Source organism: Aulonocara sp. 'chitande type north' Nkhata Bay, linkage group LG5 (genome assembly GCF_057382095.1).
Source record: "Aulonocara sp. 'chitande type north' Nkhata Bay isolate Kocher_YH1m ecotype deep benthic linkage group LG5, A_spYH_male_GT1.1, whole genome shotgun sequence".
NCBI classification, from domain to species: domain Eukaryota; kingdom Metazoa; phylum Chordata; class Actinopteri; order Cichliformes; family Cichlidae; genus Aulonocara; species Aulonocara sp. 'chitande type north' Nkhata Bay.
Genome location: NC_141348.1, coordinates 29889000 through 29945500, shown reverse-complemented (window position 1 = coordinate 29945500; position 56501 = coordinate 29889000). Strand labels below are relative to the sequence as shown.

At 38.4% G+C, this 56501-nt stretch overlaps 5 protein-coding genes across 6 annotated transcripts; 3 read left to right on the top strand and 2 right to left on the bottom strand.

The window, feature by feature from the left end:
- Positions 1-4821: 4821 nt before the first annotated feature.
- Positions 4822-8230, top strand: LOC147330930 (green-sensitive opsin). Its single transcript, XM_086292889.1, has 5 exons — positions 4822-5257; positions 5355-5523; positions 6911-7076; positions 7341-7580; positions 7826-8230. Exons 1-5 carry the CDS (start codon positions 4873-4875, stop codon positions 7922-7924), a joined length of 1059 nt encoding a protein of 352 aa, XP_086149015.1. The 5' UTR covers positions 4822-4872; the 3' UTR covers positions 7925-8230.
- A 139-nt stretch (positions 8231-8369) lies between these two features.
- LOC147330929 (uncharacterized) lies at positions 8370-22782 on the top strand. Of its 2 annotated transcripts, XM_086292886.1 has the most exons (3): positions 8370-12240; positions 12387-19053; positions 22638-22782. In XM_086292886.1, exon 2 carries the CDS (start codon positions 12619-12621, stop codon positions 18517-18519), a length of 5901 nt encoding a protein of 1966 aa, XP_086149012.1. In that variant the 5' UTR covers positions 8370-12240; positions 12387-12618; the 3' UTR covers positions 18520-19053; positions 22638-22782. The 2 variants fall into 2 exon arrangements, with proteins under 2 accessions (XP_086149012.1, XP_086149013.1); XM_086292887.1 differs by having other exon boundaries at positions 8370-18861; positions 19008-22782.
- Positions 22783-26895: 4113 nt separating this feature from the next.
- On the bottom strand, positions 26896-30383 carry LOC147330928 (green-sensitive opsin-like). Its single transcript, XM_086292890.1, has 5 exons — positions 28509-30383; positions 28250-28418; positions 27893-28058; positions 27526-27765; positions 26896-27440 (listed from the first exon to the last, which is right to left on the bottom strand). Exons 1-5 carry the CDS (start codon positions 28891-28893, stop codon positions 27342-27344), a joined length of 1059 nt encoding a protein of 352 aa, XP_086149016.1. The 5' UTR covers positions 28894-30383; the 3' UTR covers positions 26896-27341.
- Positions 30384-41490: 11107 nt separating this feature from the next.
- On the top strand, positions 41491-43568 carry LOC147330927 (green-sensitive opsin-like). Its single transcript, XM_086292888.1, has 5 exons — positions 41491-41960; positions 42052-42220; positions 42385-42550; positions 42672-42911; positions 42997-43568. The coding sequence occupies exons 1-5, from the start codon at positions 41576-41578 to the stop codon at positions 43093-43095; spliced, it is 1059 nt and encodes a 352-aa protein (XP_086149014.1). The 5' UTR covers positions 41491-41575; the 3' UTR covers positions 43096-43568.
- Positions 43569-49728: 6160 nt separating this feature from the next.
- synprb (synaptoporin b) lies at positions 49729-55232 on the bottom strand. The gene is made up of 5 exons (XM_086294253.1): positions 55155-55232; positions 54475-54599; positions 51090-51288; positions 50431-50622; positions 49729-50341 (listed from the first exon to the last, which is right to left on the bottom strand). Exons 1-5 carry the CDS (start codon positions 55176-55178, stop codon positions 49970-49972), a joined length of 912 nt encoding a protein of 303 aa, XP_086150379.1. The 5' UTR covers positions 55179-55232; the 3' UTR covers positions 49729-49969.
- Positions 55233-56501: the final 1269 nt, after the last annotated feature.

The window sequence follows — 56501 nt, the reverse complement described above, 5'->3', positions numbered from 1 at the left end:
ATATTCTGCCTTACTGGAAAGCCAACAGTCCATCCTTGCATTGCCCAGAACTACAAAACAGAAAAACAGGTTCATAATTTGACTTCAAACAGAAGTAGTTTTGAGTAATTTGGAAGTTTTAGTTGTTATTGATATAACAACAACAACCCACAGTATTACCTGGGATTGTTGCCATTGTTTGGTAAGTAAAAGAACATCTTCAAGCAAGGTCCTATTGCTGCCTTTGCAGGAACTGGTTTACCAGTACTAGGCATAACTTATATGCATTCATAATGAGGTAATTGAATCAGAATCAGAATCAGAAACTTTATTGTCATTGTCATGAGAACAACGAAATTAAGAATGGTCCCCGATCATTGCATCATCCCTAGCAATATCAAAATATAAATAAAACAATAAAATTCAATAAATAAAATAGATAGAATACTTAAAATACTAATAAGATATAACAGTAAAACATTCACATACATTCCCACACACATGCTTCAGACCGTGCATAGATTAACACAAGAGTGGCGTGATGGACATTTTTTTTGTAGTATTCAGATGTGTTATTGCAGTTGGATAACAGCTGTGTTTGAGTCTATTAGTCCTTGCTCTGATTGCCCTGTACCGTCTGCCTGAGGGCAACAGTTCGAACAGGGAGTGGCCAGGATGTGAGGTGTCTTTTATGATGTTTTGGGCCTTTTTAAAATTGGCTCCTGACTTGTCTAATTAATTAAGAGCATGATCCTTATTATCCAGCAGAGCAGTCACTACATCTGACAAATAGATTAACAGTCTCAGTTTTCCAGGCCTCCAGTATGTCCAAACTATGCAGTGAAGAGTGTAGCATCAAGTGTGTCTATTACAACTTTGCTACAAGTTTGTAGTAATTCAGCCTAATATGCTGACACGGACTGCTTTAACCATCTGGAGGCCAATTTCAGGAGCCAATGTCAAATCCCAGCCAAGCAAAGAAGACAAAAATCAGAATGCAGGCTACAATATGTTGTCGTTAATCAGTATTTATAACAATTCATAGTTGCAACTCTGACCCCAGTCACATAATTGCTTTGGCCAAACTGCACCAATGCTTAACTTGGTGACAGCAAACATGTTGTAAGAGGTCAGTCATATAAATAAACACAATAATATGTGATACGATATTTCGTTAACCTAATAAAAAGATATTGCAGACTTGTCACTACTTCCTTGCTTAAAGTGACCGTCTAGCCATTAAATGAGTGACACTGTGGAATGTAATGAATGACACATTAACTTTAGCTAATTAGCGCTCACCTTTGCTGAATAAACAACAGCATTATTGACCCTTCCGTCTGTGCTCTCTCAGGTCTCTCACTCAGTCATTTGAAAGGGACTGGAATTCAAAACTGTAAATTAGCTTCTTCTAAATGATTAAAGCAGGTGAGCAGGGGTTTGACCCAACAGTGCTAATCACTGCACAACTATTTATCTCTTTGTCTTGTCTTCCTCCATTCAGCCCAACTGACAGCAGATGGCTGACCATCCCCCTTCCTTTTAAAAGGCAGTTTTTCTTTCCCACTGTCAAAGCTCTTGCTCACAGAGGAACACATGATTGTTGGGGTTTTATCTGCTTTCTTTGTATTATTGCAGGGTCTCTACCTTACAATATAAAGCACCTTGAGGCAACTGTTGTGATTTCGAGCTATATAAATGAAACAGAATTGAATTGAATTGCACCATCATGCTGCCAAATGTGTCACTAGGGCATGTGAAAAGGCCCTTTCCATTTTGACACTGGTTTCCTCAGCAATGCTTGTTCTTCCAGTGACAGAAAAAGGTGTTCTGCTGATGGGTTTAGTGTTTTGTCACCAAACGCTAGACTATGGCACACAGGCAGACACATATACCTGAAGAATGCATCTACTTTTTCTTGGATGCTTGAAATATTCAAATTTGATTTTCTGAGTACGTGGCTGCAGGTCCAGGTAGGCCTGCCTGTGCTCTGGGATGGTGGAAAGGATACCATAGCCAGATAATGAAATCACATGGTGTTGCTGACAGGGAAGTGGAATTAGCAGCTACTTAGCACTTGTTTAAGAGAAACTGCTGTGTGGTTGTCTAGCTGAATATTGGCGTCTTCAGTTTGAACTGCGTTTTTTTCCTTTTCCAACATGTTTCTTTTGCTTTTTTAAAACTTCTATCTTAACCTACACTAAACACTAAGCAGAATAAAAATGTCTGTTCTTCTTTGCTCACAATTGGTTTTAGGGTTTTTTGCACTGACATTGAATAATCCGACCTATGATCATCTTCACCAAATGGTAAACAATGGATTTCATTGACTGCTGGTCACTGGTTGAGACTTTAGAAAGACCTTCACATTAGCTTTACAATTTAAATTTAAAAAAGCAACAAAAATAATTTAAGTAAATTAAATCCACTGACCCCTGTGATTTGCAAGCAGGAATGGGGCAAAAAAAACAAAAACAACAACTAGATTTTTTTTTGTCTTATATCAGTTCCAGCATTCATCAAACATTCTGATATTACTACCCATGAGTACTGAGTTGACATTTATAGTTTGCATGGGTAATACTGCAAACTTTGACACATTATCTTTAATTCATCCATTCTTTCTTTCCAAAATAAATTTAATTAGACAAAAAATATCATTGTTAATATCAAAATCCAGGAAAAACAGCACTTGTTATTTTAAGTACAGTTTTGCATAGTTTTCCTTGGCATTAGGCAGATATCTTAATCCAACATGAAGAACTTGTCACAGTTCTTTTGTGGATTTAGGCCGTCTCAGTGTCTTCAGTCTCTTTACATAATCCCATACTGAATCCATGATGTTTACCACAAAGCTCTGTAAGTGAGGGCCAGACCATCTGTTCTTCTTGTTCTTCTTATGGCTTTTTTTTAGTGCCCATCGCTGTATGTTTGTAGTTATTAGATTTGCCATCCTGCTGAAGAATAATTTGCAGGAACTGGCAACACGTTCTCACTCCCAAAGCGTAACATTTTACGCTAGGTGACAAATCGTCAACATATTACGATTTCGGCTACCCACCACGTTCCTAAATGACAACCTCGGAAAAAACAGGAAATATGAGAACCGTCTGGACTCCATCTACACATGTTCGCTCTTTTTCTTCAAATCGCTTAGAAACACGCTATTTAACATCATTATAGTCCTGGTTAAGATCAGGAATAAGGTTAGGTTTAGGGCTGGAATGTCTATTACCGCGGGAGCGTCATTGCACTGGATTCCAGCCATAACCCGCCGTGTACCATAAGAACGCCGAAGGTCTCCTCCCGCGGCGTTCCTGAGCGCCAAAACGTGACAAAACGTCGACATGTTACGCCTCGGGAGTGAGAACTGGAAACCAGTCAGATGTTGTCTCCCTTGAGCTTAAAGGAACCCAAACATCAACATCTAAAGTAAAGGTTTAGCACAATGCAGAGCCAGATGAAGCATATATACAGGTCCCTGAATAGACTCTACTAAAGATGTTGCAGTTCATGAGCTGTGCCTTAACAAAGTGTGCTTTGTTAAAGGAGCACAGCAGGAGAAAGAGAAATGGTCTTTCCAAATTATGGGAAAAAACTCATCTTAATTGTGTTGCTGTATGCACAATAGAGCAAATGCAATTTCATTGAAACATAATTGCAATCAGCTTGAGGTTAAGGTCATGGAAACACTGACTTTAATGAAAAAATGACCACACATTTTTTTTTAACCCACAATAAAGTGCAATAAGAAGAAAGGGTAATCTAGCAATTAAGCAAATCTGTTAAAAACACATGCTTGTAAGAATATATTCCCATTGATTTCAAGCAGAGATTTTTTTTTGAGAGTAGGTGTCAGCATAGATTTTGTGTCTGATCACAGTGCACACATGTGACTCACAATCAGAGATTTACCAGACTTATCATACCCAAAACTATATAATTACACAAATTAAAATCACTTGTTTTTTCACTAACACTTTACAATACAGCCCATGACTAAGCTCAATGAGGAGAGGACTGTAAGGGTTTCGAGTCCTGTGGTGTTAATGGGAATGTGTCCCGTGAAAAGAAAGAAAGAAGAATGCACAAAGCATCTATTTATAGCATTTACAGTATGTTGGCATTGTTGGCCTTTTACAGCATGTCCTTTTTTCTTCTTCTGGTCTTTTTGTAGTGGAAAAGGAAGTGAAAGACTAGGGCAGACTAATGGGACTAATCAACACGGCGCTGCGACGTGTGGGCGTATCCATTCTATTTCCAATTTCAGGACACAGGCACAAGTTCAGCGATGATAAATCACTGAGGTTTGTGGGTCTCTGTATCAAAACACCACCTGATATAGCGGTGCAAAAAGTGCTGGTGACTTGAAAAACAGTTTATTTTTAGTTTGTTTCATTTTATAAATAAACTGCAAATATCACCTGCCAAGGTTTGCGACACTCTTGCATGTGGACAGGGCTGAGTCTGCCCACTAAGAAATTGTGTGGAAAACCTTTGTGAACACGAAGTCTGAAGCTTGGCCTATGCTAAAGTTGTGACAGAAATTTGAGACCGCCAAGAATTTCTGTCTTGTTTATGAAACGCAATGGTCTATGAGTAAAACGCTCCCAGTTTAAATGGATGAATAACAGGTAAAAGCCTACTCTCAATGACCTAGTGACCATCATTTGGTAAAAGTCATGGTTTTATTTACTAAATGCTTCCTAAGAAAATGTGGAGGAAATAGGATCGCCAAGTAACAAGTGATTATACTCAGAGATTATGGGCTGAATTCTCAGATCCTCTTAGCCCATCTTCATCATCCCCTTGGGGCTATATAACTGTGGCTGCTCAGACTCTGCTGCATTAACAGTGCTCCAAGAAGCTTAGCTGGACAACTGATCAGCAGAGATGGCTTGGGATGGAGGACTTGAGCCTAATGGCACAGAGGGCAAAAACTTCTACATCCCCTTGAACAACAAGACAGGACTCGTGAGGAGTCCTTTTGAATATCCGCAGTATTATTTGGCAGATCCATGGTTCTTCAGATTTCTTGCTTTCTATATTTTTTGCCTTGTCATTACTGGATTCCCCATCAACTTTCTGACACTGCTGGTCACCGCTCAAAACAAAAAGCTCCGACAACCTCTCAACTTTATCCTGGTTAATTTGGCAGTGGCTGGACTGATCATGGTCATATTTGGATTCACAGTCACCATTTTTTCTTGTGTCAATGGCTATTTCGCCTTGGGTCCTTTGAGCTGTGCTATTGAAGGATTCATGGCTACAGTTGGAGGTAAAGTTTTGGAATTTCAGGCAGATTTAAGAAACTGTAAAAGGTGACATGGTTTAAAGGTTCTCATCATACATCCCGCTCTCTTTCCTCTCAACAGGTCAGGTATCTCTGTGGTCTCTTGTGGTTCTTGCTGTTGAGAGATACATTGTGGTCTGTAAACCCATGGGAAGTTTCAAGTTTACAGCTACCCATGCAGGAGTGGGTTGTGCTTTTACCTGGATCATGGCTTTGGCCTGTGCTGCCCCCCCATTGTTTGGCTGGTCAAGGTACTGAGATATTTACTCAAAATTCTGTATCCTACCCATGTCTGGAATGGCAGTCAAGGGGAATGGAAGTGTCTTTTATTTTAGGCGTTTCAGTCTAATTCTAAAAAAATTTAGTTGTTCCAGATAAGATGATAATATTAAATTCCCAAAGCTTGAATTATAAAAAGCTGAAAAACATAATTCATCTTTCATTCATAAGACATCAGCTTACACATACCCAAACTTTTGTTGATTACTCGTAAATCCTCTGTTTGTGCAAAGGAAGGGCTGAAAAATAGAATAGAATAGAACAGAAGAGCCCTTTATTGTCATTGTACAAGTACAACAAAATTGTGGGTGCTCCACAAGAACTGTGCTAGAATAAAATATAATAGTAGACAGCAGGAATACATAGGATAAATATACAATCAAGAGGAACGTACAAAAAAAAAAAAAAAGAGGACAGCTAGCACAAATGGTAATATGCTAACAAAACAAACACACAAACAAACAACAATAATGATAAAATAAGAAGCAACAAAGGAGCAAAGGAAATAACAAAGGGAAGTAATAAAGGAAAACAAACTTAAAGCAGCACAACGAACTCAAAAATTTGAAGACAAGAACTAGACACTTCATAAATACAGTCTCCTGACTTAAACCTCAAGGATTGGATGGATGAGTGAAAGCATAGCAACCAGCAAGTGCAGCACATCTGTGAGAACATCTGCAGTGTTTGAATGAACTTTCCAAACTAGTCAAAAAGTCAAAAAAAAAAAAACCTACATAAAAATACAGTTACTCTCTGCTTTAGTTTGAGGATAGACTGAATTTCAGTAGCATCAATCCTCCACTGGCGGTTCCTATTTTAGCTGTTATTTAAAACACTTGAGGTACATCTTGTCTCAGCTTTGATGTAATATTAACAAAATTATATTAAGAGACTGTTTCAAACCATAATGATGACAATGTTCTGGTTTGTTCAGCTTTTTTGCCCCCAATAAATAGTTTTGTTTAAATCAGTTGATTATTTGCTATTTTCTCTGGAAGTACCTCAAAAGCATGTACTGTGTACATATAATGTGTACCTCTGACTGAAGTATCGCTGTAACATTTCCAGAGAATATGCATCTTTGGGATTTAAACTGCTTCTCTTGATGAAGATTTGCTGAGTGAAATATTTCTTCCTCCTGTTCTACTTTTTGAGAACTTCTGTGGATGACACAGAGGATTTACGAACAGTCTTGGCACCAGTTTAATAAATGGTTAGCCTTTGCAAATCTCAAGGAGGCTGGCATCTCTCCCTTTGAGGTGATATCATTCACTTCAACCGGTGGATGCTAAAAACCTCTTCTTTTTTTTTTTTACCTGATGCTTCATATTCAACTAACCTTTTATGTATTCCCAGGTACATTCCTGAGGGAATTCAGGTTTCCTGTGGACCTGACTACTACACTCTGGCCCCAGGATACAACAACGAATCTTATGTCATATACATGTTCACCTGCCACTTCTGTGTCCCTGTCTTCACCATCTTCTTTACCTATGGAAATTTAGTCTTTACAGTGAAGGCCGTAAGTGATGTTTATTTCAATTAAATGTTGTTCCTCTATATCCAGATGTTTGTTGTTGTTGTTGTTCAGAATATTAGGGCAATGTTGGAGATAATATCTAACATTGCTCTAATATTCTGAAAAAAACAAACATCCTTACCTGCTGACATTTTGGTCACATATTTGAACTGATCAGCCTTCATGACCTAAGCCATGTCATCGAATAGTTTTAGCATCAACACTGAATTCAGCACAGACATTATCTAATGATTTCTTTATCTACAGGCTGCAGCCCAACAGCAGGACTCAGCTTCTACCCAAAAAGCTGAAAAGGAAGTGACACGCATGTGCATCCTGATGGTTTTCGGCTTCCTCTTGGCCTGGACCCCATATGCTTCCTTTGCTGCATGGATCTTCTTCAACAGGGGAGCTGCATTCACAGCCACAGCCATGGCTATCCCTGCTTTCTTCTCAAAGAGCTCAGCATTGTTCAACTCCATCATCTACATCCTCATGAACAAACAGGTCAGTTTATTATTATGATCCTGCAAATCAGCAGTTATGGGGACAAGTAAGCAGCTACGATCTGTCCTCATGGCTGCATGCAATTATCGTGTAATGTCTTATAAACCCTATTTTTAATAGTTTTCATGGCAAATATTTATTAGATTCAGGCTCATTTATTGGATTCTTTGCTTTGGGATGATCACAAAGACCACAATGAAGTTTCCTTCATTCTTTTCTTTTTCTTCATTTTATCCCCATTGTAGTTTCGTAACTGCATGCTTTCAACAGTTGGAATGGGTGGTATGGTTGAAGATGAGACCTCAGTATCAACCAGCAAGACAGAAGTCTCCTCCGTTTCTTAAAAATACTACCTACATATCTCCAGCCATACTCCTTCCTGACTTTTCTCTCATTCCGAATGACTGTCTTGACATGGGCATGAGAAAATGGATACAAGTTCATTTTTATCTGCAGGATTTTACTGTAATTGTTCCTTACTATTGTATGTGAAAACTTGACTCTAAGTTTTTTTTTTTTTTTGATGGGATAAGAATCCCCATTGTATATTTGTGACATAAAGAGGTTTTGGTAGCTTCTGTCATGATATTCTGTTTATATTTTATAAACAAAAGCCTAGGAATAATATATTAAATGCATGCATGAAAAGATTTATTACTTGGTTGTTGCCTTTATTTGAACAGTTCCAGAATTTATCCTTAGATTTTATTTGAAACCACTGAGAGGTTTGAGAGATGCAGAAGTAGATTAGATGTTGTTTATATCTTGTAAAAAGTTCATAAAAAGTACAGGAACAATATGTTTCTGTAGGTTCTCAAGGTCATGACAGTCACTAGACAAGTTCCTAAAATGAAGGTAGCTGGATTTCTTTTTGGTTCCTGTTGACAGTTCAATTCTCATCCAAGAGCCTTCTTAAGTGTAAAAAACGACCCCCCCCCCCCCAAAAAAAACAAACAAACAAACAAAACAAAACAAAACAAAACACCCCCCCAAAAAACAAAACAAAAACCAACCAAACAAACAAACAAACAAACAAACAAATCAAAACAAAACAGAACAGAACAGAGCAAAACAAAACAACCCCCCCCCCCCCCCCCCAAAAAAAAAAAAAACAACAACAAAAAAGATAAAGAGTCACAGCTATTTAGCCCCTGCTGGGGTTGTCCACTAGGAGATGGCCCTCAGACTTGCTTACCGACCCTATAATCATGTAAGTGATTAGTATTAGTATTCTGAGATTTGAGAGAGTAAAGGAGACCATCTACATCCAGCCATTATTGAACAGAGGTGTTAGCCTGTAACAGCTATCAGTCATTCAGTCTTGAGAACCCTTCCCAGTTCACAATGCCCATTCACACCATTTCCCATCTATATCCTCCTCTTCTGTCTTCTGCCGACAGCAGAGGGGGCAGTCATTTTTAACCTGGGCTTCGACCTGCCCTTTATGATGCAACCCCTCCTTATTTAGCTAGGCTTGGGAATGACAATCCGATTATTAACTCATTCACTGCCAGCCATTGGCAGTGAATGAGTTAAACCCATTGACTCATTCACTGCCATTGACGGCTATAGACGTCAATGGCAGTGAATGAGTTAAGTGATGACGTGACGACTCCTACTTCCGGGCCTAAAGTAGTCTGCATTTAATATGGCTTTTGTGTTGTTAACATGTTTAATGTTATGTATTTTCTTCTATTTAATCTCAAAAAGCTCCTAAAAAAAGTCAGTGATCACCGTTGACCTCCCTCGGCTTTTATTACCGCTAATCATTTATTTAAGCTCAGTTTTTAAAATCTTAGGATGTAACTACAGCCCAGCCCATGCAGCAGTATATGAATGACTAACTTCGTATTGTGGATGGATTATCTCAGTTGTTCTCCTGGCTGAAGTTTGGTCCTTTTACAGCATCCTGCCATGCGATTACATTTGTTCCTGACCACCGAGAACACTCACGTTAACTTTTATCGAGTGGAAAAAAGTTAGCTTGTTTATATTATGCTAACATAGCTGTGTCACTAGCGGTCACATAGCACATCAATATATACCAGCTAGCCAAACTTCAGTAACCCTACAAACGTCACTGCTGTTTAGTTTTCTGTCTTCATTTGTGATGAGAAAGCTGTACGTTTTAATTTGTTTCCAAAACCCCGCACTCAGGACATGCTATATTGTATTTAGATGGAAGCTAGCGAGCTAACTTCCTGCTAACTTCTAACTCCATTAAATGTCATAAATTCAGTTTTCATGGATGCCTGGATGTTAAACTCAGTTGTTACACCTGGTAGAGCAGAACGCTGATAATTTTTTATTAAAGATGAAAGACTTAAGACAGTGTTTTAACTCTCAGTAATGCCACAGTGATCATTTTATATATGAACCTGCAGCAGAGTTTAGGCCCAGACACGGCTAGTAGTGACGTCAGACTGAACGATCAGATACAGCACGGTGGTTAGCACTGTTGCCGCACAGCAAGAAGGTCCTGAGTTCAATTCCACCATCAGGCCGGGGTCTTTCTGTGTGGAGTTTGCATGTTCTCCCAGTGTTTGCGTGGGTTCTCTCCGGGTACTCAGGCTTCCTCCCACCGTCCAAAGACATGCAACTTGTGGGGATAGGTTAATTGGATAATCCAAATTGCCACTAGGTGTGAATGTGAGTGTGAATGGTTGTCTGTCCCTATGTGTTAGCCCTGCGACAGACTGGCGACCTGTCCAGGGTGTACCCCGCCTTTCGCCCTATGACAGCTGGAAAAGGATAAGCGAATGGATGGATGGATGTATCAAAAAAATTCAAATAAAGAGATAAATAATGAAAGAAAAATCTAAATAAATTGCACAAACATTTAAAAGTGATTAAAAAAATGCCTGATATAGCAAATATGATATAAATTAAAAGACATTAAAATGTAATTATTTTTTAAACAAATTTGTCAAATGGTTCAATAAACACTGCATTTTCAAAAAATGTGAATTTTCTGGTAATTTTTTCATCCTTCAGGTTTTAAAGGGTGAGCTAATTAATGTGTCACATTAAGTAAAGTGAGGCCCTTAGCTTCCTCATTACCCTCACAGTTATTTAATAAAATATACATAAAACATAAATATTTAATAAATTAAAATGACTACAGGATTCTCAACAAGCATTTTAATCACTGTATTCAAGTTACAGACAGATTAATATTCTCATTTATGTACAGCACTGAAACCAACACATCTAATAAACAGATTTTGCAACTGTTTAATTCAGCCTAAAGATTTAATCCCTGAACTTTGTGGAAACACAAATGTTACTGATATAGTTACTGATGTTTGTCACAATAGTGCATACATGCAAACCAATCACAGACTTCTTTTTATGAATGTAATATACAGGAAGAGTAACCACACAAGATAACCATGAGGAGACTCGTGCGAATAGGAATACGAGAATGAGAATGATGTATTGCTATTCAGTGCATACGAAGAGGAACTAACATTAAAGCAAACGGTTATGGTGAAAATGTAATTTGTAAAAATAACCTGTGAGCCACAAGGGTGACATGTCTTGGGCAGATATCCCTGTTAGGAAGCTCTGGGGTGGATGCAGAATGTGATGTAGTGATTGCCTCTGCTGGCTGTCTTCATCCCGGTGTCTCCCTGGAAGAGCTGCAGGAAGCAGCAAGAGGGAGATCTGGGCTTCTCTGCTTAGATGACTGATTCTGCAATAAACAGGAATAATGATTGCTCTTTACTGTTGGAGTTAGGAAATCCCTGATTTACTTATTTTATTATTTTTTGCTTTTTATCATATTCTGTAATTAAAATGATAAAGAAATGAAATGATAATAAAATAAATAATAATTGCTGAGACACACTACAGTACATGTTGATATAGGCGTAGTAGGACAATGGCCAAACTGTTTGTGTGAGACTTGTTTTCACTTTATAGAAAAAAGATAAAATCACATCACCCTTATCCTGGCTTCTTTTACATCTTAGAATTAGATTATAGACTTTACTGATCACTAAAATGTCATCTGCATCTAGGTACATAGACCCCATATATGCCTGCTTGGGGGCCCTTCTGGCTGTTTTAATGCTTAAATCTGATGATCACTGTTGGCTTGCCTTTAGTGTCATCAGCTTTGAAATCGGTCGGCTGAGGAGATAAGGCCAGCAGAATAAGTGATTTCCCTTTATGAGTGATTCTGTTACATTTGATTTCTTATTTTTTGGTTATCTCTCTTTATTTGTTTTCCTAATTGCAGCCTTTTGTTCTTTAATTAATTTGCTTTATTTTTTTGTAATATTTAACCTTTTTAACCTTTTATTCTATCCCTTAAGTGTTCTGTCAAAACACTTTGAAAGTTGTTTCTCTGTTTTTAAAGGGATATATCACTTAAATCAGTTTTGTCGTTTGTTAGAGTTTTTCAATTTTATACTTTTTATATGTGTTGTAGCGGCGGATGTGTAAAGCTGGCCCACATTCACGTAATGTAACGTTTGTGCTTTTGTTTTGGTAACTTCCTGTGGGACCGGAAGTGAATGTTTTAACGGTAAACGGCTTGATGTGCAGAAAGACGGAAGAAGGTGAAAAATTAATGCTAACGGAGAAAAGGGAGAGAGGGATATAGTTAAATTGTACGAAGACAAATGGTTCTAGCTACAGTCGACAGGGGAACAAGGTTTGTAATGTATAAGATTTAATTTGAGCAAGTTGAAATGCATAATATGTATTATATAGTTTAATAGATAACGGTTAGACCAGCGTAATGAGCGGTTAAGATGCTGTACATGAATAATATGGTAATTGTTTCATTTGTTTGTCTAGCTCTTACGTTGGTTCGTTGTCCGATACACGGCAAGGAACAATAAAGGTCGTTCAACAACCATCAGTTCTGGCCTTCTCAATTCGACTGGATGCTACAGTAAGAGCTTGACCGCCGCCATTTTGCTACACCACGAGGGCTCAAGGTTTAACGGCAATTCCCACAACGTCCAGCAGATGGCAGAAGCAGGTCAGAGAATAAAACGGTGAAAGGCTTAAGGAAAATAAAGTTAAAATGGAGGATTTAGAAGAAGACATTAATGAACAGTTTGCAAACAAAGAACAAATATTAAATGAGCCACAAGATAAAGCTCAAAGTGACTCCGCGATTCCAAGACGTTCAGAAAGAGCCAAGGTGCCAACCGAAAAAATGCTAACTTATCAGAAAGAAGAGATAAGTAAAAAAGAAAAAAGACTATTAACTCTTTATGAACAATGGAAAATACGAGTGCGAGAAACAAGAGAAAGATTAAAGTTGGACATTTCAGAGAAAGAAATGGCAGATCTTGCAGATGATGTAGAGCAAAGAAAAGATGAACTGCTAAAGCTGTACACTGAAATGAGAAGTCACATTGCACCTTCATCGGACATACGAAGAAAAACCGATGCATGTGAAGCAGTTACTCATGACATCGTGAAAGTCATCCTGGAAAGAATAAGCGGCGTAGATGGAGATTTTGATGGAGAATATGAAAGAAAACGTCTACGCAGACTATTAGAACATGATTATGCCCAATCCATCTATGGTTCAACTGCAGCATCGAAACGTAGCCAACTGTCTTCAGCCTCACATCTTGCTTCAAAACGAGCAGATGCAGCAGCAGAACTAGCAGCAAAGGAGGCAGAGTACAAGATTGTACAAGAGGAACAAAGACAGAAGGAAAAGATAAAGGCTCTAGAAGAGGAGCATAAGAAACAAATGGCAGTTCAAACATCAGAGTTGGAACGCCTGAAAGCCGAAAGGGAGGTGGAAGCCGCTCGCGCCAGGTTGGACGCCTACAACAGAGAGCTGTCACAACTTGATGATGCATATTCAGTTAAGATGGAAAAGGTGAACCCAGAGCACACACCCAAACACACTGTACCATCATACTCCATACCAGCACCAACAGCCCCTCCTAGTGTCAGCCAGCTTGCACAGGCGGTACAAGACAGCATAAGAATAAATAGACTCCCCGCGCCAGAACCAACGATGTTTAGTGGTGAGCCAATAAAATTTATTGAATGGAAATCCACTTTCATGTCACTTATTGAACAAACTGGCATGTCAGCAGCAGACAAACTGTACTATCTAAAAAGGTATGTAACTGGCTCAGCTCGCAAGTGCCTTGAAGGGACTTTCTTCAGAAATGATGAAGAAGCGTATAACGACGCTTGGGCAAAGTTAAACCAAAGGTACGGCCAGCCATTCGTGCTACAAAGGGCATTTAGAGAGAAGTTATCTAGTTGGCCTAAAATACAGTCGAGAGATGCCGATGGGCTAAGGAACTTTGCTGATTTTGTGAATGCATGCACACTTGCCATGCCTCATGTGAAAGGACTGCAAATACTCAATGACTGTGAAGAAAATCAGAAACTGTTGCATAAATTGCCAGACTGGATAAACACAAGATGGAACAGGCATGTAACAAAGATACTCATGGGCGGTGGTGAATTCCCCAGCTTTAGTGAATTTGCCTCCTTTCTCTCGCTTGAAGCAGAAGTAGCATGTAACCCAGTCACTTCCATACATGCACTTCGCTCCCCAGAAACAAATGATGACAAAAGAAACACAAAAGAAGTCAAAAGAAACAAGGCAAGTGTATTTAACATTAACACAACTGAAAGAGATGCAAAGACTAAAATATACAACAGTTCTTCATGCACACTGTGCCAAGAGTTGCATCCACTTATAAAGTGCCCAAACTTTCTGCAAATGACCCTGGAAATGAAAAAGAAACATGTAAAGGACAATAAACATTGTTATGGTTGTTTAAAGCAAGGTCATAGTGCTAAGGACTGCAAACGGCGCCTCACTTGTGAAACCTGCTCTAAGAGACACCCGACCTGTCTTCACGATGAGAACTACAGCATTAGTCTGCAAAGAGAAAAGCAAGCTCAAGTGAGTATAGACAACGCAACACAAGGGAACTCACCTGAAAGTGCAACAGCCATAGCGTTAAATGTCGCTAGAGCAGAACACACAGTCAGCACCTCCATGATAGTCCCAGTATGGGTCTCAACGGCTGCTAATCCACAAAGGGAAAAACTAGTCTATGCGCTACTAGACACGCAGAGCGACACTGTTTTTATAGATCAGGATGTAACACAGAAACTGCAAGCAAATGTGTGCCCTGTGAAACTCAGACTAACCACGATGATGGGTAAAAATGCAGTAGTAAGCAGCGGAAAGGTGTGTGATCTTCTAGTGAGAGGTTACAATTCAGCAACAGTGCTAAGGCTCCCAACTGCTTACACAAAGGACTACATACCTGCAAATAGAGAACACATACCAACATGTGACACGGCAAAACTGTGGAGCCATTTGTCGTCCATTGTAGATGAGATCCCACCGCTCCTCAGTTGTGAGGTGAGTCTCCTGATTGGTTATACTTGTCCCCAAGCTCTGGCGCCCAGACAAGTACTCTTAGGTAAAGACAATGAGCCATATGCCATCCAAACTGATTTAGGATGGAGCATCGTTGGCAACTCAGCGCCATGCAATGCATCAGAGACAACAAGGAGTCTCTGTCACAGAATAATTGTTAAAGAAATGCCTCCATGTACTCCCGCAGATGCAATACGTGCACTAGAAAGGGACTTTAAAGAAGACGAAATAAACGAAAAGAGGGTGTCTCAAGACGACCTTAGGTTTCTCGAGAAACTTGAACAAGGCATAACACAAACAGAAAGGGGACATTACGAAATGCCATTGCCATTTAAGGAAAGGCCACAAATGCCAGATAACAGACAACTCGCCGAGAGCAGACTCAATCAGCTCAAACGTAAACTAACGCGCGATGAAAAATACAGAAGAGACTATGTCACATATATGAATGACATCATACAAAGGGGCGACGCCGAAGAGACCGATGATAATGGACCTGAAGGCGAGACATGGTACATACCGCACCACGGCATCTATCACCCAAAGAAACCAGAACGGTTACGTGTGGTGTTCGACTGTTCAGCCAGACACAAGGGTACCTGTCTCAACGACCATTTACTAAATGGCCCCGACATGATAAACAACTTGATCGGCGTGCTCGTCCGCTTCCGACAACATCAGGTAGCGCTAATGTGCGACATTGAAAAAATGTTCCACCAATTCAAAGTCGACACGAACGATCGCGACTACCTACGCTTTCTATGGTGGAAAGGAGGAGACATGAGCAAACCACCTCAAGCTTATCGAATGACCGTACATCTCTTTGGTGCTGTTTCATCACCTGGTTGTGCAAATTACGGATTTAAACGTTTAGCCAAAGAGAACAGCTCCAAGTACCCCGTAGCGGCACAGTTTATAACCAGAGACTTCTATGTCGATGATGGGGTAACAAGCGTTGAGACCGTGAAAGACGCTGCACAACTCACAAGAGAAGCACGTGAGCTATGTGCGAAAGGTGGGCTAAGGTTACATAAGTTTGTGTCTAACAACAGTGTTGCACTCAAAGACATTCCTGCTTCAGAACATGCAACAGACAGAAAAACAAGGGACTTGACATTCAGCGAATCACAAACAGAAAGAGCACTCGGGATGTATTGGAACATAGAAAAGGATTGTTTTACATTCAACAAAGCTGTAAAGGATCAACCCCCAACCAGACGCAGCATCTTGTCCACAGTCGCAGCAATATTCGACCCGTTGGGTTTCATTGCTCCGTACGTTCTTAACGGCAAAAGAATCCTGCAGGAAATGTGCCGCCAAGGTACAGACTGGGACGATCCACTTCCTGAACATCTCAACCCGCAATGGCAGTGCTGGAAAGAAGATCTACACAACCTGAAAAGGTTGCAGATAAACAGATGTTATGTTCCTACATCGTTTGGAGATGTGGTAAAAAGAGAATTGCACCACTTTTCTGATGCAAGTACGACAGGATATGGACAATGCACTTACCTAAGACTGATAAACAAAAACAAAGAGGTACACTGTAGTTTTGTAATGGGCAAAGCTCGAGTCTCTCCAACAAAGGTTACCACAATTCCGAGGCTGGAGTTGACTGCAGCTGCAGTATCAATCACAGTAAGCAGCATGCTAAAGGAAGAGTTACCCTATGACAATGTGGAAGAGTTCTTTTGGACAGATTCAAAGGTCACGCTGGGGTACATTAGCAATGAAGCAAGACGCTTCCACACATTCGTTGCCAATAGAGTGCAAAAAATACGTAACAATACCGCACCACAGCAATGGTTCTATGTACCAACGGGTGAAAACCCTGCTGACATAGCTTCAAGGGGCACATCAGTAGCAGAGCTGCTATCATCAAACTGGCTCACAGGCCCTCAGTTCTTATGGGAAAGGAAGTTAAATCTTCCAACTAAAGAGTCTATTGAACTTTTGGTGGGAGATCCAGAGGTGAGAAAAGTGCAAACACTCAACAGCCAAACTACAGAACACAGGAGTCTCTGTGACCGTCTCACAAGGTTCTCATCCTGGTCACATGCTGTCAGTGCCATAGCACGTCTCAAGCGGTTCCTACTCAGAGACAAATCAAAGTCACTCAGCACTGTAACTGAAAGACAAAACGCTGAAATGGTGATTATCAAAAACCTACAAGGACTAACATTTTCAGATGAGATAAAGACATTAAGCAAAGGAAAGGCACTACATGAGAGCAACAAAATTTACAAGTTGGATCCTTTCTTGGACGAAGACAATGTGCTCAAGGTGGGAGGAAGGCTACAACACTCATCGCTTCCTAACACATTCAAACATCCAACTGTCATTCCAAGAGACCATCATACTACAAAACTCATAATCGCTCACTGTCACGAAAGAATAAATCATCAAAGAAAGAGCTTCACAATGAACGAAATACGGTCCAGCGGTTATTGGATTCCCAAGCTAAGTCAAACAGTATCAGACTACATCCGTCAGTGTGTGACATGTCGGAGACTAAGGAGAGCTGTGGAAGGACAAAAAATGAAAGATCTCCCCACAGAAAGAGTCGAGCATTCTCCGCCTTTCACATACTGTGGTATGGATGTTTTCGGCCCGTTCCTAACCAAACAAGCAAGAAAAGAAAACAAAAGGTACGCTCTCCTTTTCACTTGTTTCTATTTACGAGCAGTACACGTAGAAATGTTAGAAGACCTGACTACGGACGCTTTCATTAATGGACTAAGGTGCTTTATAGCTCTGAGAGGCTCTGTCAGACAAATAAAATGTGATCGAGGTACTAACTTTGTAGGTGCCAAAAATGAACTGTGTGCAGCACTGAATGAAATAGACACTGAAAAACTGACAATCTTTCTATCTGAGAAACAATGTGAATTCGTGTTTAACACACCCCATGCTAGCCACGCAGGTGGAGTATGGGAACGACAAATTCGGACTGTGAGAAACGTCCTCAACGCCACACTCGCTCTCGCAAAGAGACGACTCACCGATTCATCGCTCAGAACCTTTCTCTATGAAGCAGCTGCAATAGTAAACAGCCGCCCATTGACGACAGACAATCTCAATGATCCAAACAGTTTGAAACCAATAACTCCAAATCATCTCCTAACTATGAAGACCACAACAGCCTTGCCTCCTCCAGGACAGTTTGTTAAAGAGGATCTGTACGCCCGGAAGCAATGGCGTCAGGTGCAATACCTAACGGAGCAATTTTGGAGCAGATGGAAGGGAGAATATCTGCACAACATCAGGGTCCGGCAGAGATGGCATGTTGTTAAAAGGAATATGCAAGTAGGTGACATAGTGATGGACAAGGAAGAAATACTGCCACGATCCCAATGGAGACTTGGTAGGGTTGTGGACACCATAACAGACGAAGATGGACTTGTGAGAAAGGTCAAAGTAACCTTTGCAGACAGAAACCTTAGTAAAAAGGGTGAACGTTTGCATAAGATGTCTACAGTGGAACGCCCAGTTCATAAGTTGGTTCTACTGCTGGAAAGTTGTGAAAAACAAGATGCACTAAGCAGTTAAAATGCGATGAGAATTTGTTGTTGCATATACAAAGGTATTATCATTGTTAAGTTACCTGTTTAGAAATTATTTGTGTTTTATTTGTTTGTAACAGCAAATAATTTGGTGGGAGTGTAGCGGCGGATGTGTAAAGCTGGCCCACATTCACGTAATGTAACGTTTGTGCTTTTGTTTTGGTAACTTCCTGTGGGACCGGAAGTGAATGTTTTAACGGTAAACGGCTTGATGTGCAGAAAGACGGAAGAAGGTGAAAAATTAATGCTAACGGAGAAAAGGGAGAGAGGGATATAGTTAAATTGTACGAAGACAAATGGTTCTAGCTACAGTCGACAGGGGAACAAGGTTTGTAATGTATAAGATTTAATTTGAGCAAGTTGAAATGCATAATATGTATTATATAGTTTAATAGATAACGGTTAGACCAGCGTAATGAGCGGTTAAGATGCTGTACATGAATAATATGGTAATTGTTTCATTTGTTTGTCTAGCTCTTACGTTGGTTCGTTGTCCGATACACGGCAAGGAACAATAAAGGTCCCTTGTGATGTCCTCCCGATTTGCATACAATGTGAGCCATCAGGGGTCAAAAGTGTCCCCACTTCATTTGACTGTTTTTTAAAGTAAAAAGTATAAATTGTCAATCAATTCAGTGTTACACCTTAGTTTTACTTAAGACCAACACATTAACACAAAATTTACTCAACATTTTACATTTTAGGGCCACCAGACCTTCTTTACAAAAAATAAACCCTGTTTTTTTAGCGAAAACAAATTGAGAAAATTAAATATTTAATTGTTTAGATAATTTTGACTATCTGAATAACTAGAGAGTGCTGTATGTTGAACTTTAGTGAGAATTTTTTTTTTCAAGCGTTTATAAATTTTTAATGGCAGCAAATAATCACACTGGTGGTCCTCAGGGGTCAAAAATGTCCCCACTTCATTTGACTGTTTTTTAAAGTAAAAAGTATAAATTGTCAATCAATTCAGTGTTACACCTTAGTTTTACTTAAGACCAACACATTAACACAAAATTTACTCAACATTTTACATTTTAGGGCCACCAGACCTTCTTTACAAAAAAATAAACCCTGTTTTTTAGCGAAAATAAAAAAAGAAAATTAAATATTTAATTGTTTAGATAATTTTGACTATCTGAATAACTAGAGAGTGCTGTATGTTGAACTTTAGTGAGAATTTTTTTTTTGAACCATTTAAATTTTTTTAATGGCAGCAAATAATCACACTGGTGGTCCTCAGGGGTCAAAAATGTCCCCACTTCATTTGACTGTTTTTTAAAGTAAAAAGTATAAATTGTCAATCAATTCAGTGTTACACCTTAGTTTTACTTAAGACCAACACATTAACACAAATTTTACTCAACATTTTACATTTTAGGGCCACCAGACCTTCTTTACAAAAAATAAACCCTGTTTTTTAGCGAAAACAAATTGAGAAAATTAAATATTTAATTGTTTAGATAATTTTGACTATCTGAATAACTAGAGAGTGCTGTATGTTGAACTTTAGTGAGAAAGTTTTTTTTCAAGCGTTTGAAAATTTTTAATGGCAGCAAATAATCACACTGGTGGTCCTCAGGGGTCAAAAATGTCCCCACTTCATTTGACTGTTTTTTTAAAGTATAAAGTATAAATTGTCAATCAATTCAGTGTTACACCTTAGTTTTACTTAAGACCAACACATTAACACATAATTTACCCAACATTTTACATTTTAGGGCCACCAGACCTTGTTTACAAAAAATACACCCTGTTTTTTAGCGAAAATAAAACAAGAAAATTAAATATTTAATTAAATTAAATATTAAAAAATTTTTTTTTTTTTAAAAATTCTCACTAAAGTTCAACATACAGAGTGCTGTATGTTGAACTTTAGTGAGAATTCTTTTTTTGAACCATTTATAAATTTTAAATGGCAGCACATAATCACACCTGTGGTCCTCAGGGCTCAAAAATGACCCCGTTTGCTTTGAAGCAACAAGTATAAAATATCATCCATCTCTGTGTTTCAAGGTTTTATTCAACTTTATTCCAACTCATTGCCTGACAGTTTTCTATATTTTGGCATGGTAGGAGGGCATGAGTCTGAGTGAAGGCAAACTTTCATGAGGACAAAGGCGTGTCCATATTTGACCCAAGTGCAGGAGGAAGCTCAGGTTTATTCCTCTGCACTGGTCCCATCATGGACAGCATTCTTTCTGCAGTTGCAGGCCAAGGGGCATATACAGTAAACAAGCTGTTACAGGTGATTGTTTTCTTTTGGAAACCTGCAATGTTAGGGACAACTCGTGTCCTGACTGCAGGACAGACGGTTTGCCATCGCACACGAGCATGTTCCATGTACAGCTGGACCTGCATCACATGCTGCCCATGTTTTTGTCTCAAAGTTCCCTGGTTTACTTGGATGTTCTGTTGGAGGGGACAGAGTCCTCTGAAGGGGACTTGGTGCTCATACAGTCACATCAGTACCAGGATCTTACATCACAGCAGGAGGAACACCCACTTGTGTTTCAAGTCAAGTCAACACCAACACACATCATACACCTCACAGGAGCACGTTTGTGTCATGAACGACGATCATCTATTGTGTCTTTATCAAGAAATTATGTCCTTTTTGTGCTTCTATGATTAATCTTGTGTCAGCATGAAAACTTCTCTACCAGACTCAGGATGTCATAAACTGGCCGTAGCGACTCTACTGGATGCACGGCAGTAAGAATCAACACACCCACATATGCCTACAGCTGCATTCGGTCCATTTTTCTTCCTCTCTTGTTGTCCCTCCTTGTTCATCATTGAGTTGGCTGTAGAGCAGGTCATCTGCTAATTGGATGGTTGTTGGTTCAATCTCTGTGTGCTCTAGTCTGGAGTTCTTACCAAGGTGTCCTTGGGCAAGTTACTGAACTCCAACTTGGTCTCTGATGCATCCATTGGCATGTGAACGTTAAAAAGCAGAATACAAGCAGAATACACTGTGTATAATGCTTTCAGTACTCGAGTAGAAAAGCCACTGAAGGAGTATGGGACCTGGCACATGTGCTTGGACTGTGGTAGATCATCTTTCTCTGAGGCACATGAGAGAGTCATGCATCGTCTGTCACTGGGAAGGTTAGAAGACCAGATCAGTGTTTCCTCACATTACTGCAAATATTCCTCTGTCTCAGCTGACTCCTCTTTCCTGCTTGATTCTTTGTCTTCATCATAATTGAAATGGATGATGTGTAGTCCTCTGACACATCTTCTATTTCAGTTTCACATTCTGAAAATTCAAGAAACTTCAAGAAGCCCAGTCACTTTCTCTCCAAGCTCCTCAGACTACCATGTCCTGGATGCCTGAGAACCTACTTGAACATAGTTCAGATTCTTCATCACTTTTCTTCACTTCATAGCCTTCTTCCACTTCTGCAGGTGGCTGATGTGCTTTTTCAGAGAAAGGGTAGCATGTGCTCTAAATATTGACAATATTTTCTATATCTTCTAACCCTGGATCTTCCTGAACATTGATTCTCCCTCCTCATTATACTAGAGGACAATATGTGCTTTGTCCTACTGGTCATTGCTTTGCACAACATGGTAAAAAAAAGTATGCTCATCAAAGTATGCAAATCTCCAGTGCAATGGAGGCTTTTGAGGATACTTTCTGTGTATGTATTATTGTAGAGTCTACCTTACAATACGAAACACTTTGATGCGGCTGTTGTTGTGATTTGGCGCTGTATAAATAAAATTTCATTGAATATAGAGCACCTGCCTCCTCATTGTGCTGCCTGTTGTGGTTGTTATGACCAGTGCTTGACCCCACACATCAGTGATCCAAGATCAAAGATGTTTGAAAACAGTATGGTGTGAAAATACGGCTCTTTGCAACACTTTGTACTTTGGGGTCATTTTTGTCCACGAGGGCCAACAACGTTATAAAATTCAATAAAAACCACATAAATAAATCAAATTACTTGAAACTTATTCCAATCATTCATAGTATAGTAATGAATAACTTCTGTTATTTTCAGCCCATTTGATGAATAACAAATACATTTTTGATAGCAAAAGATTTCTTTAGAGGACAAAAATGACCCGTGGACAACACAAGGGATAAAGGTCGTTCAACAACCATCAGTTCTGGCCTTCTCAATTCGACTGGATGCTACATGTGTAGATGTTTGCTTCATATTTAATGCTATGCACCGTGTGAGGCTAGGATTTTTTTTATGCTTGCACAACAACATTAAAGGTCTTGAATCTATTTATTGTACTGTTATAAGTCTGTTTATTGTTTATTCTGTCAATTAACATTTTACTGTATTTTTTGTTTTTCTTTTAACTACCTTTGGTGAGTCTTTTTAAATCTTTTATTTTTCAATTTATCTCCTGTATTATTTTCATACAATTATTATTATTATTATTATTATTATTATTATTATTATTATTTCATATAATTCATATAAAATTTAAATTTAGGTTAATTGAGGTTAGCATGATCAACATGAACTTTATTCCAATGTTGATTTATTAACTCAGAGCTTTAACAGTTGCTAGTGTTCTCAGAGTAATAAATTTACCTCTTTTACTAACAGGACTGCCCCTCAAAATTTATAATACTACTAATAAAAGCACCTATTTACAAGTGGTCACCGCAGTGGGTGGATGTTTGATTTGGCAGCTTTGCCCTTCTTGATGCAACTCATTAAGAGAGAACATTTGAAAGAACTAAACATCATTTAATGTAGATCAGAGTTTTAATAAATGCATTATTTTGTGATTAGACAACAATGTAGCTACATAGCAGAGCGAGTACAACACTGACAGAAGTAGGGCAGGACTCCCAAAGCCTTGAAACATGCTGGCAGAAATGCAGCAGATGGAGACTTGATGAAGGATGAGGTTGATGTTGGGAGGAGCCTTACTGCACAAATGGGAATCCTGCAGGCAGAATGACAGAAGAGCAGTGAGATTTATAGCACATGGGACAAAAACTGATTGGTTCGCAGGAGCAGGGCAACAAAATGATTGGGCCAGAGTGATGACGACAGCGTTGAGTTTGACAGCGTGGGAATATGGAAGTGATGTAAAGAAGAGACCAGCAGCCACCCAGAAAATCAGACAGATAAATGAATAGAGATCTTCTTTCATTTCATTAGCTGGCCACCAATTAGTATACACATCATTGTTATCACATCAAATTATCAGTCAACGTTGCAATGGTTTGTTAATCTATTTTGTTCAGTAATCTTTGAAAATAACCTTAATTTGTAAGTACAGGGTATTATATAATACCTTATTATATTGTGTACAGGGCATTAAGTAGCCTCTTTATGACCAAAGAGGAGGCTACTGTTACAGGGTTGTAGTAAGTCGATGATATTGCCACATACAAAAGTAATTGCTAAAAAGCTTTTAAGCTAAAACTTGCGTCAGCATCTCTATACACAGGCTTATAACCACAACGTTTGACATAGTTCATTGCGGTCATGTGTAAAGTAGTGGGATAAGAATTTTTACCTCCAAGTCCGAGTCCATAGCTCTCAGTCATGAGTTGCTGCCCAATGTGGAGGACTTAAAATATCTCAGGTTCTTGTTCACATGTGCGTGAACTTGGGTATTTTATTGTATTGTTTACTCCTACCCTTATGCTGTCACATTATGCTTATATTTCAGATAGATCTTACCAACTTACACATTCCTATGGCATTTATCTATTTTAAAAGAACCAGTATAGTTCATTCAACTCATAGCGCTTGGTGTTCTACCAAAAAGCTAAGGTGTGCAGCCCTGGTGGGCTTGACTCGCTTCTTTTCTTTCTTAAGTGGATTAACCTGATCTAGCTTTACCACACCCTTTTGTGTCAGCACCGTCTTGATTGAGTAACTGTAATTACATGATCTAAAGATGCCTCTTGTGGGAGATGTTGCCCTCTACTGTCAGTAAGGAGAGATATGTGCTTGGCCAGGTTAAATCTTTAGTAGGAACACTAAAATAATTGTAAGCCCTGAACAGCATGGCAGGAATTCTTCATGGGGAAAAAAGCAAGCTTTTCTGTCAGCTGCTATTAGCCAATTTTAAGCCTGATGAATGCAATATTTAAATTATATGCCATTTGCTTCATTAAAAAATTGCAGCATTAAAAAAGATAAAGATAAAAGATGAAAATGAAAAGATGAAATGTAGATGGTGCTATGGTGCTACATCAAGCGTATATCACTACCTTAAATAGCAGGGGGAATTAAAGTAAGCACACATACACTGATACGCAATTTTAAATTCACAAACACGAGTGTTTGTGAATCAAGTTGTCCAAATCAAGTGGTTCGGACTCAACATGTTGACTAGTGCGCATCAAAATATATTCTACATCAAACAGACAATTAAAAAGCAAAATGTCCCGATATAGAAAAATGTGTTTTAAAAGACAGAGGAGTTTCTGTTTTGTGGGCAGAAAGTGAAGTCTTACCCATCACCTTGTCGACCACCAGCATGCACTTACCCAAATAAAAAACAATCGGCTCAGAAAGAAAAAGAAAGACAAATAATACATAAACCAACCTGCTTGTTCATCAGCACACAGATAACAGGACTGTGCACTGTTAACCTCTAAAGGTGATGATGGCACCGAAGGGAGATTCAATGCAGTGAAAGTGGCATATGGTATCCAAAGTACTAGACGCACATCATGACGCACACACATCTCACTTCCCTAACAGTCTTCTGGCTGTAATCCTGTTACTGGGCTGCAAAGTAAAGTGTCTGAGACCAGATCCTATGATCAACATTTGCAACAGTTTACCAAAGATTTAATTAAAAAGCAGCTATAATGTAAATCTTCTTGTTTGAGGATTAGTTAGAACTCAAAGTGAATTTAAGTTTCACTTATAACTGTTAATGTGATAAGGAAGACAACAGAAATGCAAGAAATAGATGGGTCATGATAATAGATCATCAACTTCTAGTTGTCGGAGTGTTGCACTCCCTCAGCAATGTTCCCTCTAATTTCAATTGTTCCGTCTGTCCTGCTCACATCTCCAATGATTGTGCACGTTGTCATTAACGTGACTTCACTCCACATCAGCCACGCCTCACTGACTAACACTGCAAAACAGGATTGTTAAAGTATTAATTTTCATTTCAATTCAGGTTAGATTTTTTTTTGTGCGCAACGCAGATTTTCTGTGCGCAGAGACCGCGCCAGCAGCAATAACAGGTAGTAAGCACCTGTGAACAGCTTAATTTTAGCACGGGAATGATTCCACATACACTGCCAGTGCAGTAAAAGCATACCTGAATAAAAAACGAAAAATCATCCTGACAGAGAACAGAACAAAAGGCAGCCAACATCTAAAGAAGAGCTCTGAATGCCCTTCAAGAAGACTGCAGAATTATTCCTGAAGCCTTCTTAAAGAAAAAATAATTTCTATGAGAGTTCAGACTGTGCTGAAGAATAAATGTGGCCATAACAAATACTGACCTTCAATCTTGTTACAATTGTATATTACCTAAGCTGCAACATGACTTCTACTGAACCTAAAGCTTTTCATGTGTTTCAAACGTGCATTGGCAAAGATTTTGAGAACTAAACACTGAGTATAAAGCAGCTGCTGTAATTAAATGCCTTAATGGTCTTGCTCCCCCATACCTTTCCGAGTTACTTCAGCCTTATATTCCTTCATGGACCCTCAGATCAGCTGACCAGCTGCTGTTGGTTGTCCCAAAATCAAGGCTTAAACGTAGAGGAGAACGAGCCTTTTCAGTTATGGCCCCAAAACTTTGGAATACGCTGCCTTTAAATATTAGACAGGCATCTTCGTTTCCTGTTTTTAAAATGCTTTTGAAAACACACCTTTTTTCGATAGCGTTCAGACTGGCTTGAGTTGATATGGTTTTTATGTGTTTTATTATGTTTTATGTGAGTGTCAGTGGTTGTATCTTGTGTTTTACCCTGTGTTTCTCTACAGCACTTTGGGCAAACTTTTTGTTTTTAAACGTGCTATATAAATAAACTGGATTTGGATTTACATGACCTAGTGTTTCTGCAGCAGTTCCAAATGACACATTCTGTTCTTGTTTCAGCAGAAGCTTTACAAAGGATTACTATCAGTGTAACTATAGTGTGATGACAGCTATTCTCAAATGTGCATCTGTGACTTGGATGTTCCACCTTGGTATATTTTTTGGAAATAGCCGGGCTACTACTTCAGCTAGCCATAATTTGCATTAGCTAAATCTTATATTTTGCTCAAGAAAAAAAAGTTTGGAATTTAATCGAAAATGTCCCTTAAATGTGTGATGTTCTGCTTTGGTTTTAAGCAGCAGATAATCAAACCAGCATGTAAAAGTTAAGCAACCACACCAGTATGTTTCTTTTTATGCATGCATTTATTATATTTACTCAGTCCTATATTTTTTTTTCCTTTTCATATAATGCATAAAAATAACACCACTGGTAGACCAGTGAAATATATGCTCCCCCAAGTAATTGCATGAAAACAATCAACATGTGATTGTACATTCATCAGGTACAAGTGTCACATTTCAGCAGGTTTACAGTTTGAGGTGTTTTTCGTTTACAAGTTCACTCATATTCACTCTCTCAAATGCTCTCACATGCACACAGACACACAATTGCTGTACAACATCATCCCAACAGAAAATGCATTTGCCTTTCTGTTAGTTCACAGATAACATAGAATTCCTTAGTGTTTTTGGTCCAGACTCCATTTGTTAAATCCATTTGGCAAAATGATTCTAATGGGATGTTCTAAAATCTGGAAGCAATCATCAATGTCCATAGATCTGAAGATGCCATCAGGATTAAGACACAGAGGACACCTCTGTCTTGCTTGTTGAAACTGAGGTCTCATCCTCCACCATGCCGCCCATTCCAATGGTGGATAGCATGCAGTTACGGAACTGAAAGACAGCCAATTCAGAAACTCAGTAAACAGCAAAAGACTGAAAAACAGAGAAGAAAACTATGAGAATACGTAACACCAACCTGTTTGTTCATTAGCACGTAGATAACAGGGTTGTACAAAGCGGAGCTCTTTGCAAAGAAAGCAGGGAGGGCTGCAGTGAGGGCAGTGAAAGAAGCTCCCTTGTTCATGAAAATCCAACCGGCGAAGCTAGCATACGGTGTCCAAGCTACCAGGAAGCCCATGACCATCAAGACACACATACGGGTCACTTCCTTCTCAGCTTTCTGGGTAGAAGCTGAGTCCTGCTGCTGTGCTGCTGCCTGTTAAGTTTTTCATTTAAATGTAATCAATAATAGCAAGGTGCAATAAATTCCACAGTAGCAATGGCTAGCTTGGTTAGATTAACTGATCTATTATAAATAATTTAAGAACTTTAGCTTCACTTACAGCTTTGACTGTCATCACAAGGCTTCCATAAGTGAAGAAAATGACGAAGACAGGAACGAAGAAGTGAACAACAAACATGTAGATGACATATGACTCATTGTTGAAACCTGGAGCCAGTGTGTAGTAGTCAGGACCACAGGAACACTGCATTCCCTCAGGAATGTACCTGTGTGAGATTATTTTTTAAAAATCTCATGTATTTCTTCAATAAAATTAGCTTTTATCCAGCTTTTATTCAACATTCATAATATTTCAAGACCTTTACAACTAACTACTTATTCATCTTGTTAATCTCCTTTGTGCAGTATTCTGACTGTTTAAAATCATTATGATGAAATGAAAAGAAATAGAATTTACCTGGACCAGCCAAAGAGTGGAGGTGCAGCACAAGCCATTGCCATGACCCATGTGAAGAAAACTCCAGCACCAGCATGAGCTCCAGAGAACTTGAAGCTTCCCATGGGTTTGCAGACCACAATGTATCTCTCAACAGCCAGGACAACAAGTGACCAGAGAGCAACTTCACCTGTAGACAGAAAAGGTGAGTTATTCATTGATATTGTATATCTGCCAATGAAATAGAAAGGATCCTGAAAAGATCTGCTTTCTTTATTACCTCCAAGTGTGGCCATGAATCCCTCAATAGCACAGAAGGTGGGTCCAAGAATGAAGTAGCCATTAAGAGCTGATGTGATGGTGATGGTGAATCCAAAGCAGCACATGATGAGTCCAGCCACAGCCAGGTTGACCAGGATATAGTTGAGAGGTTGCCGGAGCTTCTTGTTCTGAGCAGTTACAAACAATGTCAGGCCGTTGATGGGAGTCCCAGTGCAGATCAGGAAGAACATGTAGAAAGCTAGAACTTTGTAAATTATCGGGTCTACCATATAATACTGAGTGTACTCAAAAGGACTTCTAACAATCCCAGTCCTGTTGGACATGGGAATGTAGAAGTTCTTGCCTTCAGTGCCATTGGGCTCAATTCCTCCATCCCAAGCCATCTTTGCTAGTCAGCTGTTTAGTTGTGTCTGTGTAAAAAGTCTACTTGTGTGGACGGTGACGATGTTTCAAGTTACACCCTATGATTTTTATACCTCTCCACTAACCCTGTCAAACAGCCAAAATGGGATTAGCGGGTTGTGAGGTAGTGCAGAAGCTAAGAGGTCACTAATTAATCTTAACACCGGATAGACAGGACAGGGTCCAAACTAATTTGCTCCCCTTTCCAAGTCCGGAGGAATTCTCTTAATCCTTACTCGAGAAAGGGAATTACGTTCCCTCAGCTTTTAAAGTCTGAAGAGAAGTTAATCATGAGCAAACACACAAATCATACCTGAAATATGAGAAATGTCTGTGTATATAAAAACAATAACGTGTACTGATTTTAGAGTGTTAAATATATTAACTACAGCAGATAATGTTTAGTGATAGTGTGCTTTACACAGTCTGTGTCTTTTAATGTGAGCTATGTATGTGTTGAAATGTATGTGTTGCCTTCTTCTAATCCAATTCACTGTGGGTGCTTTCTTTCCTACAGTGCTTAACTACCCTACATTAAAAATTTTATGTGTTTATTAATTCAGACAAGACCTACAGTCAAGCTTTTTTTACCCTCACAGTCTGTCTCCATATGGAGGAACTTTGGGTGTCATTATCCTGATTGGATTAACCTCAGTGGTACCTTTCAACTCTGACACACCTCAAGGTGCCTCAGGTGGTAGCCTCATTACCTGACCTCAGGTAACAAATTAAGAGAAAGACTTAAAACACGATTTACTGTTAAGATCATTAACAAATTTCTCTTAACCTCACCCAACCTGGGCCCTGTTTCAGGAAGCCGGTTTGGAAAACTCAGAGTGAAAAACGACACTCACGGTTGAGTAACCCCGAACTGTCCAACTCGGAATATTCCGTTTCAGAAAGGCTGATAACAATTAGTTCAGTCAACGCGGAGTTGCTTTAACCCCAAGTGAAGCGCGCGGACGAGGATACATAAAGCCCTGATAAGCGGAGCACAGATTAAGCGAGTCACCATGGAGACGGAGGGAAAGAAGGCGCGGTCAATGTATTTCACAGCGCTTGAGGCCGAAATTCTGATGGCAGCATATGCCGATAACATGCAAATTCCGCGGAAAAAAGTAACACAGCCACAGCTGCAAAAGCATGCATGGCAAAACATAGCCGACAGAGTCAATGCGTGAGTGTTAATTTAAACATTGATCGAGGGATTTCCACCCATTTAACACGTTATTTTATCATATGTTATTTTATTTGTTATTTTATACATTTTATTTTGTGATGTGATGTGAGCGCAGGTGCAACCCAACAGGCCCCAAACGTTCCTGGCAGCAAGTAAAAATGAAATATAAAAATATAGTCCAAACAGGTAAGGTGTAATTGTATTATGAGCCATAGTGCTTGGTCTGTTTGTCCCATGTAAATCAATTGCAGTTAGAGGCTACATTAATTTTCTTTCTGTAAGCACTTATTGAAATTATCTGAGCACATTACAAGTACATATTTGCTTACTCTGTATGCTCAAATGTGGCCCGTTATAGCCAACAGAAAAAAAGCGGAGGCCCGAAAAACAGGTGGGGGTCCTCCACCACCACCACTCACAGAGGCTGAGCAGTTGGCCCTCAGCCAAAACAGTGGGCGCCCTGTGGCTGAAGGCATCTCTGCGGGGACATCCTCTGAGGCAATAACCCCGCAAGACACAAGTGCCTACATAGGGGGTAAATTCAAAATAATACATGATGTGCATACATCCTTTCTTCACAGTCACCTTTGCAGTGCTACTCATTCATCTGATAAACTCTTTACCATAATGAATTATTTTGTAGTGAAGTTATTTTCCGACTGATTTTGCCTTCCCTCAGTCTTGGTTGTCTTTGAGAGCATAATGACAATGAAGTGTAAGGTGCTTGGTATGTTTGTTAATTGCCATTTGGTCCCTTGTAAGTTATAAGTGACCTGTATAAACCTCATATTCTATCAGTTGATGGTGATGGTGTACTGCATCTGGTGCAGCCTCCTGTTGAGCCAGACCAACATGCAGTTGTGAGTAATACTCCACAGATTATATGAGTTTACAGTAGAACAGCAATGTTGTCTATTTCTTTACTACAGGAAAATAATGAAGAAACATTGACAGCTGTTACAGAGGAGGAAGCAACAGAGACACTTTATGAGGTTTACATCTTTTAATACTTTGTGTACAGGAAATACAGGCGACCAATAAAGCCAGTTGAACAAAAAATCTGTTTATTCTTCTTTCAACATGTTGAGGTGATGGGTCAAAAGAAATGATTGTGACATATGGTGTCTCTGACTGCTCTTCCATCTTGTATGTCCGTGGGAGGGTCAGGATGTTCATGGTTTGGATCACTGCTGATGTTTGGTTCAGAAGGACAGTGTTCTCCTCTAATTGTGGCAATGTTGTGAAGAATCACACATGCCACAATAATGTCACATGCCCTTTCTGGGGTGACCCTGAGTCTTTGCAGGCACTGGAACCGGGCCTTAAGCATTCCGATAGTCATTTCAATTCTGGCTCTTGTCCTGCAATTAGCCAGATTATATCGCTGCTGTGGGCCCGGTTCAGGGTCAGGGTAAGGGGTAAGCAAATAGGGTAAACATGGATACCCCCTATCACCAAGCAAGTAGCCAGTGAACTCTCCTAAGACAGAAGGGTACACTTCAGTTCAAATGTCCCTGAAGCAATTGGTCTTTATATATTTTAAAGTATTCTCAACTCACCATGTCCAAATTTTGTGCTCAGTGTACATTCACGGAATATTTGTGAGTCATGGACAGAGCCTGGCCACTTGGCTTCCACATTTGTGATAATGTTGGCAGCATCACATATGATCTTCACAGTGCAGAGAACACAAATTAGCATCCATTACTATAATGAAATAATTTGTTAGTTTGAAATGCTACAGGGAACTATGTACCTGTACATTAATGCTGTGGAAAGACTTCCTGTTCACATAGTCTCCTTCATTTACTGAAGGAGCAATGATTGGAATGTGAGTACCATCTATACAGCCAATCACGCCTGGGAACCCTGAAAATAAATGTGCAATTTAAGTAGTAGTCCAAGTATCACCACATCATACATTAAGTTTTGGTCATCCTGATACCTGCAATTTTGTGGCATCCCTCTTTGATAAATCTTGTGGGTCTATGACCGGGGAACACCACAAACGAGTACAGGAGACGTTTCAGTGCAACTGTAACATTCCTGACTGCCCGACAGACGGTAGCCTTGGAAACGTGCTCAGCGTCACCAATATTATACAGAAAGCTCCCGTTTGCAAGAAACCGAAGTGCAATACAAATAATATGCAATGAACTGAGAGCATGTCCGCGATGTGTCACATGCGTAATATATGGCCTGAGGATGTTATCCAAATAAATTATAGATTGTGCTGAGAAACGGTAACGTTCGCACAGAAAATCATCAGGAAATGATAAAATGTCCAAACGCGCTCTGATCACTCTCTCCCGGCGGAGAGCTCTGCGGAGAATTTGGGCTTCACGATCTACTGGCTCTTCAAGGAAGTGGCACGCCATGTCCGACACTTCCTACTGTCAGGTTTCCGACAAAGGGGTGGAGACAGTCAGGGTTAGTTGTAGTAAACCTGCTAGGGGGCAGGTTAGCTTCACGGAGTGTGTCGTCATAGTGACTCACTCAGGCTGCAGCTGAACTCGCTTTGTGAAACCGAAAACCCAGAGTTTTCGTTAACTCAGGGTATACTTACTCAGTTTTTCCACTAAACCGGCTTCCTGAAACAGGGCCCTGAAATCTAATTTCGCTAAGTTGAGGTCATCACCATTTATAAAATAAGGAACTGTAATTACATTAAATGTTTGTTAATTCCTAGAGGTGTCCAGTAAAATACATCTACACCCCCATTTCCAACCAGACGAGGAGGCTGAAGTCCTTTGAACACCCACAGTTTCGTTTGGTAGACCTTTGTAGATTTCTTTATGTTTGTCAAAATCTGATCTGGACTTTCTCAACTACATCCCGGTCAACTTAGCTGTGGATGGAGTGGAGATGATGGTTTCCAGGATTTCATGGCCACACACAAGAACTAACAGACTTAAAAACTCCTTTGTCCCACACGCCATCAGACTGTTTAACTCCTCCCTGGAGGGGAGAGGGAGGGGAAACAGGAGGACAAAGGAGGGGGGAACAACTAAGCTGTAGTGCCTCTTCACCTCACTGTGCAATACCTTTTGTGCAATACTTTTGTAAATAGTCAACGGTGCAATAGACTCAATACTTGAAATGTGCAATTCACTTGTATTTTTATTTTTATTCCTATTTATTCTATTTATCCCCTTCGTATATTTTATTTATATTGTCTCTGTATTTATATATATATATATGTGTGTGTGTGTGTATTATATATATATATATATATATATATATATATATATATAATATTCTGTAACTCTGTAACTTCTGTCGGTGCTGTGCTTTTTTGGAAATCGAATTTCCCAGAGGAACCCACCCGAGGGATTAATAAAGTTCTATCTAATCTAATCTAATCTAAAACTAAGGTAAACTGCAACTGAAGACATAAAATGTAAATATCTAAACTTTTTTGGTTCCTTCATATAATTTGTATCTCTTATACCGTAATAATGTCTATCATTTATAAATTAATACTGGTTGCTCAAAGATATGGCTCACTACAGTCTGTACACAATGAAAAAGCTTCACTTTCACTACGGATTACAGATCCTATTGTACTGAGTAATGTTAAAGGTTCGTGTGGTTTAAATTTGTAACTATGAACAACAAGATTTAGGTAGTTTACAGAAACTATCTACCTGGAACAATTTTAAGTTTAATGCAACATTAAAACGTTAAGTGCAAATAAGGAGTAAAGAACAAAGTGCAGTTAAAGGCTGCAGAAAGTTAGATCATATTTAATGCAAATATAATAAGCAAAAAACCTTTGTGAATCGAGCATGAATGATAATAAAAACACAATACACTTAAGCTAACAAGAATCTTTTACGCATGAATATATAAGATATAAGATATAAATATATAGCAATATGACTTTTAAAAGCACTGTAACTGTCTGTGTGATGATTGTGCTTCCAGATGGATGCGACAGACACAAGTCATCGCTGATGAACTGATGCACTGTTGCTCTTTATTCTGTTGGACAGAAGCTGTAAGCACATCTCTAATGAGATTGAGCGCAAACTTTATCCTTACTCAATTTAATCTGTAAAATTTGCTTAATCGCTGACATTCAACACAAACTCCCTGTTTGTCTTAGCACCATTTCTTTCTCTTCTGCTTAAGAAACTCTTAGCCTCTTAAAAGTCTCCATTTCTACTCCTGTTTTTCACCTCAGAAGCTTATTTAAGATACTTTGTGGATAAGTTTAGTTTTAATCTGTATTTAATCTTACCTTTAAGGCAGAAATTATCAAAACACTTTACCATTTTAAGAATTTCCTTAAAGTTTAATTACGAGGAACATCTCTTTATACTGTGAGATTTGGTGAATACGGCCAGTGATGTGCAGAAATTTGAGCCTTTTATCCTTAATGAGCTGCTTCAGCTCAGCCATATTCTCAGGATGAGTGTCTTTCTTGAGGTCATTTTACAGAATCTCTGTTGAATAAATGATTGGGCTCTGACAAGAACACTTACTCTATAGGAGAAGTACAGAAGACAAAGTACCTGTTTGCGTCACAATATCAAGTATTAGAGTATAGTAGTATAAGCCTCCCTCCAAGCCACAGGCTCCCACGCAGCACCAAGCCACAGGCTCAGCAGCATGGAGAGTACAGCAGTCATAAAAGCAGACCTGATGAGCCTGTCAGAAAGACAGAGCTACAATGAGAAGTAGTCTGTTCAGGGCAAAGTAGAACATGAAATTACAAATTAGTATTCGAGCTGTAACAATATTGTTGCAATAAAGTGAGACGCTGCTTTCAATCAAAGCACAATTTCATCTGCACTGTTATTGTAAATTCCCACTCGACTTAAGTATTAACTGGAAATTTTAAGATTTGAAATCTTTGCTTAGTCCACTACAGTGACTGTGAAAGTTTGGCTACCCTTGTAGTCAAGGGAACAGTTTAAATCATGAATATTCTACTCAGTTTAGATCTGTGGCATTTTATGTTAAGGGAAATGAATGTTTTGTTTTCAGCAGTAGAGAAAATGATATTATTAGGATGTGGTTTCATATGTGAAGCATGTTTGGTGATAAATTCTATTTATTTTAATGAGTGAGAACTTAACTATCTCAATGTGGTTATGTAGTTATTATAGGGTATTTGCCAAATGCATATCTACTGTGTTATTAATTAAACCAGAACTGACCAAACTAACTTGAAAATTATGGATTTAAAATGAAAAGCTCTGAGCTTTTTGTCTTTGCCATACCAATTTTAATTGTACATGTTTTGTTTAGAGCTATTAGCATTCATGTAACTAGTATAGTTTTGTTTTTTTATTTATTAATTTTGTTTGTTAAATTCATTCTTGGGATGAATTGGGATTTGGGGAAAAAAATTTCATCAGTGTCCAGCCTTTTAAATTTTCTCAAATTATCTGGAAATTTAAAAAATGCACAATTAAGATTTTTTAATACAAAATTCCTAATGAGGATATATGGGATTTGTTTAAGTTCATGTAGTGGTGAACATTTACTCTCTCTACAGCAGCAGGACTTGCCTACTTTTAACGTATCAAGTAAGAGTAATCAAAAGTAAAAGTACTCCTTATACACAACAGCTCATGTCAGAATTATATATTTTCTGTACCACATTGGTGATGGAATAATAAAAGTAAAAAAGGACAAGTATAGAAAAATGTATTTACTTTATGTTCTATAAGTATATAATGTAGGCAGCTTGTCAACTTACTTGGAATGTAGAAACATAGTACACCAGTTTTTATGCTTTGATTGTTTATTATTATAATAAAAGTTTATTCTCCTGTAGAATAGAATTTGAATGCAAATAAATATATTTTTATTAGTTTATCTTAGAAAATATATGAATAAATTTTCAAACATTTAGCCTAAATAAATTCAATCAAAAATGTTAATAATGTGTTAATAAAGTTCAATACATGTTAGATATGTTGTGTGGTTCATTTTCTTCCTTTTTGCAGAGTTTTAACAAGAGCGTCAAGGAGCTACTTCAATGCTGGAAACACCCTACACTCCAAAACAACATTTTCTTGATTAAGACACTGCTCTATTCCAACCAGAAACTAAAGACCCCTCTGCAAGCTGAAGCTTAACCCTTCATGATGTGAACAGGACCTCTTCATCTTCAAAAAGCAAAGATGCACCCACTAAACCTAGATATGAACAGAACTGGTGAGGGCTAAAGGCAAAATGTAAATTGAGCTCCAAGATATAACAATCTAATATTTTTCACCTTGCAGTGGTAAAAAGCTGGTCTTCATTTAGGCGTTGGGTTAATTAGAATCACCAATTAACCCCTAAAAATTTAATGTCTTTGTACTGTGGCTGCAAAAAGGTCTCCATTTTGGAGACAACACATAAGGATTTGAAGAATGTGAAGACTCAAAAAGCAAACCACAACAATCAGATGCTGTTCCCTCAACCCAAAGACACAGGTAAAAGAAATCCTCTTATCCAAAATCTCCGTACAGTATATAATCCACCTCCTCTGCAGGAGATTGTGTTGCATTCTAAGGTGAGTCTGGCTGAAGCCAAAGACCAGGCTCCCCTCTCTCCGGATTATTCCACCTATTGGAAATCAGGAACCAAATTGCCTTTGGATGTTTCCCAGTCCACTAAGGCACAGACCCCTAATACATGAGGCAGGCCCAGAGAGGGTCTACTTGGCAGGCAAGAATGGCCCTGATAACTTTTTTCTTAACAATATATTTTAGTGTCTCAGTTTTCATTACATGGAATTTTTAGAATCGATTTTAAGATGTCCTTTCATCCTGGACCAATTTGCCTTTGGGAAATGCAAAAAGTGGCAAAGTGTCTCTGACAATATTTAAAGTCCTCCACTAGTGGAGGAATTTGTTCGGTTACTTTTAATAATTGGATGAAAATCCTTCAACATCACTATGTGCTGCGTTTGTTTTCTTGACTTTCTCTTCCAGGTGTTTGTTTTTGCCAAGTTCCTTCAGATGTTTTCTAGATGTTTTTCTAACAAAGTCTCGTCTGCCCTTCTTGTTCTTGAGTGTACCAGAGGTTTGCATCATGATACAAAACCCTCTGGATTTCAATGAAGGCATCTCCTGTTTGTAAACGTTGATGAGATGCCTTCCTCTTCCAGAGTATTCCAGACTTGGCTGATGTTGTTTTTCGTTTTTTAAACATAAAAATAATTCTGCCACTGCATGTAGCTAGCTTATTCTAAAGTTTTGTTTACCCATGTGACAGATTTATTTTTTAAGCTTAATGATTGATTTGTGATAAAGCAAATATGTCATGTCAAGGGAACAGGAGTCACATGGCCTTGAAAAGTCTTGTCGGTCAATTTTCTAAATGAATTTTGAGCCTCTAGAAATGGCTGTGTAAAAAGAACAAGGTGAAAGTATGTAATTCAATCACATATTGATTCTGTTATTAAAAATGTACTGTGGTGGTTTAAGCATAACTATGGAAATTATGTCTCTGTCATGCGTCACCTATGTGTGACCAGTAGATGTAAAGCATGTGAGCTAATTCAGCCTTTAGCTGCTTAAATTCACCAAGAAAGACAACGCCTTTCCAACTGTACTGACCCTGTAGTCAAAGGTCTACATGATAAAATACGTTAAAGCATATGTGACACAACGGCATAGACTGACTTGTGTTCTGGTCTATAATTATTAACCCTTTTTCAAAAACAACAACCAATGATTATTTAATTGACAACAGGGAATTTGATTCAATGTAAACACATTTTGGCCAAAAAGATGTGAGCTGAAGCTTTAGCTTCAGCCTATGTTTTATACAGAACACATTCTAAATGAAATCCCTTTATTGACTAGATTTTATCAAAGCAAACACCAAGAAAAATGATAAATGAATAAATGAATAGGTAGTAAAAAGAGATATAGAAGAGATAGCTTAGTAGGTAGCTCCATGATTGGAAGGTCGGGGGTCCACCAAACAGCTACCCTGAGCAAGGTACCATCCCTACACACTACTCCCTGGGTGCTGGATTGGTGGCTGCCCACTACTTCACTGAGTGAATGGGTTAAATAAAGAGAGTAATTTCCCTACAGGGAATTAATAATGATGTATAATGATGTATAATGATCTTCACATTAAAAGAAAATCCATACACACTCTATTTCAATATCATTTAGTTTTTTAAAGAAAAAATAAAAAATTATTTTGCCACATTATAAAGGTTGTTTTGCTTTAGTGATAATTTATTAATTTCAACTGTTTCTTTCAAAAATATTAGCTCCCTTTCCACTTTATTTTGAAGCTGTTCCAAACTTTACCCATATTTAGTGTAACTGACAAACAACAATTTAGACACATTACATGTGTCATTTATTTATAAAATTTCCAGTTTAGAGCCCAGCACTGAAGGTTGTGGAACCTGACAAGTAACCTTAAACCAGAGTCAACATTTCTTATCTGTACATGACGAGTTTTATACAGATGTGCTCAGTCATGAGTGAGCTAGCATCAGTCTATCTTTTCATTAGTAATCTGTGATCTGCCATTTCACATGCATTTTTAAGATCAATAAACACCCCCAAAATGTACTCCTTGTTGTCATTTGCAATTTTTGTAACGTGTTTTCTACAATTTAAATGACACCCATTGAGGTGGCTATTCAATAAATCGCATTTTTCAATGAAATTATCATAACTTTTCAAAAACAAAAGACACATTTTTCTTTGATGGAAAAAATGCTTCTAATCACTTGCATAAATGAATAATAATAATAATAATAATAATAATAATAATAATAATTATTATTATTATTATTATTATTACTTGCATAAATGAGAATGACTTCTGCTGTTTTTATTTTACCTGGAAATATACCAGTACCGATAAAAATATGATTCAAATATGCAAATACATGTTTCGGTTTTACAGTAAAAACCTTAGCTAATTATCATATGTTAGTAATTAGCTATGTAAGCCGTATTATATAAACAGAAAAGTAATTACATTAACATTGATTAGTCCCATAACAAACCCAACTAACCCCACTCAACCCTAGCACGGCCAAAACAGTCAGTTATAACATCTGAAGGAGAAACAAGATTAGCTTTTTCATTTCTCTGCAGGAAGAAAGAGACAAAATTGTAATAATCCATACTGTAGCCTACAGTCCTGTTCCCCAGTGCTAGAGTTCAAACACTGCGCTAAGACGACAAAACCGTTTCAGCCAATTAACACACATTAGCCTACTGTTACTGCGTATCCCTTTGGCTAAAGAATGCCTAAGTATAAATACATGCACTATAGTGAGCTAAAGCAACTGTACCAAACAAATCAGTGCACTATAACTAACATTCTGAGGGATAATTAAGTCAGTAAAAGTCGGCGTTGGGAGTGCAGCTCACGTCATTTATTGAATAATACATGACAGAGAGAGTAACTGTTTTTCCCACTATGGCACATTAGGTTGAATGTTTTGTCTGCGTGGATTACAAAAAAGGGGGGAATCGCTTAAATATTGTAATATATCATATTTTGTCCGGAGAAACTACTTAATTAATTGATGAAGCGACACCTGTTTCCCCGGTTTGGTAGTCAAACGTCAGCACAATCCTCTGACACTATTGATCCTGCTGCTGTATCAAGCTGCATGTATTTAATAAATTCCTCCAACTAGCTCAGAATATCAAACAAGTTTTACAAGCTTTGGCACTTCCTCGTATTTGGCGTAAGATATTGCATGCAGCACACTTACTCCGAGATTCACGCACGTCTAGATATTTATGGAACTCCAAAGTGTGTTGCGTTTATGTGCCTTTTTTGTACATGAGGAAAGCGTGTATATGGTTGGGAAAACTACATTTAAAAACACAACGCACCACGGGAGGCATAAAAATAGCTGTATACCCATTTTGAAAAGCGAGTGTCCAGATAACTATCACTATATTCAAACAATAAACAAAATTATCAAAGTAAAAACAACAACAACAACAACAACAACAACAACCATATTCACTACACTACGAGCTAGAATGCCAATCTACATATTCTTTTTGTGTTATAGCGAGTGTTTTTGACTAACCTGATCCCTGACTGGGGCTTATTTTGCGGTATTTAGGTGCGTCTGACGCTGAGGGATTTCTGTCATTTTTAATTCTCTGCCTCTGTCCTTTTCTTTTCTTCCGACCATCCATTTCGCGGTTTCTCTAAAAGTAATCTGTAGCAGAAGCAGGTAGATACTGGGAGCACTGCGAAAGAAATGCACGGGTGCATGCGCGCACACACAGTATGGGAGTCTTTAGCGCGCAGCAGGGGACACCCAGTGGCGAGTTGCACTTGAAGTGAGCTCTGAGAGGTCCGTCCATTTGTTACTGTTTGCAGTATCGCAGTTTGTGCAGTAATTGTTCACGCTAGGCCAAAACGACTCTCGGCACACCAGAAAATGTAAATTAGAAATACTATATGACACCTGAAACGACCAAAATCATGCTGACACCGACGTTACATTTATGTAATGTCTGCGTGTCTGTTCTAAGCTGTTAACTGCTGGCGTGAGTTCACATATTCATGGTCAAATGTTAAACGTCTCTTTGAGGCGTTAATTAGGCATTGGACTAGTTGGCTGAATCACCTACTGTAACACCTACTGAAATAACAAAACTATAGCAATTAGGTCTTCAGTTGTGTTGTTTTGAATACACTCAGTTTTTTCCTAATCTTTGTGTTTGACCCCACCACGCTGATGGGGTACTCAACACGCAACATGTATTGAAACAAATAAGAGATACATCGCTACATCAACAGTCTTGCTTTACCATGAATAATTGTCATAGGTATTCATATATTTAATAGTCACAATTTCCTTAATCACTTCAGTTCCTTTTAGTTACTTTGATAAAGTTACTTTGATAAACTGTTTAAACAAGTGATCAAAAGTTTAAAAACACTTCATTTTTCTATCTCCTAATTGCAAAGACTTGGGAGAAATTCTTTCAAATACTCCAAATCACATATTTTAATACAATAGTTTTAGGATTGTGTTAAGGTTATGGTTACTTCCTTTCTGAGGTTTCATTTTTAAATACTCCAACCATAAAACCTATTTACTTATTTATTTTACTTTAAACAGAATTTCTAAAACTATTTGAAACAATGTTTGTACTATACTGTGAATTTAAGCAATGACAACCAAAAGCAAAGAAAAATATCATTTCCTACATTATAAGAAGGGGGTGTGTAATGTAAAGCATCATTTTCTGCAAAATGAGGAAATTTATATGTCAAGAGGCCAAGATGTTTGACCCTAAGGTCATTGTCCCTCTTTGCTTTTTAAAGTCAATTATCAGTCAGACTTGATCTGTTCACTTCCTCACAATCCTCTTGTAATCTAATTTTGCTAATTTGAGGATAACCCTGAGCAGGTATAAAACACCAAGGCAGCCATAAACTACCTGTGTGTGGTTGGTTTACACCTTTCTAACACTACTGGGATATTCCATCAGCTGAAACTCAAGCAAACTAGACAACAGAAGATGGCTTGGGAAGGAGGAATTGAGCCCAATGGCACTGAAGGCAAGAACTTCTACATTCCCATGTCCAACAGGACTGGGGTTGTTAGAAGTCCTTTTGAGTACAATCAGTATTATATGGCAGACCCGATCTTTTTCAAGCTCCTGGCTTTCTACATGTTCTTCCTGATCTGCACTGGGACTCCCATCAACGGCCTGACATTGTTTGTAACTGCTCAGAACAAGAAGCTCCGGCAACCTCTCAACTATATCCTGGTCAACCTGGCTGTGGCTGGACTCATCATGTGCTGCTTTGGATTCACCATCACCATCACATCAGCTTTTAGTGGCTACTTCATTCTTGGAGCCACCTTCTGTGCAATTGAGGGATTCATGGCCACACTAGGAGGTAAGCAAGAAGTCAGATCCTTTTCAGGATCCTTTCTATTTCATTGGCAGATATACAATATCAATGAATAACTCACCTTTTCTGTCTACAGGTGAAGTTGCTCTCTGGTCACTTGTTGTCCTGGCTGTTGAGAGATACATTGTGGTCTGCAAACCCATGGGAAGCTTCAAGTTCTCTGGAACTCATGCTGGTGCTGGAGTACTCTTCACATGGATCATGGCAATGGCTTGTGCTGCACCTCCACTCTTTGGATGGTCCAGGTACTCAAATATTTCTTAATATTTTATTTAGTTAAACAGCCTTTTGTACTTTTAAGCCACTAACTTGAAAATTAGATATTTTCACTCACAAAACTAGATGTTAAATGTAAAGAGCTATTTTTACTGAATGAGGACATGACTTTCTTTCTCACAATCTCACACAGGTACCTTCCTGAGGGATTGCAGTGTTCCTGTGGTCCTGACTACTACACACTGGCTCCAGGTTTCAATAATGAGTCATATGTCATCTACATGTTTGTTGTTCACTTCTTCTTTCCTGTCTTCACCATTTTCTTCACTTATGGAAGCCTTGTGTTGACAGTCAAAGCTGTAAGTGAAGCTAAAGTTCTTAAATTATTTATAATAGTTTAGTTAATCTAACCAAGCTAGCCATTGCTACTGTGGAATTTATTGGTGTTACATTAACCTAACTGACCATAAAACTTAACAGGCAGCAGCACAGCAGCAGGACTCAGCTTCTACCCAGAAAGCTGAGAAGGAAGTGACCCGTATGTGTTTCTTGATGGTCATGGGCTTCCTAATAGCTTGGACACCGTATGCTAGCTTTGCTGGTTGGATTTTCATGAACAAGGGAGCTTCTTTCGGTCCCCTCACTGCAGCCATCCCTGCTTTCTTTGCAAAAAGCTCAGCCTTGTACAACCCTGTTATCTACGTGCTAATGAACAAACAGGTTGGTGTTACGTATTCTCATAGTTTTCTTCTCTGTTTTTCAGTCTTTTGCTGTTTACTGAGTTTCTGAATTGGCTGTCTTTCAGTTCCGTAACTGCATGCTATCCACCATTGGAATGGGCGGCATGGTGGAGGATGAGACCTCAGTTTCAACAAGCAAGACAGAGGTGTCCTCTGTGTCTTAATCTTGATGGCATCTTCAGATATAAGGACACTGATGATCGCTCGCAAATTTTCAAAATTCCCATTAGAGAAATCTTTTGCCAAATGGATTTAAGAAGCGGACTTTGGACAAAAACACTAAGGAATTCTATCTTATCTTATCTCTGAACTAACAAAAAATGCATTTTCTGTTGAGGTGATCTTGTACAGCAGTTGTGCGTCTGTGTGCATGTGAGAGCATTTGAGTGAGTGAGTCGATGTGTAGGAACTCAGATCCTCAAAATGTCAAAAGAAAAACTGTAAAACTGCTGAAATGTGACACTTTTACCTGATGAATGTGCAATCACATGCTGATTGTTTTCATGTAATTTTATGGTTGGGGATGTGTGTGGGGGGCATACTGTATACTTAACTGGTCTACCAGTGGTGTTATTTTTATGTATAAAAAAATAAAATATAGACTTGAGTAGAAAATAAATGCATGCATGAAAAGAAACATACCTGTTTGTTGTTTAACTCTAAAGCTTTACACATAGATTTAAATTAAATCCAAAGGGCACACACACACACACACACAGGTTTGCACATATGTGCAGGACGATTGTGGCTCAAGAGTTGGGAGGTCGCCTTGTAATTGGAAGGTTGCCGGTTCGAGCCTCGGCTTGGACAGTCTCGGTCGTTGTGTCCTTGGGCAAGACGCTTCACCCGTTGCCTAGTGGTCAGAGGGCCCAGTGGCGCCAGTGTCCGGCAGCCTCGCCTCTGTCAGTGCACCCCAGGGTGGCTGTGGTTACAATGTAGCTTGCTATCACCAATGTGTGCGTGAATGGGTGGATGACTGAATGTGTAAAGCGCTTTGGGGTCCTTAGGGACTAGTAAAGCGCTATACAAATACAGGCCATTTACCATATGTGTATCATTCAACACCCACTAAATTTCTCCAGGCTGTTATTACTGTTTTCTCAATTAAAAACAAAACATAGTCACTTGCTGATTATATTGTCAACATGTCATCTTCAAGTTAGTCAAGACTGACAGTTAATGATTCCCTTTTGGACAGGAATGGCTGTTGTTGCATACTTATAAATTATAGTAATCCACCATGAAAGGGCAGCAATGAAAAGAAAAGGAAGTGCTCCTTAGACAGAAGTGTCACACTTATTGCAAGTTTTATATAGCGAAGGTTTTGTGATGTGTGAATGTTTAAAATAATGAAGAACTGCTGAGATGTGAAAGTAGGCCAGTGAAATAAATGACCTGCATCAGAAACGGTCTGTTTCCCTGTTTCACTCTCTTATGATGGAAAACAATCACAGTGAGGGGATTATAACAACGGGTCTACAATGGGCGTCAATACATTTTTCACCAAGGGTATGATGAATACCTCTGCTGACCATAACATCAAAATGTCCTTCGGCCTGGTCATGAGTCTATGTATAAATACACAATTCTGATAGCACATTTCTTACGTCTGAAGATGTGAAGCTGATATATGAGAAATCACCCAAACATGTTTTTACAAATAATTAGCTTTTTTCTGCAATGTGGTGATAAATGAGTGTAGACATTTTTGAGAAATATGTGTAATAAAACATTTGACACCAACAACAAGAACAAAAAACATACACCCTTTGTGGTTTGTTTCTTTTTGGAGAACAAGTGGAAAAAATGACTTATTTTCCTGCAATTTGCACGGAGAAGAAGAGGACATTATTAATCCTATTTACGGGAATGCATCAGTAGAAAAAACAACTTATATTTGGTGTGATGTTACACCACCCCCTTGAGGCCTAACTCCTAACATACAACCTTACGTGTCTGCTGTTATACATGCTACATTTTCTGAGACTGAAAAAAGGTACAAAATGAAAAGCAAAGACCTGACATTTAGAAAGGTAGCACATAATTGTTGCTCAAGTGGAATGATAAAAAAAAAAGAAAAGAGTTGATGTTATTTTTTTTTTAATAAACATAGTAGGACCCTCGCTTGGAAAGCCTACAGATGATAAAACAGGTGGATAATGCCCCCTGCAGGTGTTTACAAAAAGTGAAAAATATCTTATGTCTCTGTATCACCACTGTGTACAACATCTTCCTCAATGTGCTTCATTTGGAAATAAAAGTCACAGCTGGTTCATGTACACCAGGGAAAACAGACATAACCAACATTAAGTGCTACATGCCAGTATGACATCTTACGAAGGGGATTAATTACATTTAAATGTAGCCTTTCCTCCATACAAGATGGGCCATCTATCTCATGATGTAGCCTTTTATTTCCTGCTGATGACCTGACCCTAATTGGCATGCTGTGGGTACATTCACTGCAATTTTCTTCAAAGAGCCTCCTCTGGACACCTGCATGTGCTCAGTCTCTTTGTCAGGGGGCCGGCAGAGGCGAGCATCACCCCTCTTTGTTCTAATTGCTTTAATCAGATAGCGGACTGCATACAGAGGCCTTAATAACAAACTTGGGGATGCTCTGACTGTAACTCAAAGCTAATGTTCACTTTGAGGACGGCTGGAGCTACATAATAGTTCCGTTAGCAGCAGTCTGTTAACAACCGGCCTAATTTTAAGCAGGATTCCCAGTCAGCAAGTGTAAGTTTACCACAGTTTGCTTTTAACATACGAAATCTATATTATTTGATCCCTGACAAGAAAAGTTAATTATTTTTTTCTGAGTTTTTTCTGCTTTGCCATTTTTCGGCAAATTTATGTAGTGGAAAATTTATTTGCATTTTTCTTTTTTCTTTTTTTGGCAGGTTAATGTTTGTGTGTGAAAAAAAATGAAACATTTCTTAAAACCAATTTGTTCTGATGACATATCATCCCGGTGTTTGTTGAAACAGCCTAAATATCAGGCATTTCAGTCTCATTTTATTTTTCTACAGAACACAAGTTAAATCAGTCAAACAGATTTTGAAGCATTTGCCTCACTGAGTATGCAGCCTCAATGCTCAGATGAGCACAAACAGTGTTGTCATATTATTTGGTGCTCAGATACCACATCAAACTACTTATGAGTATGCCTTCTCATGGGCTAAAGCAAGAACAACTTGTCAAACAACACAAAACACGTTCAAAAACAGGCAACTGTTGGGCACCTGCCATGATAACCGAATTCCATGTGTAACATTGTGGTGTTCCCGTGAATGAATGAATGAATGAATGAGTGGTGGAGATCCACTGACACACTGAGGTTCACAAGCAAAGTTATCATTCAGTGAAGAATATTTATTCCACCTGTAGTGGCTTACTTATAACAATAATAATTTACTTAGGTGACATGGAAATGACTTTAAAATCAAAGGTGGATTATAGCATTACGGATTGCTGACATTTATATTGGTGAACATGTACACAAATCAGCTCAACCAACAGCTACCAACTCAAAGTCATGAACAGTTTATGGTCTGAGTGGTGAAACATTTTAGGTATTAGTATTATGGCCACCTTAAACAGATGACACTGACTTCGAAAAGATTATTCCATCAGGATTTGCAGGTGAGATGATTCCATTCACAGTGTGAGTCACGCTTCTTTAAATCAGTATTCATTAGTGATTCACTATGCTGGTTTCCCAAATTTGATTGCTTTCTGTATTTTTTAGTATTTACTACTTTTTTTGTTTCTTTTACTTATATACTTTGTCACTGAAATTAGTGGGTCGTATCTCTTTCTACACAAACTAATAATGGTATACACTCACTTTGGCATATATCACCCACTATCACACTATGATTGAAGAAATATGCACAGCAACAACTGACATAACATACATCCTAAAGTTAAATCCTTCAGAGTAAGATAAACTATAAACAACATGAGTCACTTGATCATATTATACATGCATAACAAAACTCTAGTACATTTGTTGGATTCAATTCTTGCACTAATCCAGCAGATTTACAGACGTGTGTATTGTATTTTTCAATTTACATGTATAATTAAAACATATATCAGCTTAAACATTGGTACAAGGCAGGAAGCCATGCTTTCATCTTGTTTACATCAAATTCTGACCCTACCATCCAAATGTCACTGTGGGATAATCCTGATACACGTGCTGTGTTCAAAGTCACTTTGAACACAGCACGGTTTGAACTTTAGGAGGTCGTCTTGACGTCTACATACTTAAATACACTGAGTTGCTGCCATGTGATTGGCTGATTAGAAATTGGCATTAATAAGCAGTAATACAGCTGTAACTAATCCAAAACAAATAAAATAAAAAATTCAAAAAATTCTACATTTCTCACACTTGAATGTTTCAGATCATCAAACAAATTGTAATCTTAGAAAAATATAATTTGAGTGAAAAGAAAATGCAGTTTTTAAATTAAGATTTAATGTAAATGTCCAAATCGACCTAGCCCTGTGTGAAAAAGTAAACCTAAATATAACTGCTTAAAACTAACAAATGGCTGCGCCATCCTTGACAGCAAGAACTGCAATCAAGTGCTTGAGATAATATAAAATAAGATAAAATATAGCAATGAGTCTGCAGTATAACATCCCTGTGGAGGAGCTTTGGCCCACTTTTCACTGCAGAATTGTTTTATTTCAGTCATACTGCAGGAGGTTTAAACTGCAGGAAGCACAAGCATGAAGACCCTGTTTAATGGTCATGCTAAAGTATCCATCCACTCTCCTCTTCTTATTCATGAGGTCACCAATCTGTTGCAGGGCCAACATAGAGAGACTGACAACCATTGACACTTACACCTACAAGAAACTTAGAATCACCCTTAACTCCACTAACTGCATGTCTTTGGACTGTGGGTGGAAGCCAAGTGAACATTTAAACTCCACACAGAAGGACCCCAGCCAGATAGTGGAGCTGAACTCAGGACTTCCTTGCTGTGAGAGAGTACGAACCACCATGCCACCGTGCTGCTAAAGTAATTCAATTGAATTTAAGTCTGGGTTTTGACTGGGTACTTTCAAAAGGTTAATTTTGTTTTTTTGAGCAATTCTTTTATGACTTCCTGGATAAGTCACGGAGGCGCTGTTGGAATTATTTTGGTAGGAAAATGACTCCGAGGAAGGTTCACTCTTGTGGTAGTTTTCCTGATGTCTTTTTTTTTCATTTGTGGATAATGACTCTCGCCGCCTTTTAAAAAGGAAGTTAATCACAGTTAAATTATGATTTAACAAGGAGAGAGTGGCAACTACTAATGTAAATTTATATTTTGATGATCTGAAACATGTAAGTGTGTCAAATAGATAAAAAAAAAAAAACTAAGACATCAGGGAGGGGTCAAACACTTTCTATTATCAGCACTGTAACTGCTGTGCTGTCATAGTGCTATTTGAGTAAATCTTTTAATTTAAGGATATTTGTAAATACTGTTCATACGATAGTGATTGTGATGATAATGATTATAATAATAATTGTAGTGGTAGAAGTAGTAGTAGTATATAAATTTAACACAATAACAGGCTGTAAAGTTATGTGTAAAGTTCACAAGTTAAAATAATTTCTGTGGTGTCTTATGAAAACTGTTTGGGTTTCCCGCTACAACCACAGGTGCACAGTTGTTTGCACAGTTTGTACAGTCGTGTTCAACTTCATGATTTTATTTAAACTGAAATGCACTGGCTGATCATGCTTGTACCATCATGCATGTATATCACTCTGTCTTTGCAGCGACTTGTTTACAAGGACCAAACCTGTGTAGTCAAACAGGTTAAGCGGTTTTAAGTATTAGTTAGCATTTTGTTAATTGTCTCAAATAGGATGAAACAGATACCCTGAGGGATTATCCCTTTGGGCTTTGCACTTGAGATAATCCTGATACACAGTGTGAGAAACGCTTTACTTTGGTGTTCTCATAACAGCGTTCACTAATTATTTCCTTTGGAAATATCTCCATTAGTTTTTTTTTAGTATTTCCTCACTTTCAATGTCCTTTGTTTTGTTTCTTTTTTTAATGAAAACATAGAGATTGACATCTTTTACTGAAGAAAGTAACCACATAATACACCCTGATTAAACTGTGACTACCTAAAAAATCAACCATATAACTGAAGAATATGCAGTGAAACATGAAATAGGCTGAAAATCCCATGAGCACATACAAGCACAAGCAGGTAAAATATACTTACGCCTGTTTCATGTTAACAGTATGATTTCAACATGAAAATTATACTGATATATTGGAAGGGATATATAAAGGAAACATTCAGCTTTGATATAACTACGTCAAAAGGTGACTATGCATGCATTTACAGAAGCACATATCTATTAATACTCATAAATGTTCAAATGGAGACACTGCAGTGCTAATAACAAACAGAATCAATTATGCAGAACAGTCAAACAAATAAATATTCATGGGAGAATGCTCACACACTGGTTACATGTATTTGTCCACTGATACAACATATTTCCATATTACATATTAGAGAGCACTGTAGTGTGATGTGTTTTTTCATTTAAAGGTAAGATCAAGCACTTATAAAGTTTGTAAAGTAAAATCATTTCTTTATGAAGAACACAAAGCCCCAGAATGATAACGCTAAAGCAACCAGATCCTATCTCAGTGTAACTGTGAAAGGATATTTTAATTGTTTTCTGGAAATGTAGAGTTTAGATTAGATTTAGATGAAACTTAGTCCCCCCCCCCCCCCAAAAAAAAAAAAAAAATTGTCCACAGAAAATAAAAGGAAAATAGAAAATGCACAGTAAAACATGCAAAAGGACCCAGAGATCTCAGAAACAGTATTCTTGAGCAATCATGAGCGTATAAGTTTATGTAGAGGATAAACTACGTTGTGATCCAAACCCTTCAGCATTACATTTAGTCAGCAATGATGTCATTTTCACAAACTCAAAACAGCAGTAGCAAATTTTCATTCAGTTCTCTACGTGCATGTGCACGGTCAAACTCTAAGTCACATCTCATTGACAAATATCATTGGACCTTGAGAAGCCACTTTATCTTCTCTGTCATAAATTACCGGTTTACCAAGATATGTCTGTGGTAAGCTGAAGCTTACCTGTGTCTGGTTGATGCTAGCTTGCCTCTGCAACTGGTGATCAAAGTCTCCCTTTGACAGATTGAAACTGTTTTGTCGAGAGGGAGCAAAGTTCTCCTCTGGCTGGTCGAAGCTGCTCTCGCTGTAGAGCCGCTGTCGCATTGAACCGGAGCGTTTCCCAGACGCACTCCTGGTCGGATATCTCTGTCCAGTCTTGTACCAGCCCGTCTCTTTGAAGACAAACCAAATATTCCCAGACCAAAGGACAACATTAACAAAGCCAAAGACCTGGAGGAAAAGAAAAAAACACACTAATATAAAATCGCTTTCAATAGCAGTGCTTCAGAACGTGCGTCATTCTTTAATTATAGACATACCACAGATGTGTTAAGACGTGACCAGAGAGGCTCCTCTGTAGCTGTGCATTTGTTTTCCTGAGCTCTGCAGGAAGTGATGAGAAGAAGCACCTGTGTTGGGTTGGTGACTGTCTTTATATCAGAAAGAGTTTTGGCCCAACAACAACTGCTGACCAACCACATGAAGGAGAAGATGATCGTAACAACAAAGTCCTGAGACACAGGAGAAAGGAGAAAAAGTCAAAAACCAAATTGAGCAACGACTTAAAAAAAAAAAAAGTAAAGTTAGATCATGAATGTCAGCCTCAGGCCTAATACCAGCAGATATGCTTATATTAATGCCACCTCATATCAGCCAATGACTCCACTACACAGTTGGGTATCTCATACAGAGTTAGTGCAAATCTGCAAGCTACTTGACAACCAGTCTCCACCCTAGCTCCACTTTTATGCCCTGTCTGACTTAATAAGCAGGTCTTGATGCTGCTCCCCACTTTATACACTTCATGTATATGGATGTGCAGGAAGGCTCCAGAGTGGAGTCACAAAATACTGCAACTATTCTTTTAGCTATATTGGTCACGTCTGAATTGCATTTTATATAATACATAAACAAGACTCTATCAGACGGTAATATGAAGCTGGAACACTGAAAAATCTGAACATGAAAACTCACTGACCACAAGTGGACCTCTGTTGTTCTTCAAGTACTTGTTCTGGTAGAAGACATAGACAATCGTTGCCAACAGCGAGTACAGGAAAGCAAAGACACCCACAGTCATGAAGTATTGGGCAGCTGAGGAGAAGTCACCTTCCAGGAAAATAATCTCATCTCTGTTCTCTTTGCACAAAGGAGCTTTAAAATGCACTTGCTGTAATCTACAAAACAGAAAGAGCAGGTTTACGTGGAGAAGCGGGGGAAATTTGTTGCTGCAAAACTGATTGGTTAAATAACTCTTTATATACAATCAGTTTTCAAAGTCTGTCTGAAACTTGTTCACCAGTGTTTGGGAAAAAACAAAAAGGAAAGTTTGTGAAGGACAGCTTAGAAATCTAGTGGTGCTTTAATAAAAAATAAAGCTCAGTTTTCTCTTTCTTAGCTGTTGTTTTTGTTTGTTTCTCACGAGACTCTTGTGAATTTGGTGTTGCTCATATAAGAAGCAATGCAATACAATATTTATAAAGTAGCTGCAAAAAGAAAAAAAAGCCAAGGACGTCTGCAAGATCTCTCTCCAATATGACGAAAGGACAGTGAAACTGCTTCTGAAATATGAAGCACTGACCAGTCTGATAACAGCAAACTGAGCAACTGTTACCCTGACAGGATCAAGTTTAAATCTTCATTAATCCTCCACTCAGTGAGGATTAGTCACTTTTTTCAGTTAGCATTTTATACTGGTTTATACTGGTTTATAATGGTTGATAAAACTTGAAAAACCGCAGACGCTGTGCTTCATAGTTGATGCTGTTTTCTGTCTTCTCCTCAGAGAGAAAAGTGTGATGCAAGGTGTTGCGTATTTATGCATGCTCAAAAAGTACAATATGGCCTAAAAAGCACTGAAGAAAAAAAATTCTACTAAGTAGACCCAATATTAATTAGGTCTTCATTATAAAATACTAAAGCATAAGGAGTACATGGTAAATGGACTGGTACTCATATAGCACTTTTTCTACTCGAGCACTTTCTTACTACAAGCTTCATTCACCTACACAAGCACCAGTTTTACCTTACTAAGTGCTTTTAACTTAATATTCACACAGATCCATCCGCATTCACTATCTTGCCAAAGGATACTTCAACATGCAGATTAGAGGAACTGCTGACCTTCTCAAGCAAATGACCTGCTCCACCTCCTGATCCACCGCTGCCCAGTATTCTTAACAATGTATGTTTGACTTCTCTCAGCATCTATTCTAATGCAGTTGTACAGGGCATGAGAGGTTTGAGTGGGTCGGTTCATGTGGCTGGTTGTTTTTCACCAGGGTTTGGCTTTTGATCAGTTTGTTATAAATTAATGATTAAAAAAAAAACCCATCACAAATAAGAGCATGAAAAACAGAAGCAATTTTTTCAACACAACTCCCACTTTTACACTGTTCACATGCTAAGCGAGTTAAAATATATGCATAGAAAAGCAGTGTAGACATATTTGCCAAATGAACATTTTATTCATTTGAATGAAATAGCAAAGCAGTTGTAAATGTTCATATTTTTCATATCGTCTCAACCCCTTTTCCGGTTCAGGACAGTAAGCCAGCTGTGCATGGGCAAGAGGCAGGATACAGGCCTGGACTGGTCTATCACAGGCTGAACTCATGGAGACAGAAAATCATTCACACTCATATTCACATCTACAGTCAATGTAGCAGCAAACTCTTTGGAGAAAGTCCATGCAGGCACAGGAGGAGCATCCAAACTCTACAGACAAAGCCAACAGAACCTATTTGCCATGATGGCAACTTTTGCACAACTGTCAACATTTATTTTCCACAATTACACTGCGAAGGTTGACTAATACCTGCACACACACACACACACACACACACACACACACACACACACACACACACACACACAAGACTAGTAATTATGATTAACAGGCACACCACTCATGGCTCAAATGAAATGATGTGAAAAGTGTGACCTCCCTGTGGAAGCCACTCACCTAAACCAGGCTTTTTTTAGACAATAAAAACCCCCAATGTTCATGCATTGCTCTTTGCACTTTACTGGTATAAAATTAAACTCTTCAACATCCACTTTTGGCTGGATTCTCTGTATAACACAGCAATTTCATTTAATCAGTGGGTAATTATATTCTATATTCCCACCACAGATCTGAAAATATGTAATTGCTGTGAATAAAAAGGACCTGCCAGATTCAACAAAGCAATAAGAACAATTTTTTTTTGTCATCCTGGAAGACAGCCGAGTAATGTTTATGTAATGGTTCACAAAGAAAGGCTGACATGGCCCCAGGTCATTGATGCAGTGTTTTCGAGTTGTGGACTTTCTAGTATTGTTCATTTTAATATTTTCTGTTGATTCTTAGGTTGCCTTGTTATTTGCTTCATGATTTCAATTTCCTTAGTTCCTGTCTATCTTCTCATGTCAGTTTCCCTGCGTTAGTTCAGCCATGTCTGGGTTTCCCCTGTTTAGTTATCATGCTTCACTTCCTGCTTTATTTTTATAGTTGTATTCAGTTTTACTTCTCCTCATCTTATTTTCCAGATTGTTTGCAGCAGACTGTGAGCACCTGTGTTGTTCCCCAGCTGCGTTCACTTCCCTTGAGTAGCCTTGTGTGCAGAAGCAGCTTCACTTTTCCTGTTATCCTTGCTCTGTGCATTTGTTATTCCTCCTGCTGATGTTCCTAGTTAGGTTAGTGTCCATTTTCCTGGAGTCCTTGGATTTTGTTATCTTTTTGATCTCAGTTTTCATTTGAACTGCTCCCTCGTTTATTTATTAAAGGCATGATTTAGATTTTACTCCTCACAGTGATTTTTGGGTTCAAATTTGGGATCCGCTACCACACACACTATGACAAAGATACTAATTTGTGGCTCATCATAATATCATTGGGTCGCTAAGCATTCAAATCACCTACACGTACATGTTGTAAGATGAGAGCGAGTGGTAAAATAGAAACACTGGAACAGAAGTTAAAAACAAAAGCACCTGAAGCTAAGATTTTTCTCATAGGAGTCCAGGTATGGATGAATCTAATGATGCGGGGAAGTATTTTAGACTCTGGGACAATAAATGGGTCAGACTCCTGCTCAGCTGTCAAGCTCTCTCATCCTAAGTTGGACAAAGAAAAAGCAGCTCCTCTGTTTTAGAGCTGTCATGTCAATGGAGCAGGCCTGTACAATTTTAAAATACTTTCTGGGCCTATTTAAGATGATTACTGTGGACATGCTTTTTTAGGAGACTATTCACATTTCAGCTCTTAAAATAATAAAATGTAAAGAGATTTATTTAAAGTTAGCTGTGAAAGATTAAAGGAATCTTACTTAGAAGCAAACAACCAAAAGGGATCAAAAAGGAAACATAAGCAATTCGTTTACCTGAAAGGATACCCGAAATCAATGTTGATGCTGCGGTTATTCTGCCTCCTGTCTGCACAGTCCACCTTAACCTGGAGATGACCATAGTATCCTCCACATGTTGCAAAAGCACAGATGGCAAAAATCTTTGAAAGAAAAATCATAAACCAGTAACCATTAGTTGATCATTTATTCAGACTCTCCAAAAGTAGTTGACTCCAATCAGCGTGTGAGTGCAGCTTCCTGCATAATGTATACACATCAATAAATTATATGACAGATTATTAAGATTTATAATTGGTTTGAAAACAAAACCTGAATAATTTAAAGGTTGGAAGACAACAAACAGAGCTCCTGACTGTGCCCTGGAAGGAGGCCACAGCAGTACAGTGAGATTCAATTTGTCAATGCTAATACCAAACTCAGAGGTCTAACTTACTGTGAGACCCAACTGACTGTGAGGCAGACAGCTTCCTATTTCTTCCACTTCACTGACACAAAGAACAAGAGCTTTACTCTGCATCGGCAACTTTGAGTCCATTTATTACTTTTAACATCAAACACAAACTAAAAATGATCCCTAATTAAACTGCTGTTATTGATACAATTACATTTTAAATGTGAATAGAAGCAGACGTCATCATTTTCACCAACCCGAAGAGATAAATACAGAAAATAAACCACCAAGCAAAGAAACTTACCGGAGCAAATATAACCATACACATTTAAAAATCACAGAGCCCAACTCCGCACAGTGCAGACAGCTTTAGTCACCAGGTTGAAATGTCACTGATGTAGATAGGAAAACCAGAGCGACTCCTCCAGCAGAGGGGAGGGCTGACAGGAGGTGCCTTCCCCAAGGAGGAGTCGGAGACATAGTCAGATGCTATATTTATTCAAGCGCTGCAATAAGCTGTGTAAAAAATATCAGGTAAATATTTTGTTTACTTTACTTGTGTTGCACTGATTATAAGAACAATTCCTGTTTTTTAGGATTGGCGTGTCATGGCAAAAACATCTTTTCAAAATAAAGCTGCATTAGGAACATGAAACAGATGCAAATATCTGGGGCAGTGTTTTCATCATGACAATTATTTCTCTGAACTTAATCAGGTGAATTTGAATGCTGAAATTAAGGTTAAACATAAAACCTTCAACATGAGACACATAAAATTGAGGGAAATTGTGTTCGTAAACATAAAAAAAATGAAACAAATTAGTCTTATGTTGTCTACCTTTGATTTCTGGGCTTTGAGCTGAAAATGAAAAAGCAAATGAAAGACTGGAGGTTTAATTTTCTCCTTCCATTTGGGATCATCACAGCTTATTTAGATATCCAGTGCATTACTGAAAAACTTCAAAGTTGATGGCACCCTTAAGCCGAAATCATCCTAAAAATATTAGTTTACATGCTGTAGTTGTTTATTTCTAGCGTAATGAGGGAGTCGAATTGACACAGATATGCAGTTGGTTACTCTGGTTACTCTCATTTTAATGTAGCTCCAGTGTAGCTGTGTTGCTTACACTGAGGTCTGATGAGTATATTAATTACAGTTCCTTTGAATTGCTTTGTATTCATTAATAACAACATATGGGTCTCAGTAATTATTGGGGCTCAGTAAGCCCAGAGTGTCAGGGGATCTTGAGTAATAATCCTAAGTAATATTAGTTCAGTGACCTCCACAGACAAGTATATTTCCCTTCAATATTAATTTTGATCAGTTTAACAACTGATTGAGTTAAAACTATACCTGCAGCTGCCTGTGTTGAAATGAGAGAAAGCATCACAGCTCCTGTGCATTTTGCAGATTTTAATAATTGCTGGATTCTTTAATTACATTTTATTTTCTAAGCAACTGCTGATATTTAGGTCATGTGTGCTGATATAAAAAGTATCTTGCTGACCTCTTTTGGTGACAAATCTGTACTACAGATGAATTTTTAAGTAAGGACGGAATTAGGGTTGTGCATGTCACTGAAATATGTTTGCAATATACTGAACTACAACCTGGGTTTTAACTGCTTATTGGTGATCTGAAGATACTGCA

Bases quoted from the DNA above. Each gene is read 5' to 3' on its own strand.
- LOC147330928 (XM_086292890.1), bottom strand. From the start codon at position 28,893: ATGGCTTGGGATGGAGGAATTGAGCCCAATGGCACTGAAGGCAAGAAC. The intron at 28,419-28,508 runs GTAATAAAGAAA...TTCTGTCTACAG, and splicing joins ATTCATGGCCACACTTGGAG to GTGAAGTTGCTCTCTGGTCA. The intron at 27,766-27,892 runs GTAAGTGAAGCT...AAAACTTAACAG, and splicing joins TTGTGATGACAGTCAAAGCT to GCAGCAGCACAGCAGCAGGA.
- LOC147330930 (XM_086292889.1), top strand. From the start codon at position 4,873: ATGGCTTGGGATGGAGGACTTGAGCCTAATGGCACAGAGGGCAAAAAC. The intron at 5,258-5,354 runs GTAAAGTTTTGG...TCCTCTCAACAG, and splicing joins ATTCATGGCTACAGTTGGAG to GTCAGGTATCTCTGTGGTCT. The intron at 5,524-6,910 runs GTACTGAGATAT...ATGTATTCCCAG, and splicing joins CCATTGTTTGGCTGGTCAAG to GTACATTCCTGAGGGAATTC.
- LOC147330929 (XM_086292886.1), top strand. From the start codon at position 12,619: ATGGAGGATTTAGAAGAAGACATTAATGAACAGTTTGCAAACAAAGAA.
- synprb (XM_086294253.1), bottom strand. From the start codon at position 55,178: ATGTGTATGGTTATATTTGCTCCG. The intron at 51,289-54,474 runs GTAAACGAATTG...TCTGTTTTGTAG, and splicing joins GATTTCGGGTATCCTTTCAG to ATTACAGCAAGTGCATTTTA. The intron at 50,623-51,089 runs GTCAGTGAGTTT...CCTGTGTCTCAG, and splicing joins ACAACAGAGGTCCACTTGTG to GACTTTGTTGTTACGATCAT.
- LOC147330927 (XM_086292888.1), top strand. From the start codon at position 41,576: ATGGCTTGGGAAGGAGGAATTGAGCCCAATGGCACTGAAGGCAAGAAC. The intron at 42,551-42,671 runs GTAAGTGAAGCT...AAAACTTAACAG, and splicing joins TTGTGTTGACAGTCAAAGCT to GCAGCAGCACAGCAGCAGGA. The intron at 42,912-42,996 runs GTTGGTGTTACG...GCTGTCTTTCAG, and splicing joins ACGTGCTAATGAACAAACAG to TTCCGTAACTGCATGCTATC.